Source organism: Syngnathus scovelli, chromosome 21 (assembly GCF_024217435.2).
Source record: "Syngnathus scovelli strain Florida chromosome 21, RoL_Ssco_1.2, whole genome shotgun sequence".
NCBI lineage: Eukaryota > Metazoa > Chordata > Actinopteri > Syngnathiformes > Syngnathidae > Syngnathus > Syngnathus scovelli.
Window position 1 is genome coordinate 135,919 of NC_090867.1, and position 72,089 is coordinate 208,007.

General features: G+C 47.1%; 1 long non-coding RNA gene, 6 other non-coding genes and 2 pseudogenes across 7 annotated transcripts; 4 read left to right on the forward strand and 5 right to left on the reverse strand.

The window, feature by feature from the left end:
- Positions 1 to 12,674: 12,674 nt before the first annotated feature.
- On the reverse strand, positions 12,675 to 13,499 carry LOC137839805 (uncharacterized). Its single transcript, XR_011086069.1, has 3 exons — positions 13,434 to 13,499; positions 13,162 to 13,224; positions 12,675 to 13,088 (listed from the first exon to the last, which is right to left on the reverse strand). It is a non-coding gene; the product is annotated as an uncharacterized lncRNA (long non-coding RNA).
- Positions 13,500 to 20,324: 6,825 nt separating this feature from the next.
- LOC125991810 (U2 spliceosomal RNA) lies at positions 20,325 to 20,532 on the forward strand (annotated as a pseudogene).
- A 6,389-nt stretch (positions 20,533 to 26,921) lies between these two features.
- On the reverse strand, positions 26,922 to 27,006 carry LOC125991818 (U5 spliceosomal RNA; annotated as a pseudogene).
- A 1,295-nt stretch (positions 27,007 to 28,301) lies between these two features.
- Positions 28,302 to 28,467, reverse strand: LOC125991807 (U1 spliceosomal RNA). Its single transcript, XR_007489451.1, has one exon. It is a non-coding gene; the product is annotated as a U1 spliceosomal RNA (small nuclear RNA).
- Positions 28,468 to 32,105: 3,638 nt separating this feature from the next.
- Positions 32,106 to 32,178, reverse strand: trnat-agu (transfer RNA threonine (anticodon AGU)). The gene has a single exon. It is a non-coding gene; the product is annotated as a tRNA-Thr (tRNA).
- A 752-nt stretch (positions 32,179 to 32,930) lies between these two features.
- On the forward strand, positions 32,931 to 33,003 carry trnak-cuu (transfer RNA lysine (anticodon CUU)). The gene has a single exon. It is a non-coding gene; the product is annotated as a tRNA-Lys (tRNA).
- A 7,263-nt stretch (positions 33,004 to 40,266) lies between these two features.
- Positions 40,267 to 40,378, forward strand: LOC125991820 (U5 spliceosomal RNA). The gene has a single exon (XR_007489460.1). It is a non-coding gene; the product is annotated as a U5 spliceosomal RNA (small nuclear RNA).
- Positions 40,379 to 44,479: 4,101 nt separating this feature from the next.
- Positions 44,480 to 44,561, reverse strand: trnas-gcu (transfer RNA serine (anticodon GCU)). The gene has a single exon. It is a non-coding gene; the product is annotated as a tRNA-Ser (tRNA).
- Positions 44,562 to 47,323: 2,762 nt separating this feature from the next.
- Positions 47,324 to 47,435, forward strand: LOC125991819 (U5 spliceosomal RNA). The gene has a single exon (XR_007489459.1). It is a non-coding gene; the product is annotated as a U5 spliceosomal RNA (small nuclear RNA).
- The last annotated feature ends 24,654 nt before the right edge of the window (positions 47,436 to 72,089 follow it).

Genomic DNA, 72,089 nt, shown 5'->3' on the forward strand with positions numbered 1-72,089 from the left:
AGCGAAGCGAGCAACCGGACGTTTTCTTCTTGTGAAATAGAATAGAATAGAATGCCTTAGGTGTCATTGCACTGCAGGTATACAACGAAATTGGGAACATAGCCACGCACCGCGCATCTGATCAGTCCTACCAGTCGGCAGATCTCCCTCTCGCAGTCTCTCTTGGTTCGGCTGAGCTCCTCCCGATGCTGGTGATGAGCCGATCGGAGCTCGGCCGCTCGGGACTGCCAGGCCTGCTGGGCCGCTGCCAGGGCTTCTTCCGCGCTCCTGGTGGAGGCGACACCGCTCGGTCTCCCGACACCGCCGCGTCTCCTCCACTTCCGCCAGCAAAGCGCCCCCGCTCCTCACCTGAGCAGACATTGCGCCACATCGGGCCGTTGAGACCGCAACGGAGCGCCGCGACGCTTACTGGGGACAAGCTACACAATACGGTAGCGGCCGCATCGGAGCCCGACGTGGCGTGCGGATAGTCAGACACGGATTGAGCGGATCACCTTGTCCATGGAGCCGTCCCTCAGGCTGAGGACCAAGGCATTCAGTCGCTGGATCTCTCCATCTTTGATTTTGATCACTCTCATCAGCTCCATTTCATGCTGCCGCAGTAATGTCTCCCTGGTAACGGCTAACTCTTTCTGCTTCTCCTCATGGAGTTTGCTTTTGAGTTCCGTCATGGCGGCGGTGGCACGGTGGTGCTCCGCCCGCAGGTCCTGACTTCTCTCTCTCTCCAGACAGCTGACCTGACATGACTTAGACAAACTTTATTGTCATCTTGTCTGCACATGGTGCATACAAAACGAAATTTCGTTGCACACGGCTTACAACAAAGTAGTGATATTGCAGTTGAATAGAAGTAACATATCCTATGAAAATATATATATATACATATACTGTATATATATATATATTACAAATAAGTATAAAGTGCAGCAGTGCTAATTATGCAATAGTGCAAGTAGGCAAAACAGTATTCAAGAGTGTGCAGAGGAATGCTAAACCATGTATTAAACTTCTATTTAAAGGGTTTACACAAGTTCAGTAAAGTTGGTAGTGCGAGATAGTGCAAGATAGAGGTCCGTAGTGTCATAAAGTACAGTTCTGTGAATGTGTGATGCAGAGTTCAGTTTAGAGCTCAACAGTTCTAATGTTCAACAGTCTGATGACAGCAGGGAAAAAGCTGTTGCAGAACCTGGTGGACCTGCAGCGGATTGTGCGAAACCTCTTCCCAGAGGGCAGCAGGGAGAACAGTCCATGGTGGGGGTGTGATGGGTCATTGATGATGTTACGGGCACGGGACATGCAGCGCTGAGATGAAATGTCCTGAATGGAGGGAAGAGGAGCCCCTATGATCCTCTCTGCTGTCCTCACCACTCTCCTCACGTTCTTCCAATCGGAGGCGGTGCAGCCTCCACACCACACAGAGAGTCAGCTTGTCAGAATGATCTCTATGGTGCTCCTGTAGAACGTCCTCATGATGGGTGGGGGCAGGTGGGCTCTCCTCATCCTCCGCAGGAAGTACAAGCGCTTCTGTGCCCTCTTGATCAGTGCCGTAGTGTTCATAGTCCAGGTGAGGTCTTCTGTGATGTGGACCCCCAGGAATTTGGTGCTGCTGACCACCTCCACAGCTGAGCTGTTGATGATCAGTGGAGCGTGGTGAGGCTGGTTTTTCCTGAAGTCGACGATGATCTCCTTCATCTTCTCCACATTCAGGATCAGGCTGTTGTCTCTGCACCAGCCCACCAGCTGCTCCACCTCCTCTCTGTAGTCCAGGTCGTTGTTGTCTCTGATGAGCCCCACCACCGTTGTGTCGTCTGCGAACTTCACGATGTGATTGGTGGTGAACCTGGGGACGCAGTCGTGTGTCATCAGGGTGAACAGCAGGGGGCTCAGGACGCAGCCCTGAGGGGAGCCTGTGCTGAGGGTGATGACATCAGAGGTGTTCTGTCCGACCCGGACTGACTGAGGTCTGTTGGTGAGGAAGTCTAGCAGCCAGTTGCGAAGGGGGGTGTTGAAGCCCAGGTGTTCCAATTTTCCTACTAGATGCTGTGGGATGATGGTGTTAAACGCTGAGCTGAAGTCCAGGAACAGCATCCGAACATGGGTGTTCTTCTCCTCCAGGTGAGCCAGGCTCAGGTGAAGAACGGAGGAGATGGCGTCCTGAGTGGAGCGGTTTTGCCGGTCGGCAAACTGGAACGGGTCAAATAATGGGGGGAGTCTGGAAACGATGTGATCTTTAAGCAGCCTTTCGAAGCACTTCATCATGACCGGAGTCAGTGCAACAGGCCGGTAATCATTAAATGAGGTGATTTGAGGTTTCTTCGGCACCGGAATGATGGAGGCAGTCTTAAAGCACGCTGGCACTGTGGCTTGGCCCAGCGAGGTGTTAAAAATGTCTGTGATGACCCCAGCCAGCTGACTTGCACATTCCCTGAACACACGCCCAGGAATGTTGTCGGGGCCAGGGGCCTTACGGGGGTTGACTCTCCTCGGGGTCTTCAACACATCGGCGGAGTCAAGGCAGAGTACCTCCTCTTCCTGATGGGGGACAGTTTTAACTGCTGGAGTGCCGTTTAGTGCCTCGAACCTCCCAAAGAAGTTATTTAGACCATTTAGAAAGTCAGCATCAACTTCACCCACCGGGGGGGGAGGGTGAGTTGTAGTCTGTAATCGCCCGTATGCCTTGCCACATACTCCTGGTGTTGTTGGCGTCGTGGAAACGATCCTGAATTTTTCGACTGTGGTCTCGCTTCGCTACCCTGATGGCACGGTTCAAGTTGGCTCTCGCTGTCCTCAGTGTCTCCATGTCGCCAGACTTGAAGGCAGAGTTCCGCGCTCGTAGCGTTTGACGTACCTCCTCAGTCATCCAGGGTCGTTGGTTGCCCCGGGTGATGATATTCTTAGTGGTGCTGACGTCCTCGGTGCATTTGTTGACGTAGGCTGACACAGTCATGGCACACGCATGTCAAATCTACATCGGGGAAACTGGGAGGGAGGGAGGGAGGGAGGGCGGGAGGGAGGCAAGCAGGGAGGCAGGCAGGCAGGGAGGCAGGCAGGGAGGCAGGCAGGGAGGCAGGCAGGGAAGCAGGCAGGGAGGAAGGCAGTGTCTGTCTGTTGAGGTTTTCACCTTGTTCTTCTCCTGCTGAAGTTCTAACTGGACGTCCATCAGTTTGGCTCTCAGCTCGTCATTGGCGGCCTGAAAGGCGTCCGTTCGCTCCGCCTTGACCCGCCCTGCCGGAGCTCGTTTGGACATCTCTTACTCGAGTCTCGCCCGATCGTCAGTCAGAGATCACAACATTTGTACCTGGAGAGCACAAACGCAGCGCTGTTTTCCACTGGCTTCGGACTCAACTTCAATCGGTACCGTAACGTACAACATCATGAACATAGATCTAGCTTGACTTATTCATTGAATAAATGCATTTGGTTCTTCAAAACTGCATCACGCAACATAGCGTGACCGAGACGGCCGTTATCCACCTGCGTGAAGTTATTTGGTGAAATGAATGAGATGTTTAAGACACCATCGTTCTGTCTCTATGTAGATGAAGGGAAATAATCGATTGCTGAAGGTCCAAAGGTGTTGTGATAAACAAATAAACATATTAGTGACATATTTGTGATAAACATATTAGGCTGTGGCTGGAAGCAGACGCCGAGTTCGACGTTCCTCCCAAATGCCACACTGCCTCGCTTTTCAGGCCAACAAAAAAACATATTTTTCAAAACAATGAGTTGTAATTACCTTGTACGCTCTAGACGGTCAAGTTGCAAGCTGAAAACAAAAATATTTGTCTTGTTAGTCGTCGTGTTACTAACCGCTGTGTCTTGTTTGCCAGCATTGCCGCTTTCCTACTTCCTGTTGCAAGCCACGCCCACGGATTATAATTTTGCCATGAGTTCCGCCTATTGACGTCATGTCCGCGTCGCATGACTGCGACGTAATATTATCTAAAACTGTTTGTGCGGCATGGTGTTGTTCTGTGCGGTATTGTGTTATTCTGTGCGGCGTCGTGTTGTTCTGTGCGGCGTAGTGTTGTTCAGTGCGGCGTCGTGTTGTTCAGTGCGGCATGTTGTTGTTCAGTGCGGCATGTTGTTGTTCAGTGCGGCATGGTGTTGTTCAGTGCGGCATGGTGTTGTTAAGTGCGGCATGGTGTTGTTCAGTGCGGCATGGTGTTGTTCAGTGCGGCATGGTGTTGTTCAGTGCGGGATGGTGTTGTTCAGTGCGGCATGGTGTTGTTCAGTGCGGCATGGTGTTGTTCAGTGCGGCATGGTGTTGTTCAGTGCGGCATAATATTGTTCAGTGCGGCGTAATGTTGTTCAGTGGGGCATGGTGTTGTTCAGTGCGGCATGGTGTTGTTCAGTGCGACATGATGTTGTTCAGTGCGGCATAATGTTGTTCAGTGCGGCATAATGTTGTTCAGTGCGGCATAATGTTGTTCAGTGCGGCATAATGTTGTTCAGTGCGGGATGGTGTTGTTCAGTGCGGAATGGTGTTGTTCAGTGCGGCATGGTGTTGTTCAGTGCGGCATGGTGTTGTTCAGTGCGGCATGGTGTTGTTCAGTGTGGCATGGTGTTGTTCAGTGCGGGATGGTGTTGTTCAGTGCGGCATGGTGTTGTTCAGTGCGGCATGGTGTTGTTCAGTGCGGCATGGTGTAGTTCAGTGCGGCATGGTGTTGTTCAGTGCGGGATGGTGTTGTTCAGTGCGGCATGGTGTTGTTCAGTGCGGCATGGTGTTGTTCAGTGCGACATGGTGTTGTTCAGTGCGACATGATGTTGTTCAGTGCGGCATAATGTTGTTCAGTGCGGCATAATGTTGTTCAGTGCGGCATGGTGTTGTTTAGTGCGGCATGGTGTTGTTTAGTGCGGGATGGTGTTGTTCAGTGCGGGATGGTGTTGTTCAGTGCGGCATGGTGTTGTTCAGTGCGGCATGGTGTTGTTCAGTGCGGCATGGTGTTGTTCAGTGCGGCATGGTGTTGTTCAGTGCGGCATGGTGTTGTTCAGTGCGGGATGGTGTTGTTCAGTGCGGCATGGTGTTCAGTGCGGCATAATGTTGTTCAGTGCGGCCTAATGTTGTTCAGTGCGGCATGGTGTTGTTCAGTGCGGCATAATGTTGTTCAGTGCGGCATAATGTTGTTCAGTGCGGTATATTGTTGTTCAGTGGGGCATAATGTTGTTCAGTGTGGCATGGTGTTGTTCAGTGCGGGATGGTGTTGTTCAGTGCGGCATGGTGTTGTTCAGTGCGGCATGGTGTTGTTCAGTGCGGCATGGTGTTGTTCAGTGCGGCATGGTGTTGTTCAGTGCGGCATTGTGTTGTTCAGTGCGGCATGGTGTTGTTCAGTGCGGCATGGTGTAGTTCAGTGCGGCATGGTGTAGTTCAGTGCGGCATGGTGTTGTTCAGTGCGGCATGGTGTTGTTCAGTGCGGGATGGTGTTGTTCAGTGCGGGATGGTGTTGTTCAGTGCGGGATGGTGTTGTTCAGTTTGGCATGGTGTTGTTCAGTGCGGCATGGTGTTGTTCAGTGCGGCATGGTGTTGTTCAGTGCGGGATGGTGTTGTTCAGTGCGGGATGGTGTTGTTCAGTGCGGGATGGTGTTGTTCAGTGCGGCATGGTGTTGTTCAGTGCGGCATGGTGTTGTTCGGCATGGTGTTTTTCAGTGCGGCATGGTGTTGTTCAGTGCGGCATGGTGTTGTTCAGTGCGGGATGGTGTTCAGTGCGGGATGGTGTTGTTCAGTGCGGGATGGTGTTGTTCAGTGCGGCATGGTGTTGTTCAGTGCGGCATCGTGTTGTTCAGTCCGGTATCGTGTTGTTCAGTGCGGTATCGTGTTGTTCAGTGCGGTATCGTGTTGTTCAGTGCGGTATCGTGTTGTTCAGTGCGGTATCGTTGTGTTGTTCGTATTGTGTTGTGTTGTTCGTAATGTGTTGTGTTGTTTGTATTGTGTTGTTGGTATTGTGTTGTGTTGTTCGTATTTTGTTGTGTTGTTCATATTGTGTTGAGTTGTTCATATTGGGTTGAGTTGTTCGTATTGTGTTGTGTTGTTCGTATTGTGTTGCCTCTAACACTTAGCTTCTAACACTTAGCCTCTAGCACCTAGAAGGTAAATAAATAGGAAGGAAGGACTCACCGGTGGCGTCGTCGCCCACGTCCAAGCATTGTACTTTGTATTTTCATCCTTCTGACAGTGGAAAACATATAGCCAACAAACACCGTGGAACCTAAACGAATGAAAGAAAACTATCATTTGGCCACAACCAACATTCACAGATACAACACAATGTGACGTGCGGTGTTGAGGTTAAAGGTTGAGTGAAGGGCCCTCGTTTTAAACTACTTTTTTGAAAAGGAGTGGGAACAAGTAAGACGTATTTAATTTATTTATTGGGAAGTAGTAAGACTTATTAAATTTATTTAATCTACTTTTCTTCCCAGGCAAAATTTGATGTGCTGCAATTCCAAATTTCCAAAGTGAATGAAGGAATGAAATCCTTTAAATTATGATTTTGTATAAATACTAGGCATAAACACAAAATCTACGGCACAAAATGGGCAGACTTTACTTGTTTGAAAAGGACTGGTTACAAGACAGACTTTTTTAATTTATTTAATGGGAAGAAGACTTATTTAGTTTAATTGATCTATTTTTGTTCCCTGGCAAAATTCGATTTGCTGCAATTCCAAATTTCCAAAGTGAATGAAGGAATGAAGTCGTTTAAATTATGATTTTGTATAAATACTAGGCGTAGACACAAAATCTACGGCACAAAACGGGCAGACTTTACTTGTTTGAAGAGGACTGGTTGCAAGACAGACTTTTCTGATTTATTTAATGGGAAGAAGACTTATTTAGTTTATTTAATCTATTTTTGTTCCCTGGCAAAATTGGATTTGCTGAAATTGTATTTTGCCAAATCTTGACTTGAGACCTGATAGGAAGTATTAAACGCTTAGTTAAATCGAAACAAGTTGGTAATAAGAGCGAGTAATGTTGGTTGGACCGATGAATGAAGGTTGAAAGCAATTTAAATTATGACTTTGTATAAATACTAGATATTAACAGAACATCTACTGCGCAAAATGGGCAGAGTTTACTTGTTTGAGAAGGAGTGGCTTATTCAAAACTAAGATTTATTTAATCTGTTTGTTCCCAGGCAAAATTGGATGTGATGCAATTCCAAATTTCACCACATGATGGTGCCCAATTTTGACTTCATAGGACATGTTAGGGTTTTCCAGGTTATCTTGATCCTATGATTATGTTGGAATGTAACCTGTAATAATTAAACTCGCCTGTCCTGTCTTAACAAAAGTAGTAGAACAAAGTGCTAAGATCTTTTGAACTGATTGACTAGCTGCAGAGGAAGCAATCAAAGTTGTTTTGTTCACACAACATCGTGAAGGACCCCCTGCTGTGCTTTGATCAGCCAGGGGCTTCGGCCATTTGTCTACTCTGACCCCCACTCTCAACCCCCACTCTGTTTCTCTCAATAAAAATGCTCCTGCACGAGGCCTGAGTCAGACCTCCATTTCGATCATCGCTGCACGCACAGCGACGAATGGACTCTCCACCTGCAGGTGTCCAAAAGGACTTACTTGTCTCCCGTGTGGTTCTTGCAAAATAAGTTGGAGTGAGCAAATCTCTAACAGGACATATTAAACACTTAGCTTATTATTATGTTCAAGGTAATCAGATTTGTTTATTATTCTAATGGCCTTTTCAAAACTATTCTGGATTACTACTTTGGATCTATTCTACATTACTTGGCAACAACATACTCTGTAACAGATTAGGCAGTATAATCACATATGTTAACTTGAGAGTGCCCACACTCAATCTACTTATCGTGATGTGTTAAATCAAATAAATAAATATGCATTTGTCAAGATATTTTATATTTTCGGTGTCGACCCCTTGCATTTTAATTCATGTCGGGGTAGCGGCTTTTGTTTGCTATTTGATTTTCCCATGGTTTATTTCTCTAAATTTCGGAGTTGGCAATTCGAATGGCACCTACAGTGTCCTAAAGCCAATTTAATTCACAGGACAGTGGTAAAATATTCAGTGGTAAGTCTCCTTTCCTCTGCTTCCACACAAAGCCACTGTCTACAATCCTGTTTTATATAAAGGAGAGCTCACATGAGATCACTCTCAGTCAAACCATACACACACACACACAATGCACACTCTTATCATCTCACAGGCAAGCAGGGGAGCCCGCCCTCCCGTGGATTTTAACAAACTCTTTAACCTTCCTATTGTGTAATAAAAAACTTATTTTTGCCTTATTCTTAAAGTAGATATAAAACCTATCTGTCATGGATAAAGAAGCCAAACCAGCTAAACAAGAGTTAAGAAAAACACCACAGATGGCAGCAGAAAGCTAACACATTAGGAAGGCTAAGTTAGGAGGCCCCACGACACCTCAGCGGAATTTAACTGCTCAAAATTACCTGTACTTCTTTAGAAAACAGATGGGTCCGCTCTCCCATGGAATTTAACTGACTTATCAGTCAGGGGACTCCATCATCCCAGCGGAATTTACTGTTTCTAATTGCACTTGATAGGGTCTAGAATTGTCAAGGTTTTAAGTGACCTCTTGTCACTGCACTTTCATTACTTTCAACAGAATCAATATTCGTACTCACAGTCTGGTGGGCCTTCTCCTCGGATGATCTCGTCAACCACTCCGGCGTCCAGCTGACTGATCGAGTCAGCCCCGTGAAAAGGGTTTCCTCTATATGCCTTGGCCAAGGACTTGTCCTGGGTCGAAAAGTCAGCTGGAATCCCGAAATAGGTCTATTGAGACCCCGGAATGAGCCCCCAAAAATCAGTTAGGTTCAAAATAAGCAAAAGGATCAGCAGACAAAACCAGTGAGGCAGAATATTGAGTCTTTTCTCGCGAGGAGTGCATTCAGACTTACAGCAATCCGACTACACTAAAAATCTGTTTTACACTCCTCGCTCTTTTTATTTGGAATGCCCTACCCACAGTGTGAGACGATTAGCCCTTAAGGGGGGGGAAAGAGATTGTGGCTTCGTCTCGTAAGAAAATAAACAAAAAGTAACGCACAAAGTGTTGCGTGCAGATATGGCTATATCAGCAAAACAGTTTAAGCGATATTCCGAGAGATAAAAGGAGAAAGTGACGTTCTTTAAGGAAGATCAGAGGGTTCATGACGCATTGTTTGACATGTTGTTTTCACGATCTGTTCTGGTGGACGCTGAGCTGTCAGCAGCATCTTGTTTGACACAACCGTCATCTCGCCCCTGACCCAGCCGTAATCCTTCTGTTCTGTTGTACAAGATAAGAATAAGCAAGGCAAAGCAGCAAGCATACTGAACAGTAATATTGTGAATAAGTACTCATTAGAGAACGCATGATAACATATATATACAATTTTTCTAACAATTACTGTTAGACATTATTTGTCTGATAATCTACCAAATCTTTGAATTGAAGAATTTGTGATTTAATTAATAGCTTGCTATTATGTTCAGGGTAATCAGACTTGTATATAATTCTAATGGCCTTCTTTTGAAAACTATTCTGAATTACAACTTTGGATCTTATATTACTTTGCAACAATATACTCGGTGACAGATTAGGCAGTATAATCACATATGTTAACTTCAGTGCCCACACTGTATTTATTTATGGTTATTTGTTAAATCAAGTACTGTTAGACATGAAATAGGAAGTGTTTAACATAAATGTTATGGCTACTCACCATTGTAGCTCGCTCCTGATCAATGATACTTGTAGCTCGCTCCTGGTCAATGATACGAGCCTCTTCTTGCAGTGGAAAACTTACAGCCAACAAACACCGTGGAACCTAAAGGAAGGAAATAAAACATTAACATTTAGCCTCAACCAACATTCACAGATGTAACGCAATGCAAACTACACAAACGTAAATCTTTTTAAACACAATGAGTTGTACTTACCGTGTACGCTCTAGACGGTCCACTTGCAAGCAGAAAAAAAAGATATTTCTGTTGATAGTCGTCGTGTTTTTATCCGTTGTCTCGCTCAAGGCCATTGCGCCCACAGATTTGAATTTTGGCGACAGTTCAGCCTATTGACGTAATTTCCGCGGTGTAATACCCGCATATCTGAAACGGCAAAGTTAAGATTAGAGTTAAATAAAGTTTTTAATCAACGCAATCATTTACAACCGTTGACCAGTCGAAATAATCGTCGAAATTCGACGTTCCCCCCAAACGCCACACTCACTCGCTTTTCAGGGCAACAAAAGTACTTCTTTGTAAAAACGATGAGTTGTACTTACCGTGTACGCTCTGGACGGTCCAGTTGCAAGCAGAAAATAAAAATATTTCTCTCGTTAGTCGTATGTTACCATCCGCTGTGTCTTTGTCAACATCGCCATTTTGCTACTTCCTGTTGCGAGCCACGCCCACGGATTTAAATTTTGGCGGAAGTCCCGCCCATTGGCGTCGTTTTCGCGTATAGCAAATCCGATTGGTTGGGAAGGGGGCATGGTTATGCAGCCGAGGGGTCCTGTGATCGGTGGGATGCAAAGTAGGCGACGACGTCACGTGACCACGACGTGGCAGACGTCATATAGCAACCGCTGTTTTGTTTAGGAGACTTACAGTTGTTATGCATTGACATAATGGCGCACACTCCAAATAGATTTAAATAAATTAAATAATTCTTCTGCCCACTCCCTTTTAAACAAGTTAACTCTCCCCGCGGATTTGAATTCCGGCGGAAGTTTCGCCCATCGACGTCACGTCTGTCACGTGACCACAACGTGGCAGATGTCATATAGCAACCGCTGTTTTGTTTAGTAGATTTACAGTTGTTATGCATTGGCATGATGGTGTGCACTCAAAATAGTTTTAAATAAATTAAATATTTCTTCTGCCCACTCCCTTTTAAAAAAGTTAACTCTGCCCACGGATTCTAATTTCGGAGGACGGTCCGTCCATTGATGTCTTGTCTGCGTCACTTGACCACGACGTAGCGACGTCATATAGTAACCGCTGTTTTGATCAGTAGACTTACAGTTATTATGCGTTGACATAATGGCGCACTGGTTAGCATGTCCACCTCTTAAGCATGATGTTGCGGGTTCGACGCCTGATCAATGTTAGCCATGGAGTGAGCTGAAGTGCATGGCGCTGAAGATATGAATCTTTGAAATGCGCTGAGGTCTGACATATAAGGCAGAATGGTTTGCCATCACGGTCAACAAAAAATAGAAACTTTCCCACTCTGATAAAAACGTCCTGTGTTCATCTACATATTTCCGTTTTGCTGTGCATCTATTCCCTGCCATTTCGAGAGCCCAATTGACACTAATAGTTTACTGGATTGTGTTTGCCCATCCTACTTTGTGGAATTTCACCACATGCGCTTTTGACCAAAATACCAAATTGAACTCAAGTGAAGCCAACACGCACAACCCCCCCCCCCCACACACACACACACACACACAAATGTAGATATGAACATAAAAGAGCCGCATGCGGTTCGGGAATTGCGGCTTGGCCAAACCTGTACTATACAACTTTATTTGTATAAAATTTTCACAACAGCTGTCACACAAACAAAGCGGGAAAAACCGAAGACGTGCGTGTTCCGCCCACGCTGGATTTATTTGCACCTTTGAAAAGACACCGTATTGCCGCAGATGTTGCAAAGAGTAGTTTTGGGCATCTGAGACGGAAGGATGTCCAAAGCATCACGTCACCAGCTGGTGTTAGGGCCACAGAATGAAGGCCAAGGAGAAGGATAGAAAGAGAAACAGAAACTTCTCCTCCAATTGTTTGATTTGTCTCTTCTGAGCTTCGATGAATTCTTTCAGCTCTTTGTTCCTCTAGGACGGACAAATGGAAAGTGGCCTTCAAAAGCCAGTAAGCGTGCAAGTAAGTGCCGGGCTGGCTTTGGGCCCTTACCTGTTGCGCGCTGTGCAGCAGATCCATTCTCTCTTGGAGGATGCAAGTGTCGCGCTCCCTCAACTCACACATCAGGGCTCGCTTCCATTGGTCCACGGCGCTCCTAAGCTCTTCTCTCTGATCCGCCGTCAGCACGTCATTCACGCCAGCGTGGCTGGCTTTTTCGCCGTCCGTGGCGGGGCAGTCCCGCTGCGGTAGCGCCTCGTACAACATGGCCTCCAGCTCCAGGATCCTCTGGGCCGCAATCCTCGTCCATCAGTGGTCCGGCGGGAGATTTGAGGGCGGCTTACCTTATGAGCCTGGTTCATGGAACGCTTCCTGAAGTCCAACTCTTCATCCAGGTAGCCCTTCTGCTTACAGAACATATCCTAGCACAGCTCAAGGTCAGAATTGTTGGGGCACATTGCCGGAGTTCCCCTTGACTGATGTCGCGTGTCTGTCTACCTTCTCACTTTCAATGTCCAACATCTTCTGTTGAAGTGCTGACTTGGTCACTTTGATGTATTCTAACCACTGAGGAAAGGCTGCTGTCACATAAGCAGAATGCGAGAGCGTGCGTGGACGTGCGCGTTACCTTCTCGGCTAGGGTGAGAAGGGTCCTGGCGTGAATCACGACCACCTGCTCCTCGTTGGTGAGATTCTGCAAGAGCCCAAAGGCACAGCGTCAACAAGCTTCTTTCAGCGCAAAGCCTTCCAAAAGTCACATTTGAGCCGCCGAGTCTCGTGGAGTGCGAACATAAGGAGTTCGACATACACTTACGGCGTTATCGCCCAGGATGTCCAGCTTCTTCATCAGATCACTGATGACGATGTCCGGGGGAAAGGCGCAAGGAGCAATGTAAGGTGTTCTGGGACCTCGGGTTAAGGTTAGGGTTGCGAGGGACGCCTTACGTACGCTCACGCCCTCGGCCTCGCAGTAGATCTGCAAAGGGCTGAGGCCGTCTGGGAAACGGACTTGCAGAAACTTCAAGACGGGGGAGCGCCACTCCCTCTCCTGAAAGGCAGAGGCATGCATCCGTCCGTCCGTCCGTCTGTCACATCTCTGGCCTCAACACGCTTGTGCGAGTCTTCCCACCTCCAGCTCCAGGATGCGGAACTCAAGCAGTTAGTTTTGGTCTCGGATATCCTGGATGTGCTCTTTCAGACGCGCTTCTTCCGCCTCCATCCGCCTGACCTGAAAAGACAGTCAGACCTCATCTGCGGGGCTTCCCGACGGGTGTGACGCCCAGCGCCTTTCTTTCCGTCACCTTTTCGGCCAACTGCTGATTGCTCTGACGCAGCAGCTGCTTCTCCTCCACCCACTTGACTTTCTAGAAGAGACAAACGCGTGGACAGCTTTGGAATGTTGTGTCATTTTCATCCACAAATTCTTTGGTTGACTGGAAAATGACATTTGCTTTTCTCCGCATTTTCCCAGCCACGTTCAGGGGGGGGTTGGTCCAGTAATGCCAGACGAATGAGTGACTGAAGAATGTAGCTATTTTGTCTGAGAAAAAGGTGTGCTCATTGATGAGCTTACCTGTCCTTGTTGCTTTAGCGCTGACTCCAGATCTGCTACTCTGCTTTGATAGTGACCCATTTCTACCATCAGCTTTTCTCTGGTCTGAAAGGAGGAGGAGGGAGGCTCCTCCTCCTCCTTTCAGACCAGAGAACACCCGAGGCTGGGTGAGAACGGGGAGGCTGCGACCCGGCCGGGGGTTGCGGGAAGGGGCGCCACCTTGATCTCCTTCTCGGCGTCGTAGTCCCCTCCGCTGGTCTGGGCGAGAAGCGCGTAGGCTCGTTGCAGCGCTTGATATTCTTGCATCAGCTGGCGGTAGCGAAGCTCCGCCTCCTCATGCACACACCAATGCAACACAGCACTAGTACCAGAATCAGTCAGACCGGCGACAAAGCACCCGCGACGCAAAGACGAGTCCGATTCCAGGCTGAAGAGGAATGTTTGGCGCCAATACGCTGGCAGAAATGGCGGGCTACCTCTTCGGGTTACGCGACTGGTTGCTGGTGGGGAAACCAGCTATGTTCCGATTCCAAAGTTCTAATATCATTGTAAAGAAAATTTGATGTATTAGCCCAGGAATTAGGTAGTGTGGCCAAGCATTCTAAGCGGTTATTTATTTATGCTCCAGTCACTCCTGACTTGTGGGTTCAAATCCCACCACAGAATCAATTCAGGTCTGGTCTTTTTGCCCAAATCCTGTCAGTGCAGCACTAAAGTATCAAGAACTTTCAAAGGTTTTTGCAAAATAGCAATCTTTGCCTTTTATTCTAACCTGGAGTACCCATTTAGTAGGTAACTACGCTGTGTATTTGGACTGAGAATGGTGAAAGAAGGTACATATATGCCTCATAAACTGTATGCATTGAGGATGGGTGTCGACTTCCATGCAGCACAACCATCCATCCATTCATCTATCTTCTTCCGCTTATCCGGGGTCGGGTCGCGGGGGCAGCAGCTTTGGGAGGGACTCCCGGAGTTCCCTCTCCCCAGCCACTTCATCCAGCTCATCCCGGGGGATCCCAAGGCGTTCCCAGGCCAGCTGAGAGACATAGTCTCTCCAGCACGTCCTGGGTCGTCCCCGGGGTCTCCTACCGGTGGGACATGCCCGGAACACCTCTCCAGGGAGGCGTCCAGGAGGAATCCTGATAAGATGCCCGAGCCACCTCATCTGGCTCCTCTCAACGTGGAGGAGTAGCGACTCTACTCCGAGTCTCTCCCAGATAACCGAGCTTCTCACCCTATCTCAAAGGGAGAGCCCAGACATCCTGCCGAGAAAACTAATTTTGGCCTCTTGTATCCAGGATCTTGTTCTTTCGGTCACGACCCATAGCTCGTGACCATAGGTGAGCGTAGGAGCGTAAATCGAACGGTAAATTGAGAGCTTTGCCTTTTGGCTCAGCTCTCTCTTTACCACAACGGACCAGTACAGGGTCCGCCTTACTGCCGACGTTGCACCGATTCGCCTGTCGATCTCGCGCTCCATCCCCCCCTCACTCGTGAACAAGACTTCAAGATACTTGAACTCCTCCACTTGGGGCAGGATCTCATCCCCGATCCGGAGAGTGCATTCCACCCTTTTCCGATCGAGGACCATGGACTCGGATTTGGAGGTGCTGACCGTCATCCCGACCGCTTCACACTCGGCTGCGAACCGTTCCAGCGAGAGCTGGAAATCACGGTCTGAAGAAGCCAACAGCACCACGTCATCTGCAAAAAGCAGAGACGCGATGCTGAGGTCCCCAAACTGGACCCCCTCAACGCCTCGGCTGTGCCTAGAAATTCTGTCCATAAAAATTATGAACAGAATCGGTGACAAAGGGCAGCCTTTGTCCAACCCTCACTTGGAACGAATCCGACTTACTGCCGGAAATGCGGACCAGACTCTGGCATCAGTGATACAGGGACCAAACCGCCCTTATCAGTTGGCTCGGCACCCCGTACTCCCGAAGCACCCTCCTCAGAACCTCCCGAGGGACACGGTCGAACGCCTTCTCCAAGTCCACAAAACACATGTGGACTGGTTGGGCGAACTCCCATGCACCCTCGAGGATCCTGCCGAGGGTGTAGAGCTGGTCCACTGTTCCACGGCCAGGACGAAAGCCACACAGCTCCTCCTGAATCCGAGGTTTGACCTCCCGACGGACCATCCTCTCCAGCACCCCTGGAGAGACCTTACCGGGGAGGCTGAGGAGTGTGAATCCCCTGTAATTGGAACACATCCTCCGGTCCCCCTTCTTAAAGAGGGGAACCACCACCCCAGTCTGCCAATCCAGAGGCACTGTCCCCGATGTCCACGCAATGTTGTAGAGGCGTGTCAGCCATGACAGCCCCACAACATCCAGAGCCTTTAAGAACTCCGGGCGGATCTCATCTACCCCCGGGGCCTTGCCACCGAAAAGTTTTTTTAACTACCTCAGTGACTTCGACCCCAGAGATTTGAGAATCCGCCTCAGAGTCTCCAGGCCCTGCTTCCTCAATGGAAGGCGTTTAGGTGGAATTGAGGTCTTCGAAGTATTCTCCCCACCGACTCACGACGCCCCGAGTCGAGGTCAGCAGCACGCCATCCCCACTATAAACAGTGTTGACGTTGCACTTCTTCCCCCTCCTGAGACACCGGATGGTGGACCAGAATTTCCTCGAAGCCGTCCGGAAGTCATTGTCCATGGCCTCACCAAACTCCTCCCACGCCCGGGTTTTTGCCTCAGCAGCCGCCGAAGCTGCGTTCCGCTTGGCCATCCGGTACCTGTCAGCTGCCTCCGGAGTCCCGCAGGCCAAAACGGCCCGATAGGACTCCTTCTTCAGCTTGACAGCATCCCTTACCGCCGGTGTCCACCAGCGGGTTTGGGGATTGCCGCCACGACAGGCACCAACGACCTTACTGCCACAGCTTCGGTCGGCCGCCTCAACAATGGAGGCGCGGAACATGGTCCACTCAGACTCAATGTCCCCCGCCTCCCCCGGGACGTGGGAAAAGCTCTGCCGGAGGTGGGAGTTGAAGCTCTTCCTGACAGGAGATTCTGCCAGACGTTCCCAGCAGACCCTCACAGAGTGTTTGGGTCTGCCAGGTCGGACCAGCATCTTCCCCCACCATCGGAGCCAACCCACCACCAGGTGGTGATCAGTTGACAGCTCCGCCCCTCTTTTCTCCCGAGTGTCCAAAACATGCGGCCGCAAATCTGATGACACAACTACAAAGTCCTGGTGCCATTGCCCACGTGAGCATTGAAGTCACCCAGTAGAACGATGGAGTCCCCAGAAGGAGCGCTCTCCAGCACTTCCTCCAGGGACTCCAAGAAGGGTGGGCATAGACACAAACAACAGTCAGGACCCGTCCCCCCACCTGAAGGCGGAGGGAAGCTACCCTCTCGTTCACCGGGGTGAACCCCAATGTGCAGACGCCCAGCCGGGGGGGCAATAAGTATACCCACCACATCTGCTCGACACATCTCACCGTGGGCAACTCCAGAGTGGAAGAGAGTCTAGCCCCTCTCGAGAGGGCTTCTACCGGAACCCAAACTGTGCGTGGAGGCTAGTCCGACTATATCTAGTCAGAATTTTTCTGCCTCGCACACCAGCTCGGGCTCCTTTCCAGCCAGAGAGGTTATATTCCATGTCCCAAGAGCTAGCTTCTGCAGCCGGGGATCAGACCGCCAAGGTCCCTGCCTTTGGCCACCGCCCAGCTCACACTGCACTCGACCCCTTTGGCCCCTCGCACAGGTGGTGAGCCCATGGGAAGGGGGACCAACGTTTCCTTTTCGGGTTGTGCCCGGCCGGGCCCCATGGGCGAAGGCCCGGCCACCAGTCGCTCGCCTTCGAGCCCCGCCTCCAGGTGCAGCACAACCAACGTGTGGAAAAGATAATGCGCACGACATTTTTTCTCAAAAGCATGACTTGAAAGAAGGTCCAAACCAGACAAACAGCAGAGGATGGTTTTGATCTATCCACCTCTGGGTTATGGGCCCAGCACGCTCCCGCTGCGCCACTCTGCTGCTCAGTGCTAGCAATTCATCAAGTCCTCTAATCGGCTAACAAGCATTCGGTTCCAACTCGTAACTGGATTCTGACTGTCACTCATATTGTTCATTACATTATGAACAAAGCTCAGTCGGGCAGCACTAACCTGGATGCTGGTGGAGAAACCAACTTTCTCCAAGTGTCTCCACCCACTTCAAGGACAGCAAGGACGCACGTAGCCTTTGGCGGGGTATTCAGACCATCACGGACTACAAGCCCGCGCCGAGGAGCTGTGAGGGCGACGTCCGTCTGCTGAACGATCTGAACCGCTTCTTTGCTCGCTTCGACGCCCAGAACAGCACTTGCCCGCTGAAGTCCACTCCCCCCCCACACGAGCAGCCCCTGCGCCTCTCTGCCGACGGTGTGAGGAGGGCGCTTGCCGCTATTGACACCCGTAAGGCGGCGGGCCCTGACAACATCCCGGGTCGAGCGCTGAAGGACTGCGCTGGGGAGCTGTCGGGTGTCTTCACGGACATCTTTAACGTTTCCCTGCAGCAGGCCATCGTCCCCTCGTGCTTCAAAGCTGCCACCATCGTTCCTGTGCCGAAGAAACCTGCACCGTCCTGCTTCAATGACTACCGCCCTGTGGCACTGACGCCCATCATCATGAAGTGATTTGAGCGGCTGGTCATGGAGCACATCAAGTCCGTTCTCCCCCCCACCATTGACCCTTTCCAGTTTGCGTACCGTGCCAAGCGGTCCTCTGAGGATGCCATCTGCTCTGCCCTCCACTCGGCCCTCACCCACCTGGAGAGAAAGGACTCATATGTGAGGTTGCTGTTTGTGGACTTCAGCTCTGCCTTCAACACCATTGTGCCGCAGCGACTCATCCGCAAACTCGACGAGCTGGGCCTCAGTACCTCCCTCTGCAACTGGATACTGGACTTCCTCTGTCAGAGGCCTCAGGTGGTGCGTGTTGGCGACAAAATCTCCGCCAGCATCACGCTGAGCACGGGGGGCCCCCAGGGCTGCGTGCTCAGTCCATTGCTCTTCACCCTGCTGACGCATGACTGCACTGCGACCTACAGCGACAACCGCATAGTGAAGTTTGCTGACGACACGACTCTGGTGGGTCTCATCACGAATGGCGACGAGACTCGGTACAGGTCGTAAGTTGACCTTCTGACCACGTGGTGCAGGGACAACAACCTCCTGCTGAACGTCAAGAAGACCAAGGAAATCATTGTTGACTTCCGGAAGGGTCACACAACACACCTGCCGCTGATCATTGACGGTGCTGTGGTGGAGAGGGTGAGCTGCACCAAGTTCCTGGGGGTGCACATCAGTGAGGACCTCTCCTGGTCCGCAAACACCTCGTCACTGGCAAAGAAAGCTCAGCGCCGCCTGTACTTCCTGCGGAAGCTCAGGCGTGCATGTGCTCCTCAGGCAGTCCTGTCTACATTCTACCGTGGGACCATTGAGAGCGTCCTCACCAGTTGCATCGCTGTGTGGGGTGGTAACTGCACTGAACAGAACTTGAAGGCCCTGCAGCGCATAGTGAATACGGCTGGTAAGATTATTGGTGCTTCGCTCCCCTCCCTGAAAGACATTTACACCTCCCATCTCACCCGCAAGGCAACCTCGATTGCCAGAGATGTGAGTCACCCGGCTCACTCTTTGTTTGACCTTCTGCCCTCTGGGAAGAGGTACAGGAGCCTGCGCTCCCGCACCACCAGACTCGCCAACAGCTTCTTTCTCCAGGCTGTTAGGGCCCTGAACTCGCTACCCCCTTCTGCGTAGCGTGCGGCACTGTTGCGCTATTTTCGGGAATGTCTGCTGTACGCGCACTTGCTCCTTTTTTTTCTGCTCCTCTTATTTATTTATTTATTGTTGTGTTATTTATTCATTATTTATTCAGCACACTTTTGTTATACTTTTTTACTTGTTTGTCTGTTGTGAGCCATGTCTTGTCACCGTGGGATAGGGGGGAACGAAATTTCGGTTTCTTTGTGTGTCTTTGGCATGTGGAGAAATTGACAATAAAGCTGACTTTGACTTTTGACTTTGACTTTTTATCCACTTTCACATTTTATTAGAAATGTCAACAAAATTCAATGTTGAAACTGCAGTTGGTAGGTAGTGTCGCTGAAGCGCTGGATTTAGGCTCTCAGTCTCTACTAAGGCGTGCGTTCAAATATTGTGTTAGTTCCGCTCTATTCTTCTGGCCTGACTCTTTTTGGCGCAGCCGTTGTACATATGATGACCCTGGAAAGTTCTTGGCAAATTCTCAATCTTTGCCTTTCATGTTCATCGGGTCTACCATTTTAATAGGTATCTACACTGTGTATTTGGATAGAGACTGGTCAAAGGGGACACATATATGCCTCGTGAACTACTACATGCATTACTGCGGATGAAGAAGAGTGAACAAATAAGTCATCAGACAAGTTTGCCGATTTTTTAGTGCCCATTAGAGCAGCACTCTGTTCCGTACTGTAACCTGTTAGGTTTGTTCCCAGTTCTTTATCTTTAATGCTCGATATGCTAACAGTAATTACCAAGAGAAAGCCTTCACAGTTTAACTATTTAATGTATGCCAAAATGATTGCTGCACAGCTGTGGAGCCCTTTCTGCGAGATGCAGAAGAAGGTTCCTCTCCCAGCGCCAAGGTTCCTGCTCTTATACTACTCTGGCCGCCTTCCTGCAAGGAGGCGACTGCCTAGCCTGTGTGATAATGTGTGACCTTGTCATCTTAACCGAGAGCGACTTCTACATATGTGCAAAGGGTTTCATAGAGTAGAGAAAGCTAATAAAGCAAGAGAAGTGTTACAGCGATATAATGGCATAGCTCAAGCTCCCTAGCTAATCACATGTGCCAAAGAGGCCTATTCTAACAAACCGTTGGTGAGAATGGGTAGACGGGGAAGCCTGTAAGCGAGTCCCTCACTCGCATACTCCATCGCTTCTCTGCCTTTTGGCTAAGATCAAGTGTAGTATCTGTTCTTGGGTTTGGGGGATTAAGAGAGCTGACCGTAGAAGAGAGAATTTTAACCATAAAAGTGGTGATTTTACCCTTGCTTTTACTAATCAGTTCTGTTTTCATCCCAGCAAGTAAGTTGCTTTTAGAATTGGACCGAGCCATTTTTTACTTCACCTGGAAATCCAAGTCAGAGGGACTGAAGAGGGACACCATGAAGAAAAAGAAAAAAAAAACAGAGGAGAAGGAGTCCCGAACTTAAAACTCTTCCTCGGAAGCAGATATGTTGCCCTGCACCTGCGAAGCGCGCTCGTTACACCAAATGCATCGAAAAGCCAAGCAATGACACGATTCTGGATGGGCTCATACTGTCACGGTCGGGTGGTGGAGCATGGAGCAGGACGACCAAGTGCAGCTTGGACCAGGGTTTATTGAAGCAACTCAAAATCCAGACTCGGTAAACTGACATGACTTAAACAATAACTTGACTGACTGACCGGGACGTGGAACAAGAAGACAGCAGGACATGACGGCACCAAGACAGGACGACACACCGAACGACAGGAACCAAAACCAATGACCAAAACCAATGACCAAAACCAATGATCCGACAGGGAGAGAGGGGCAGACAGGACTTTTATACACGACAGGTAACGAGAGGCAGGTGGGAACAATCACACTGATCATGGGCACACAGGAGGGGAGGGGCGAGCACACAGACAGAAACCAAGACAGACACATAGTGGAGCAGGGCGAGACGTGATAGAACCCCCCCCACAAGGGACGTCTCCCGACGTCCCAAAAAAAAAAAAAAAAAAAAACTAGGGGAGCCAAACCTCACCGCACTCGGGCGGCGACTTGGGGAACCGCACCGCACTCGGGCGGCGACTTGGGGAACCGAACCGCACCGCACTCGGGCGGTGACTTGGGGAACCGAACCGCACTCGGGCGGCGACTTGGGGAACCGAACTGCACCGCACTCGGGCGGCGACTTGGGGAACCGAACCGCACCGCACTCGGGCGGCGACTTGGGGAACCGAACCGCACTCGGGCGGCGACTTGGGGAACCGAACCGCACTCGGGCGGCGACTTGGGGAACCGAACCGCACTCGGGCGGCGACTTGGGGAACCGAACCGCACCGCACTCGGGCGGCGACTTGGGGAACCGAACCGCACCGCACTCGGGCGGCGACTTGGGGAACCGAACCGCACTCGGGCGGCGACTTGGGGAACCGAACCGCACTCGGGCGGCGACTTGGGGAACCGAACCGCACTCGGGCGGCGACCTGGGGGACAGAACCGCACTCGGGCGGCGACTGCGGGGACAGATCCGCACTCGGGCGGCGACTGCGGGGACAGATCCGCACTCTGGCGGCGACTGCGGGGACAGATCCGCACTCTGGCGGTGACCTAGGGGACAGAACCGCACTCCGGCGGCGCCCTAGGGGACAAAGCCGCACTCTGCTGGTGACCTAGGGGACAGAGCCGCACTCTGGCGGTGACTTAGGGGACAGAACCGCACTCCGGCGGCGCCCTAGGGGACAGAGCCGCACTCTGGCGGTGACCTAGGGGACAGAGCCGCACTCTGGCGGTGACTTGGGGAACAGAACCGCACTCGGGCGGCGACTTCGGGGAACAGAACCGCGCTCAGGCAGCGACTTGGGGAACACAACCGCACACGGGCGGCGACTTGGGGAAACAGAACCGCACTCCGCGGAAACTCGGGGAAACACAACCGCACTAGGGCGGCGACTTGGGAAGTCTGTGCCGCGATCGGCGGCAACTCAGGAAGTCCGTACGGCAATTGGCGGCGACTCCGGAAGTCTGTACCGCGATCGGCGGCCACTCACAAAGTCCGTACCGTGATCGGCGGCATTCGGAAGGCGGGGCTGTGCGCGGCGGCAAGAGCCATCACGCGCCGCAGCAGTGGGAGTGGGGCCAGGGACGATCGCGGGTCCGGCGCAGCTGGCCCGAAATCTGGCGACGCCCGCAGGTTCTGCAACGCTGGGATGGAGCCCGGTGGTGCCCGCGAGTCCGATGGCGCCGGGGGGCACTCCGATAGCGGCCGCGGGTCCGGCGTCGCGGCAGCGAAGTCCGATGACGGTCGCAGAGGCGATGGTGCCAGGAGGAACTTCGATGGCGGCCGCGGGTCCGGCGTCGCGGGAGCCAAGTCCGATGACGCTCGCAGAGGCGATGGTGCTGGGAGGAATTCCGATGGCGGCCGCGGGTCCGGCGTCGCGGGAGCGAAGTCCGATGGCAGCTGCAAGCCCATGGCGCTGGAACAAGCTCGGACGACGATCGGGCGTCGCAGCGGGAGTTGGTGGTGGAGGGGGATCCAAGCGCTGGTCGTTGTGATGGTCGGATCATTCTGTCACGGTCGGGTGGTGGAGCATGGAGCAGGACGACCAAGTGCAGCTTGGACCAGGGTTTATTGAAGCAACTCAAAATACAGACTCGGTAAACTGACATGACTTAAACAATAACTTGACTGACTGACCGGGACGTGGAACAAGAAGACAGCAGGACATGACGGCACCAAGACAGGACGACACACCGAACGACAGGAACCAAAACCAATGACCAAAACCAATGACCAAAACCAATGATCCAACAGGGAGAGAGGGGCAGACAGGACTTTTATACACGACAGGTAACGAGAGGCAGGTGGGAACAATCACACTGATCATGGGCACACAGGAGGGGAGGGACGAGCACACAGACAGAAACCAAGACAGACACATAGTGGAGCAGGGCGAGACGTGACACATACCTCCGGAAACTAAAGCTAATACCCATCGACCAATGAATTCCTGTGTCTTTTAACGCGCCACCTTCTTATTTCTTCACCAAAAAGTTTTTGAAGAACTTTAAATTAGAGCAAGAAAATTTTAACAAGTCACAGATCTATGATCTCTGTCGTACAGCGGGAAGTGGTTTGTCCAGTGCTCGGACCCGCATTCGGCGAGCCCACAACAGTTTGGCACAACGTCAACCACCCCGCCCTCTCGAAACAAACTTGTTGGGACCTGTCGTGGATGGTGGCCCATGATGGCCTCCCAGTCAGGTCCGTTATGCACTCCCGGGGCATATCAGCGCTCTCAACGTGCCACCGACCTGGCTGTGGCGCCCAGGAGTCAGTGTGGCACCTGCTCAGGTAGTTCATGGCTGCCGTATACCTGTGGGCGACCTGCAGTTCCCGGCAAGGGAAGTGTTGAATGCAGACATCAACATCTCAACAGACCCTTCGCACCCAGGTTGCAGCCTGTTTGAACTACTCCCCTCCGTACGCCGTTATAGAGCTCTGTACACCAAAACCAGCAGACACAGAGACAGCTTCTTCCCCCAGGCTGTCGCTCTGATGAACTCACACCACTCTTAGAGTCTCAGAGTCATTACTGTGCAATAACATCCCGCTTTCCACACCTTTTTTGTTTACACTGTTTGTACTATGTGTCCTCTCTGCATCCATTGCAGCCTGGTCATCCTAGAAGAGGGACCCTCCCATCTGTGGTCTCTTCTCAAGGTTTCTCATTTCCCCTAGCTGGAGTTATGAGTTTTTCCTTGCCCTCTTGGGAGTTTAAGATCAGTTTAAGATCAGGGGATGTTTGAGAATATCTTTCATTTTTCACATGTTGTTGTTAGTCACCTAAATGTTGAACAGAGGCTGTGATTTACCGAAGTCAAATTCCTTGTTTGGCACGCTCAAACATGGCGAATAAAAAACTCTTGAATCTTGAATCTTGAACCTTGTACTCTATGGGGTGAGCCCGTTGAAAATCAAGCAAGAAGACTTTACAAAGCAGTGGCTCACTTTTGCTGCCATCAAAGACGCCATGTGGACTTCCAGAAATTTGCTGGTAAGGAGGCACAGACAGACAAGGAAATGATGGAATTGGGCTAAAATGGTGCACGAAAACAGTGTGTATTCACCTTTATATTTTGCTTCATGTAGCCTTATCAAAATGAATAAAACATCTCTCTGTATGTGCATTCACGTGTAACATTGAAGGAGGTAGATATTTTGTTTCAATATTTAAATAAATACCATCATTGTCTATTAAGACACTAAAAGTTGATGGAACATTTTTTGTAGGGCTGCTGTGTTTTAACAAGGAAAGACTCATGTGCTTATGGATGAAGACGACTTGTACTTGTGATTGTGCTTGTGAACAGTAAAGAGGAGTGCTTGTGCAATTGACAGGGTTGGTTATTGGTTTTTATTTAAAAACAATATTTTTTGCCAAATTACAATAGACTGGCATGTGCCAATTCAAATGGGCCCCACCAGAAGTTAAACTGCATTGATAAACGAAGCCCCTTCGTTAGTCATCACTTTACCGTGGAGGAGGGGTTTGCACGCCTCAATGATCCTAGCAGCCATCTTGTCTGGGGCTTCATGCCCCTGGTAGGGTCATCCATGGCAAACGGATCCTAGGTGAAGGGCCAGACAAAGCACGGCTCTCACAAGCCCCTTATGAAGAAAAACATAAATGGATTTTGTTTTCCCTCGCCCGGACGCGGGTCACCGGGCCCCACATCTGGAGCCAGGCGTGGAGGTGGGGCTCGAAGGCGAGCGTCTGGTGGCCAGGCCTTCGCCCACGGGGCCCGGCTGGGCACAGCCCGAAAAGGAAACACGGGTCCCCCTTCCCATGGGCTCACCACCTGCCGGAGGAGCCAAAGGGGTCGGGTGCAGTGCAAAATGGGCGGCGGAAAAAGGCAGGGACCTTGGCGGACCGATCCCTGGCTGCAGAAGCTGACTGTACTTGAAGACCTCCTCAATTCCACCGACACGCCTTCCATTGTGGAAACAGGGCCTGGAGACTCTGAGGTGGACTCTCCAATCTCTGGGGTCGAACTCACTGAGGTAATCAAAAAAGTCCTCTGGGGCATGGCCCCGGGGGTGGATGAGATCCGCCCAGAGTTTTTAAAGGCTCTGGATGTTGTGGGACTATCATGGCTGACACGCCTCTACAGCATTGCGTGGACATCGGGGACGGTGCCTCTGGATTGGCAGACTGGGGTGGTGGTTCCCCTCTTTAAGACGGGAGACCGGAGGTTGTGTTCCAACTATAGGGGAATCACACTCCTCAGCCTCCCTGGTAAGGTCTATTCAGGGGTGCTGGAGATGATGGTCTGTCGGGAGGTCGAACCTCGGATTAAGGAGGAGCAGTGTGGCTTTTGTCCTGGCCATGGAACAGTGGACCAGCTCTACACCCTGGGCAGGATCCTCGAGGGGGCATGGGAGTTCGCCCAACCTGTCCACATGTGTTTTGTGGACTTGGAGAAGGGGTTCAATCGTGTCCTTCGGGAAGTTTTGTGGAGGGTGCTTCGGGAGTACGGGGTGCTGAGCCAACTGATAAGGGCGGTTTGGTCCCTGTATCACCAATACCAGAGTTTGGTCCGCATTTCTGGCAGTAAGTCAGATTATTTCCCAGTGAGGGCTGGACTCTGCCAAGGCTGCCCTTTGTCACCGATTCTGTTCATAATGGTTATGGACAGAATTTCTAGACGCAGCCAAGGCGTTGAGGGGGTCCAGTTCTGGGACCTCAGCATTGCGTCTCTGCTTTTTGCAGATGACGTGGTGCTGTTGGCTTCTTCAAGCCGTGATCTCCAGCTCTCACTGGGGTGGTTCGCAGCCGAGTGTGAAGTGGTCGGGATGAGGGTCAGCACCTCCAAATCCGAGGCCATGGTCCTCGGTCGGAAAAGGGTGGGATGCCCTCTCCGGATCGGGGATGAGATCCTGCCCCAAGTGGAGGAGTTCAAGTATCTTTGGGTCTTGTTCACGAGTGAGAGCAGGATGGAGCGCGAGATCGACAGGCGGTTTGGTGCAGCGTCGGCAGTAATGCGAACTCTGTACTAATCCGTCGTGGTGAAGAGAGAGCTGAGACAAAAGGCAAAGCTCTCAATTTACCGGTCGATCTACGCTCCTACCCTCAACTATGGTCACGAGCTTTGGGTCGTGACCGAAAGAACGAGATCCAGAATACAAGCGGCCGAAATGAGTTTCCTCTGCAGGGTGTCCGGGCTCTCCCTTGAGAAGCTTGGTCATCCGGGAGGGACTCGGAGTAGAGCCGCTGCTCTTCTACGGTGAGAGGAGCCAGATGAGGTGGCTCAGGCATCTCATCAGGATGCCTCCTGGACGCCTCCCTTTGGAAGTGTTCCGGACATGTCCCACCGGTAGGAGACCTCGCGGGCGATCCAGGACGTGCTGGAAAGACTATGTCTCTCGGCTGGCCTGGGAACGCCTTGGGATTCCCCGGGTTGAGTTGGATGAAGTGACTGGGGAGAGGGAAGCCTGGGAGTCCCTCCTAAAGCTGTCTCCCCCTCGACCCAACCCGGATAAGCGGAATAGGATGGATAAATGGATGGATGATAAACGAGGTTTTAAACGTGATTGTCTGTCTGCACTCGGCATAATTTCTCTGTTTATGTGAACATGTTCACACGTGCCGGTATGAATTATGTGAACGTATGATTGTTGCACGGAGTATGATATAGGCGGCTATCCGTTGCAATATTGATATTCTTTCGCAGAGCATCAACAAATTGAGATATACTCTTATTGTTCCTCTCCACGGAAATGGTATACTCTTTATTGTTCCTCTCCACAGAAATCTTTAGTAAAAAGCGAAAGATTTATTCGATCTGAAGAGAAACGAGTGATCTGAAAATCTGAGTCAAAACGGGCCACCCCACTGCTGGTCTCACTAAATTCACAGGCGGTCTCACACTCAAATTGCAGCAACCATTCCTTCTAATACAAACAATAGAAGTTGATGGATTTACTATACTTACAAGGACTCAAGCAAAATAGAATGTTTAAACGAGTATTTTGTGTTCATTAATGTCTCACTTACTTTAAACATTGTTGGCGCACAGGATTGTAGGTATCTGATCGAACACTGATGGCGCTCGTTCTTTCAATTATATTGGGCGTCTATTTTGATTATTGATGGTAAAAACAGTTGTATGTCTTGGTACGTGTACTTTTGGTCTGAGAGAACGGGAAATGATCCCATCCCTGTGTTTTATTTGAAAATTTGTAATTTCATAACTTTATTCAACACAAATCGGGAAACAAAATACGATCGTAATTTCTCAAATGATTTTTCAAACTTCGGAAATGCTCTATGTCTCCCTTGTGTCGCAAATAATTGAGGCTTTTGACGTTGCTGGCATGGTTTGGAGTGTAATTCACCTCCACTGCGTTGGTGGCGTTTGATATTTGACATTAGAAAATATTACTTTAGAAAGTAAAAGTTGGGATGTTTTCTAGAAATCCATACTTGTGATGTATGAGGAACAACAATCGGGCGCATTCTTAAAAAGACAGACCTACAGCCGACAAAAAGGTTTTGATACGTTCATATCATATGACGAGTCAGGAACGTGGTAATTACATATTATTTTGCATTTGCTAATTTGGTGAATACAGTTTAGCGAGCAAATGCACAGTGTTAGAGATTCGCTCAGTCAAACTTATTTTGCAAGAACCACACTGGAGACGAGTAAGTCCCTTTAGACACCTGCAGGTGGAGAGTCCATTCGTCGCTGTGCGTACAGCGATGTTCGAATGGAGGTCTGACTCTCGCCTCCTGCAAGAGCATTTTTATTAAGAGAAACAGGGTGGGGGTAAGAGTGGACTGAATAGAGAAAGCCCTTGACCTCTAGTCAAAACATAGCAAGGGGTGTTTTACGACTTTGTGTAGGATGGGACACGCTAGGTGATTTATCACAGGTTGCATTCCAACATAAGCATAAAACTAATCTAGCTAGGTTATTTATTACAGGCTGCATTCCAACATAATCATACGATAAGGATAATCTGGAGAACCCTGACACACAGTTCCAGAGTACAGTTAATTACATAATCAAAAGCGTTCAGTGTGTCACAGCATCGCAGACTTAAACTCCATGTGCATACTACTGCGCTTAATTTTTGTTTTCATCAGAAAGACCAGAGGAGAGCGCGAACACAGTCCCCCACTACCAGAAATAATGCAGTCAAGATTCACACAGTAGGGGAATTTGCAGAGGTCAGCACAACCGTAGTGCAATGGCTGAGCCTCACATGGGGTGAACCACCTTCTTGATCATGGGCCGACGTCTTTACCGCACACGCCATTTTCAGTCACGGGCTTAATTGCTAAAAACGTGTGGCACACATACACACTCAGTGGATGAAACAGGATTCGTAGAACTGTTTAAGTCAAAGTCAAAGTCAAAGTCAGCTTTATTGTCAATTTGTCAACATGCCGAAGACATACAAAGAAACCGAAATTTCGTTCCCCCCTATCCCATGGTGACAAGACATGGCCCACAACAGACAAACAAGTAAACAAGTATAACAAAAGCGTGCTGAATAAATAATGAATAAATAACACAACAAATAAATAAATAAATAAGAGGAGCAAAAAAAGGAGCAAGTGTGCGTACAGCAGACATTCCAGAAAATAGCGCAACAGTGCCGCACGCTACGCAGAAGGGGGTAGCGAGTTCAGGGCCCTAACAGTTGGAGAAAGAAGCTGTTGGCGAGTCTGGTGGTGCGGGAGCGCAGGCTCCTATACCTCTTCCCAGAGGGCAGAAGGTCAAACAAAGAGTGAGCCGGGTGACTCACATCTCTGGTAATCGAGGTTGCCTTGCGGGCGAGATGGGAGGTGTAAATGTCCTTCAGGGAGGGGAGCGAAGCACCAATAATCTTACCAGCCGTATTCACTATGCGCTGCAGGGCCTTCAAGTTCTGTTCAGTGCAGTTACCACCCCAGACAGCGATGCAACTGGTGAGGACGCTCTCAATGGTGCCACGGTAGAATGTAGACAGGACTGCCTGAGGAGCACATGCACGCCTGAGCTTCCGCAGGAAGTACAGGCGGCGCTGAGCTTTCTTTGCCAGTGACGAGGTGTTTGCGGACCAGGAGAGGTCCTCACTGATGTGCACCCCCAGGAACTTGGTGCAGCTCACCCACTCCACCACAGCACCGTCGATGATCAGCGGCAGGTGTGTTGTGTGACCCTTCCGGAAGTCAACAACGATTTCCTTGGTCTTATTGACGTTCAGCAGGAGGTTGTTGTCCCTGCACCACATGGTCAGAAGGTCAACTTCCGACCTGTACCGAGTCTCGTCGCCCTTCGTGATGAGACCCACCAGAGTCGTGTCGTCAGCAAACTTCACTATGCGGTTGTCGCTGTAGGTCGCAGTGCAGTCATGCGTCAGCAGGGTGAAGAGCAATGGACTAAGCACGCAGCCCTGGGGGACCCCGTGCATGCATTGCCTTTTTTAACCTGAGAACCCTAAAACTGTATGAATTTGTATTTATTGAAAACGTCCAACATTACCACTGAATAATATTTTTTTCCTGAACAAGTTTTGAAAATGACAAATATATCAAATAACAATAACATAAACAGTTCACCGCCACACAGCCCCAAGCACCGGCATCGACTTCCAGGCGTGTGGCAGCGTGGACTTCCATCCCTGGAGGTGGCACTTCCAGCCACAGAGGTGGAAGAGAGCTCCATAGAATAGGACCGGGTGTGCGTGAAACATATAATAGTTTTTCAAACCTTCTGTGTCACTCCAAATCATTAAATCCTTCAAACTAGTGGTAGAGTGTCCGCCCTGAGACTGGAAGGTTGTGGATTCAAACCCCGGCCGGGTCATACCTATAAAAATGGGACCCATTGCCTCCCTGCTTGGCACTCAACATTAAGGGGTGGAATTGGGTGTTAGATCACCAAATGATTCCCGAGTGCGGCACCGCTGCTGCTCACTGCTCCCCTCTCCCCCAGGGGATGGATCAAAATCACACGGGGATGGGTTGAATGCAGAGGACAAATCTCACCACACCCAGATGTGTGTGTGATGATCATTGGGAAAAAAAAAAAACTCTTCGTCCTCTGTGTCACTTACAAGCAAAGCCACTAAAGATGCCGGTAGTACATGGGGCCCTTCGTCATCTTCGTCATCCCGTGATCGAATCCTTTGTCCTTTAAGTAAACAACCGCCGCGCCGCTGATGTCACTTGCAGTTCAAACTACAGTAATCCCTTGCTACATCACGGTTCGTTTATCCATTTTTCGTTTTTTTTTTTATTTTGAAAATTTGTGACAAAAAATCACGTATAAGTTGCTCCTCAGTATAAGTCGCCCCCCCACCCAAACTATGAAAAGAAATGTGACTTATAGTCCAGAAAATACGGTAATGACAACACACAATACAACAAAACACAACACAACAATACTTACCTTTCCTTTAAAATCTTTTTCTCTACCTAACACAGACAGATAATGGGAGAATGTGTCACAATGTGAAGGAGATGTATTGGGTAATGCAGAAACAAAATAAAAACTATTATTTAATGTTAGACACATTATCCACTAGGCTACTTTCCTCTTGACATTCATTAAATTGACAACGAAGGGACTTGAACCCCTTAATCTTCTGATCCAGTCAGTTAACTCCACTTGAATCTAGGCTGTAGATTTACTGTATATGCTCAAAAATCATTGCACTGCTATCACTTGTCAGAATTTCCTGTATGGCTATCTGGCCTAATGGATAAGATTTCAAATCTAAACAGGTATTCATGTCTAGTGTATCATCAAATTGAAAGAGGAAAATATAGGTAAACTGTTTGTGTGATGTTTTGATCTTTGTTGTGGTGACCCCAATTGTCAGTGACAAAAGCCAAAAGAAAGAGGCACATTTTTCATCTGATGTACAATTTTTAATTTGTTTCTCTTGACTCCAGTTGAGCAACCTGTGCTTGCTGATATTCACAATCCCTGCTTACTTTGCTGCCCTACCCCTTAAAAGAAGAAAAAGTTATTTTAGTCTGAGCAACCTGCTCCCTACTGGAAATAGGGTTTTCAACTAAGGTTTCCAACTAGGACTAGGGTTTCCAACTAGGGCTAGAGTTAGGGTTAGGGCTAGTTTGGACTAGGTATATAAAAAGTCTGCCCCAGCTGAGGACCGAACTCTTGACCTTTAGATTGTGAGACTAGCATGCTAGCACCTGCATTAATGAGGCTGTGCATTTACAGTTTTACAATTCTTTTTTACTGTAAAATTGATCCAACCACCGGCCATTTCAATCAAACTGAACTTCACAGAAAGATAAAGTGACTTTTAGTCTGAGCATTCTGAAACTAGGGTTTCCAACTCGGGTTAGGGAAGCCAACTAAGGTTTCAAATTGTGGCCAGGGTTTCCAACTGGGGCTTCCAACGAGGATGAGGGTTTCCAACTCGGGCTAGAGTTAGGACTATATAAAAGTGTGCCCTGTGTGAGGGTCGAATTTACGACCTCCAGATTATGAGACTGACACACTACCACTTCCGCGAACGAGGCTATGCATTTGCAATTTGTGCAATTGTTTTTTACTGTAAAATTGATTCAACCACCGCCCATTTTGATCAAACTTAACTAGGCTAGGGCTAGGATTTCCAACTAGGACTAGGGTTTACAGGTAGGGCTAGATTTAGGGTTGGAATATATATAAATCATGCACCGTGTGAGGATCAAACTCTCGACTTTCAGATTACGACACTGACGCGCTACCGCCTGCGCCAACGAGAATTTGTGGCACCTGTCTTAAAATTCTATTTTACTGTAAAATTGATTCAACCACCGGCCATTTCCATCAAACTGAACTTCATCAAAAGAAAAAGGTACTTCTGTCTGACCATTCTCAAAGTTGGGTTTCCAACTGGGGCTAGGGTTTCCAACAAGGGCTCGAGTTAGGGTTAGGACTAAATAAAACATAGCCCCGTGTGAGGGTTGAACTCACGACTTTCAGTTTACTAGACTGACGCGCTACCGCCTGCGCTACCGAGGCCATGAATAGTTGGTTTTACAAAGCTATTTTACTGTAAAATTGATTCAACCACTGGCCATTTCAATTAAACTCAACTTCACAGACAGTAAACCTTATTCTATGTATTATTTAATATTCTTTTCTATACTGTCAGAAAGGTTTTGGTTTCTGATTTCTTTTTTGTTGTGCTGACTCCCCCCCAATCTCCATTTTCAGTGCAACAAAGTGACAAAAACCAAAAGAAAAAATGCTTTCTCTATTGCACACTAGAGCCAGCATTTCCAACTAGGGCTAGGGTTTCCAACTAGGGTTCCAACTCCGGGTAGGGTTTCAAACTAGGAATTCCAACTGGGGCAAGGGTTTCCAATTAGGGTTTCCAACTCGGGCTGGGGTTTCCAACTAGAGACAACATTGGACAGCTGCCACTTGTTGGGAACCTTTAAATGTTTAGTCTTATCAACGAATGTGTTTCAGAGGCCAGATCTAAAACGTGGCTTCTGGTTTTCGTGAACCAAACCCATTAAAAAAAGTGAAAGAATGAAACAGTTCTTAATAGGAGAAGCCTGGTTAGCTCAGGTGGTAGAGCATGCAAGTCTTAATCTCAGGGTTGTGGGTTCTATCCCCATATTGGGCAGCCCACACTTGTCGGGAACCTTTGATTCTTTAGTCTTATCAATAGATGTGTTTCAGAGGCCACACTTAAAACATTTCTCTATTTCCCCTAACCCATTCAAAAAAAAAATGAAAAAATGAAACAATTCCAAGGTCGAAAAGCCTGGTTAGCTCAGTGGGGAGAACATGAGACTCTTAAACTCAGGGCCGTGGGTTCGGTTCCCACATTGGGCATCCTTGCTTGTTGGGAACCGTTAAACAGTCTTATCAAGGCCACACTGAAAACATGGAGTATTTCACGTGGCGATGTGGCCTAATGGATAAGGCACCTGACTTCGGATCAGACGATCCCTTTCATAGTCAATTTAACGTGTCATGCTTTGAAATCAAAAACTTGACTTCAGTCTGAACCAACTCTTGACTGATTGATTGAACTTTATTCATCCCACAGCAGGGAAATTCACTTGTCACAGCAGCGCATATCAGTGCAATAATAATACGAGTGCAAGAATAAAACAAGTGCCAGAATTACAAAAAAGGGTAAATAACAGACAAGGATAAACACAAGTGCTGCTAGTAGAGACGAAACACATTCATTTTATCAGGCGGCATGCATGTTGTAAAGTCTGACAGCAGAGGGAATGAAGGACCTGAGGAACCGTTCCTTCCTACACCGAGGGTGCAAAAAGTCTGCCGCTAAAGGAGCTGCTCAGGAACCGCACACTCTCATGGAGGTGGTGAGAGGTGTTGTCCATGATGGATTTAAGCTTAATCAACGTCCTCCTCTCACCCACAACCTCAATGGAGTCCAGGGGACAGCCCAGAACAGAGCTCGCTCTTCTGAGCATCTTATTCAGTCCCCCCCTGTCCCGGTCACTACTGCCCCCACCCCAGCAGACCACAGCGTAGATGATGGCCGAGGCCACCATAGAGTCATAGAAGGTCCGGAGGAGAGCCCTGCACACACCGAAGGACCTCAGTCTCCTCAGCAGATGGAGGCGACTCTGGCCCTTTTTGTACAGGATATGGGTGTGATCAGTCCAGTCCAGTCCAGTTTGTTGTTAAGGCGAACACCCAGGAATTTGTAGTTCTCCACTACCTCACTGTCCGATCCCTGGATGTTCATTGGAGTGAAGATGGGTGCTGTCCTCCCGAAGCTCACAATCAACCCCTTCGTCTTGCTGGTGTTGTTCACCTGATGCTGGTTGAGCTCACACCAGCTGACAAAGTCCTTGATGACCAACCTATATTCCAGATCGTTCCCCTCTGCGACATTTCAAACAATGGCCATGTCGTCGGAGAACTTCTGGATGTGGCAGTGTGCGGTGTCGTGGGTAAAGTCTGACGTGAACAGGGTGAAAAGGAAAGGAGCACCCTACCCTGGGGGACACCAGTGCTGCAGTGCACCACGTCGGACTCACTGCGATGTAACCTCACAAACTGCGGCCGGTCGGTGAGGAAGTCCGTTGTCCATGCAGTCAGGCACTGGTCCACACCCGCCTTCTCCATCTTCACCCTAAGCAGTGACGGCTGGATGGTGTTAAAAGCGCTGAAGAAAACAAAGAACATGATCTTCCCAGTGCTCCTGTTGTCCTCCAGGTGAAGCAGTGTTCTGTGCAGTAAATAAATCAATGCATTGTCCACCCCAACACCAGGCAGGTAAGCAAACTGCAGGGGGTCCAGCTGCGCTCCCACTAGTGAACGCAGGTGACCCAGGATGATCCTCTTCATAGTCTTCATCAGGTGGGAAGTCAAGGCAATAGGCCTGAAGTGGTTAGGCTCCTTGGGGCATGGCACCTTTGGTACAGGGACCACGCAGGAGGTCTTCCACAGTACTGGGACCTTGTTCAGGCTTAGGCTTAGGTTGAACAGGTACCTGACCACACCACTCAGCTGGTCCGCACAATCCCTGAGCAGTCTCGGCCAGATGTCGTCTGGGCCCGGGGTCTTCCCTGCTTTGATCTTTCTGAAGTGAACCTGAAGATCTGTAAAGAAGAGGGGGATGTCGGAAGACCGGGGTGATGGAGTGGAGACAGGAGACAGAAGAGTGACTCCGGGGGAGGGGGTTGGTGAGCTGGCGGGGGGGCTGGAGTGTCGAAGGTGGCAGAAAAAGATGCGGAGCGAGGTGAAGGGGTGGGGGGGAGGCGGAATCAAATCTGTTGAAGAACAGATTGAGTTCATGCACCTGTTGGATTTTGTCCACAATTTAGGGAGCGCACTATCTGCGCCTCACGGCAAAAGTCATTGCCAATCACCAGTTATCCAATTTACTCACTGTGTGCTCGTTTGATTTCTTCAGATTTAGGAAAATGCTAAGACACTGAAGCAGAAATTAGACTTACACAGGTTGGTTGAGTTCAATCACAATTCTTGTTCAGAAAGCTCTGTCTTCAGGAAAGTACAATACAGCGCTGGGCCTTTCAAGAGCGCAAAGTCTCCATTCAGAAAAGGCCACGTTCAAGGTTCTTTGGTCAGCTTATATTCAGTCGGCCAGTGTGGGCCGAGTTTGATGGGTGATGAGTCTTTGGGGTGGGGCAAGTTCACAGGAGAGTTTGATTCCATGGGAGTGGGTGCTGGTTCGGTGAGAGCTGGTTCCGTGGGGTTGGGTGCGATTATGGGAGATTCGATTTGTGGGGGCTGTTGTTGTCCTTTCCGTCTTTCAGCCTTGACGATCGTCTTTGGCTTGGCTGTCTCCCTCTGGCACCTGCTGGTTTTATCTCCAAGTGACCTTCCTGTAAACATTCTTGCACATATACTGTTCCACCTCATCCATTCATCATTCTTTCAATTTTGTCATTTTGTACGGAATTATGTGAGCTTTTGGCTGTGACATCATCTACCTATTTATTAATGTTCCCTGACCATGCAAAGTTTGTACTCACCACTTACCATGTTTTTGTTTGTTTGTTCTTTTGATCTCCATGTACTTGCTTACGTCATCATATTCTTAGTTTAATCATGCTTTCAACCATATCTTTTCTTTGTTAGGCAAAATATTTCCCTCTGTCCAGAACGTTCAGTAGTAATCGAAAACTGGTGTCTAGAATTAGTCAAAACATAAGATACAATCAAGTACTGAACATTTTTAGACGACTTTGGCAGTGTCCGTGATTTAGAAAATCATCAGGCATGCATTGAATAGTTCCTTAAGGGTCATTAAGCTATTCAGGCAATATATCAAAAAACATTTGTTATTTCAAAGTGCTCAGAAATATATATATCAGATCATAAAGTTATAAAAACCTTTCTCATTACCACTTATCAAAAATGTTTAGTTATGTCTTCTTTATTGATTTGGTGTGTAGGTATAATTATATGTTTAAAATGTTTTCTTTTATTTATTTAATATGTGAATATACTTGTCTGCTTATGTACTTTATTCAATGAGGTTTGAGCCAGGGCTGTGGACTCGGTCGGATTTTTGCACCGAGTCCGGCCTCTTGACCACCGAGTCCGAGTCCGGGTCCTAGTCCGGCTGTCAATTTTTTCCGTTAATTCATGTGACTGCTTCGTCTTTAGTCAAGGCTAATTTAGATCAAAATCTATCAGAACGAACGCAACTGCTTTCACACTGGCTGGTTCGGCTTATATAGGATCCCTTGCTGAGAGGGCGGACGTAAATGTGAGGCGACGTTCCAATCGGACGTCGGATCGATAACATTTTCCCTGCCCCACCGGAGTTGTGCTAGTTCATAACGTAGATCACTCGAGGCATAGTCATAAATGTACGGTTGACAATTTAACCGATAGAAGTGGATACATTGGAACATAACCTACACTCTAATATATTATTTGACATGGTATTAAATGCGTGGCTTTACAAAAATGGTCATTGAAGCCCACCCTTAGCCCTGAGTGCCATTGGCATGAGGCAAAACGCTTGAAAACACTCTTGCCCAATTAAATAACCATTCTGAAACACGGGACATGTAAGATAATATTTTTTAATCATTAATTACACCATTATAGCTCAGACATTTATCTAAACACAAATAATTAGTGACGACCCCACAACTATCGAAACACATCAATGATATAAGCTGGGTGACATAATCGTCCTTGACATTGGTACATAATGTAAACATTAGCCTAAGTGCAACTCAACGTGGCCGCATTGATCGTAAGCAGGGCTGTGGACAGTATTCCTACTCGCATTCTGAGCAGCATGATGAAAATAAAATTGAACGTGATTTTTTTATTGTCGGACTCGGTGGACTCGGTCAAAATCAGCACCGAGTCTGAGTCCGAGTCCGGCAAAAATGACAGAGTCCGACCGAGTCCGAGTCCCCGAGTCAGAGTCCAAGTCCAGGAATATAGGTACGTTTTGTGTGCCAAATCTTCATTACAGCCAATAGCAGATTTCTGATTAAAGGTACAAAAAGAAAAGCAATGACTATGTGTGTCCGCTGGTTCTTCTCTGCAACACAGGAAGTTTGCATTCACTACAGTTGTGCCCATCGGCAAAAGGCAGCCCCCAGGCCTGTTCTAAAACAACTCACTGATGAGGACGTATTATTTTCAAGGAATGTTCTAGAAGTAATCGTTGTTAAAAAAAAACAAACACATGATGGTGGTTCTTGGAGATCACTGTTTATATATACACACACAAATATATATATTGAGTCTAGGTAGACAAATACACCGCAAACTGTGGGTAGGTGTCAGGTGATGAGCCACAGAAAAAAATCACAGTTGCCACAGAAAGATGACAAGCCTCATTTTGAAGCAGAGCTAAACATCAGGGATGAGAACGGCAAATGAAAAAAAACACTGATATATTGATCAAAACCAGAGCACATTTCTTGGCTTGCTTATCCGAGTCGAGAGCATAGACATGGAGACTTTCAAGGCAAGTTACCCCAAGTTGCGCAGCGGTCTGGGTTAGCTACAACAACCATACACCATAAAGGTCAAGCCAGGTGCCGTGCCATATTCAGTAAAAAAACCCAGGAGGATTCCACTACCACTGGTGGGTGAAGTCAAGAGAGAGCTCCAGCGCATGGAAGCTCTGGGCGTCATTAGTCGGGTGAAGGAGCCAACTGATTGGTGTGCCGGCATGGTGGTCGTGCCCCAAAAGGACAAAAGACAGCTGCGATTGTGTGTGGATTTAACCGGTTTGAATGTGTATATGTTTCTCAAAGAAAACAACTGCTGGGTCTGGGACATGGACCAGGCAGCAGCATTTGAAGACCTAAAGAAAGCTCTGTCCTCTCCTCCGGTGCTGGCTATGTATGACCCGGGCAGAGACACCAAAGTATCTGCTGATGCATCATCGTATGGGTTGGGGGGCGTAATTCTTCAGAAATGAGGGGAAGGATGGAAGCCTGTGTCTTACGCATCACGGTCACTCACTCCAACTGAGCAACGATACACACAGGTGGAGAAGGAAGCTCTGGGCCTCACATGGGCCTCACATGGGCCTGTGAACGGTTTCGGGATTTCCTCATTGGAAAGGAGTTTTGCCTGGAGACCGACCATAAACCCCTTCTCATCCTGCTTGGAGCCCAAGCACTGGATCTTTTGCCACAGAGAATCCAGGGTTTCAGGATGAGGGTGATGCGCTACTCATACTCCATCGTGCACGTACCAGGAAAGTCGCTTTGGACAGCAGACACACTTTCACGTGCAACCTGTAAAATGACGCATGTCCACTGATGACCAGGAGCTGATGGAGAGCACAAACATATTTGTGGACTGTGTCACTGAGAGTCTACCTGTCAGCTCATCATATACAGAAAACCTGAAAGAGCAGTTGAAAGCCGACAGTGTCTGCTCGCGTGTCATGACCATGTGCATGGAAGGATGGCCAGCACATGCAAAACAGGAACCAGCGCTGAAAAATGACTGGCCGGAGCGAGCCACATTAACAGTGAAAGATGCTAAAGGACACACGACTGGTAATACCTTCCGCAATGAGGAACGACGTGCTGTTCAAATTACACGAAGGACACTTAGGTGTCCTGGAATGTAAATCACGTGCACGTCAATCTGTGTGGTGGCCGGGACTCAGCCAGCAAGTGAACAAAATGGTACTGAACTGCAGGACATGCATACAAGAGCGACACAACCCAAAAGAGGCACTCGTGCCATCAGGGTGCCCTGAAAGACCTTGGCAAAAGTTAGGAACAGACCTTTCTACACAAGAGGCAGAATAATCCTCTAAGGCAGTGGTTCTTAACCTTTTTGGAGGTACCGAACCCCATCAGGTCCATATGTGCATTCAACAAACCCCTCTTTGGGGGGCGGGTTAAACGAACCCCATCAGTTTCATGTGCACATTCACCGAACCCCTCTATATAGGGGGGGATGACATACCAGCAAATCAGTGTGACTTCTGCTGTTGCCTTTGCAAGAACAGTTCAGATATGAGATGTGGTATTATCGTATGTTGAAACTATAATATTATATAGTTTGTTATTGGAGGTCTCAAATAATGTTGACAGTTGGGGGCTCTGTGGTGCGCCAGGGGCATTGTACTGCTATGTATGGCATGAGTGGGGAGAAAATAAAAAGTTGCAGAATAAAGAAGTTGCATTCGCGTTCATCTCTACTCCGTATAAACACAACAGTCGTGGACTGCGTTCGCGCTCTCCCCTGGTCTTTCTGATTAAAACAAAAATCACACGCAGTCGTACGCACATGGAGTTTAGGTCTGCGGTGCTGTGACACACTGAATGCTTTTGAGCATGTTATTAACTGTACTATGGAACTGTGCATTTGCTTGCTAAACTGTATTAACCAAATTAGTCAATGCAAAATAATATGGAATTACCACGTTCCTGACTCGTCATATGATATGAACGTATCAAAACCTTTTTGTCGGCTGTAGGTCTGTCTTTTTAAGAATACGCCCAATTGTTGTTCCTCATACATCTCAGTATGGATTTCTAGAAAACAACATTTACTTTCTAAAGTAAATTGACAGATTTATATTCAAATGTCAAATATCGAACGCCACCATCACAGTGGAAGTAAATTACACTCCAAACCATGCCAGCAACGAGAAAAGCCTCAATTATTTGCGACACGAGAGATATAGAGCACTTCTGAAATTTGAGAAATCATTTGAGAAATTACGATCATATTTTGTTTCCCGATTTGAATAAAGTTATGAAATCACACGTTTTCAAATAAAACACAGAGATGGGATCATTTCCCATTCTCTCATACCAAAAGTACACGTACCAAGACATACAACTGTTTTTACCTTCAATACTCATAATAGACGCCCAATCGATAGGTGACGCTGTTTGAAAGAAGGTTTGATCAGGTACCTACAATCCTGTGCGCCAAAGATGTTTAAAGTAAAAAAGACATTAATGAAAACAAAATACTAGTTTAAACCTTCTATTTAGGTTGAGTCCTTGTAAGTATAGTAAATCTATCAACGTCTATTGTTTGTATTAGAAGGACTGGTTGCTGCAATTTGAGTGTGAGACCGCCTGTGAATTTGGTGAGACCAGCAGTGACGTCGCCCGTTTTGACCCAGATTATCAGATCTCTCTTTCTTTTCAGATGGAATAAATCTTTCGCCTTTTACTAAAGATTTCCGTGGGGAGGAACAATAAGAGTCTATCTCTACCCATTCTCACCAACGGCATATATGCTTCCCCTTTCAGCAGTCTCTATCCAAATACACAGTGTAGATACCTATTAAAATGGTAGACCCGATGAACATGAAAGGCAAAGATGGATAATTCGCCAAGAACTTTCCAGGGTCATCATATGTACAACGGCTGCACCGAAAGAGTTGGGCCAGAATAGAGCGGAACTCATGCAGAAGTGCATGAACACCACCTTGCTGAAAGAATAAAACCAACACAATGCATGAATTCACGACAAATGACATACCAGCAAATCGGTGTGACTTCTGCGGTCTTTGCGAGACCAGTTCAGATATGCTTTATCACGAATTTATAAATCTGGTGTGTTCGGACCTCCGCAGTGGAGGCTCTGCTGAACCCCTGAGACCGACTCACCGAACCCCTAGAGTTTGACCAAATCCAGGTTAAGAACCACTGGTTTAGAGGCAGTTATTTCTGCAAAAGGAGGATCTACTAAATATTGCTGTCATTTTTCTGTTGGAGTTTCCAAATGTATGCACCTGCCTACTTTTGTTTAAATAATGATTGCACACTGTCTGCAAATCCTATAAACTTCATTTCACTTCTCAAATATCTGTGTTGATCACTGCCATCATCCGCCATGCATGGATTCGGGCCATCTGATTGGTTCCTTTGCCCCCCCATACACACAGGAATTGGTTAGGACTTGATTAGCAAATGCTAGGAATCGTTTTGCCTGTCTGTTCAGAGCAAGAAACAAGCCACTAGCCCCACGAGAAGTTGTCATTTTCTGTAAGCTTGTGTGTATGTAAATTTGTCATGGTCCAACGTAAGACTGTTTAGGGTGAATAAAAAATAACTGCAACAAGTTTATTCTGCTATTAACCAGATTCAAACTGGGGTTGCAGCCGCCTCATTGCTATATTATGGCCAATATGCAGTTGCATGTTTAGGGTCTTTTCTCTAGGAACTTCAGCCACGACACCCAGGCAGACCATGAAAGAATGTCGATGTTAAAATGTTGGTTGAACTATCCAATAACTATGCAGATCCGATGATTCCTAAGACTTGAGATCAGACAAAATTGGAAAGACTATTTTTTGACAGTGTCTGTGAGTTACTTCAACCCAAAAGTTCACATAAATTACACATAGCTAATGTTGACCACAAAATGGTATGTGAGCTGGCCAGGAGTCCTGGAATCTTTTGATTTGTAGACAGATGCGTTATCCATTGCTCCACGCTTTATCCATTGCGCCATTCGCCCTACAAGTTAAGGCTATCGACCGCAAACGTGAGGAAAATCGTCATTGTCCAAAAGATGGCTGTTCAGCAATAGTGAGCAAGGGACAAATTCCACATAGTTATTTGAGTATGCCATGACCCTGATTCGAACCAGGGTTGCTGCAGCCACAACGCCGAGTACTAACCACTATATGATCATGGCCAATATGCGCAACTTATTTAACGCTACTGCATACAGGCCATGATCGTGTAGTGGTTAATGGTTGTGTTCCATTCGAATCCGGGTTATGGTATAATCAAATTACTTTGATGAATTTGTCTGCTGGTCACTGTTGCTATACAGCCTTCCTTTGGACAATGACAGTTTTCCACACACGTTTACAGTCGATACAGTCTTGTAGGGTGAGTGGCGCAATGGATGACACATGACGGCAGATTCAAGTGATGAGAATCGAAACAACAGATTCAAGAGACCCAAGGTAAATGAACACAACCCGTTTCGTTTCAATTGACAGCCCATGTGACATGCACCTCAGATGAAATGGGGCTAGTTGATCAACAGCAATGTTTTAACGAAGGGATCATCTGGGAGTTAAACCCCAGACCTCTCACACCCAAAGCAAGATTCATACCCCTAGACCACTGGTGTCAAACTCGAGGCCCGGGGGCCAGTTATGGCCCACCGTATCATTTTCTGTGGCCCGCAACGACAAATTGTGCATTAAATCTATGTCATACTAACATTGCAAATTGTCGGAACTTTTAAGAATCTTCTTAAAATTATTTTTGAAATATGTGAAAAGTTTCCACGAGTCTGATTTGAAAAAGCAATTATTTGTCAGTTTGTTTTGTAGCTTATACTGTATATAATATGAGGCGTTTATTTATTTGGGTTGACAGTCATAATGGCCCATTGAGGGAAACTTTGACTACAATGTGGCCCGCGACAAAAATGAGTTTGACACCCCTGCCCTAGACCAACGAGCCTCAAAGAAAGCTTGCAGACCATGGTACATTCTGTGTAACATTGGCCTGTCATATGAGAAAGGACTCATATGTGAGGTTGCTGTTTGTGGACTTCAGCTCTGCCTTCAACACCATTGTGCCGCAGCGACTCATCTGCAAACTCGACGAGCTGGGCCTCAGTACCTCCCTCTGCAACTGGATACTGGACTTCCTCTGTCAGAGGCCTCAGGTGGTGCGTGTTGGCGACAAAATCTCCGCCAGCATCACGCTGAGCACGGGGGCCCCCCAGGGCTGCGTGCTCAGTCCATTGCTCTTCACCCTGCTGACGCATGACTGCACTGCGACCTACAGCGACAACCACATAGTGAAGTTTGCTGACGACACGACTCTGGTGGGTCTCATCACGAAAGGCGACGAGACTCGGTACAGGTCGGAAGTTGACCTTCTGACCACGTGGTGCAGGGACAACAACCTCCTGCTGAACGTCAATAAGACCAAGGAAATCATTGTTGACTTCCGGAAGGGTCACACAACACACCTGCCGCTGATCATCGACGGTGCTGTGGTGGAGAGGGTGAGCTGCACCAAGTTCCTGGGGGTGCACATCAGTGAGGACCTCTCCTGGTCCGCAAACACCTCGTCACTGGCAAAGAAAGCTCAGCGCCGCCTGTACTTCCTGCGGAAGCTCAGGCGTGCATGTGCTCCTCAGGCAGTCCTGTCTACAATTCTACCATGGCACCATTGAGAGCGTCCTCACCAGTTGCATCGCTGTCTGGGGTGGTAACTGCACTGAACAGAACTTGAAGGCCCTGCAGCGCATAGTGAATACGGCTGGTAAGACTATTGGTGCTTCGCTCCCCTCCCTGAAGGACATTTACACCTCCCATCTCGCCCGCAAGGCAACCTCGATTGCCAGAGATGTGAGTCACCCGGCTCACTCTTTGTTTGACCTTCTGCCCTCTGGGAAGAGGTACAGGAGCCTGCGCTCCCGCACCACCAGACTCGCCAACAGCTTCTTTCTCCAGGCTGTTAGGGCCCTGAACTCGCTACCCCCTTCTGCGTAGCGTGCGGCACTGTTGCGCTATTTTCGGGAATGTCTGCTGTACGCGCACTTGCTCCTTTTTTTTCTGCTCCTCTTATTTATTTATTTATTTATTTATTGTTGTGTTATTTATTAATTATTTATTCAGCACGCTTTTGTTATACTTGTTTAGTTGTTTGTCTGTTGTGAGCCATGTCTTGTCACCGTGGGATAGGGGGGAACGAAATTTCGGTTTCTTTGTGTGTCTTTGGCATGTGGAGAAATTGACAATAAAGCTGACTTTGACTTTGACTTTGACTTTGACTTTGACTCCACCCGATAGACAACAGTGTTTCAAAGAAGAGCTCGTCCGGGAGTTTAACCCGGGCAATCAAAGAACCCTAGGCGAGAATCATTCCCCTGCACCAATGAGCCCCATAGTAGACCAGCTGACCCCATTACATTCCAGCAGAATTTCAAAGATTCTCCCAGAAGGTAAACTTAAAAACACATGGAAGAACACACACAGGTGAAAAAAATGTTTCCTGCTCAGCTTGTGGCCAAAGATTCTCAGAGAAAGGAAGCTTGAAAAGACACACAACAACCCACACTGGTAAGAACCCTTTTTCCTGCTCAGTTTGTGGCCAAAGATTCTCTCAGAAGGTAAATTTAGAAACACATGAATTAACACACACAGGTGAAAAGCCTTTTCCCTACTCAGTTTGTGGCCAAAGATTCTCAGAGATGGGAAACTTCAAAAGACACACAAGAACCCACACTGGTGAGAAAAACCTTTTGCCTGCTCAGTTTGTGGTCAAAGATTCTCAGAGAAGCGACAGTTCAAAACACATACACAGGTGAGAACCCTCTTTCCTGTTTAGTTTGTGGCAAATATTCTCTCAAAGGAAGACTTCGACGAGGATGGGATTTGAACCCATGCGTGCAGAGCACAACGGATTAGCAATCCATCGCCTTAACCTCTCGGCCACCTCGTCTTGTGTTGATAAGTCATGTTACGTATGTTGTGCCAAGATGCTTTGGATGTGAATGTGAAACCGACGAGGATGTGATATGAAATGATGAGTGGAGAGCACAATGGAGTAGCAACCCATCGCCTAAATATTTCAGCCATCGCATCTCATGCATGAGTTGAATAGGCGACGTGATATGGTATGTACGGTGTAGTATAAGCCGCAAGGTAAAATGATACGATACTTTAGATGTGTAACGAAGAAAAGGTAAGCCACAAAATAAGTGACACTGTAAACAAAGCAAAACGTTTTTTCAATGTTGTCTCACCCCAAATCTTTGGGATCATCGGATCTGCACAGTTGGATAGTTCCACCGACATTTTAACATCAACATTCTTTCATGGGTGTCTTGGCTGAAGATCCTAAAGAAAAGACCCTAAACTTATTGTATGCGATTGCATATTGGTCATGATCGTATAGTGTTGTGGCCGTAGCATCACCGGAACGAATCTGGGTCATGGCGTCAGTAAATTACCTTGCTGAATTTGTCCGTTGTTCACTGTTGCCAAACAGCCTTCTGTTGAACATTACGTCCACCTATGTTTTAACATCAACTTTATTTCATAAAGTTCTTCCAAATTCATCTTGGCGAAACTCCCTCCCTCAGGTGTTCCCATCTTTTTTTAGGCCTGGCTGCCACGAGGCAGCGGTAGAAACAAAATATGACCCTGAATGGACACGCCCAAACCGGCTATGATATTAATCAGAATTCGTTCATCACTAAAATGCAGTCCTCAGGTCCATGTCATATTCGCTACCAATCGGAATGTAACGGACAGATTTATATTCAAATGTCAAATCTCGAACGCCACCGTCGCAGTGGAGGTGAATTACACTCCAAATTCACCTCCACTGCAACGACAAAAGCCTCAATTATTTGCGACACGAGAGATATAGAGCACTTCTGAAATTTGAGAAATCATTTGAGAAATTACGATCGTATTTTCTTTCCCGATTTGTGTCGTTATGAAATAACATGTTTTCAAATAAAACACAGAGATGGGATCATTTCCCATTCTCTGATATCAAAAGTACACGTACAAAGACATACAACTGTTTTTACCTTCAATACTCAAAATAGACGCCCAATCGCTGTTTGAAAGAATGTGTTCGATCAGGTACCTACAATCCTGTGCGCCAACAATGTTTTAAGTAAAAAAGACATTAATGAACACAAAATACTCGTTCGTTTAAACCTTCTATTTAGGTTGAGGCCTTCTAAGTATAGTAAATCTATGAACGTCTATTGTCAAAGTCAAAGTCAAAGTCAAAGTCAGCTTTATTGTCAATTTCTCCACATGCCAAAGACACACAAAGAAACCGAAATTTTGTTCCCCCCTATCCCACGGTGACAAGACATGGCTCACAACAGACAAACAAGTAAACAAGTATAACAAAAGTGTGCTGAATAAATAATGAATAAATAACACAACAATAAATAAATAAATAAGAGGAGCAGGAAAAAAAAAAAAAAAAAAAAGGAGCAAGTGCGCGTACAGCAGACATTCCCGAAAATAGCGCAACAGTGCCGCACGCTACGCAGAAGGGGGTAGCGAGTTCAGGGCCCTAACAGCCTGGAGAAAGAAGCTGTTGGCGAGTCTGGTGGTGCGGGAGCGCAGGCTCCTGTACCTCTTCCCAGAGGGCAGAAGGTCAAACAAAGAGTGAGCCGGGTGACTCACATCTCTGGCAATCGAGGTTGCCTTGCGGGTGAGATGGGAGGTGTAAATGTCTTTCAGGGAGGGGAGCGAAGCACCAATAATCTTACCAGCCGTATTCACTATGTGCTGCAGGGCCTTCAAGTTCTGTTCAGTGCAGTTACCACCCCACACAGCGATGCAACTGGTGAGGACGCTCTCAATGGTCCCACGGTAGAATGTAGACAGGACTGCCTGAGGAGCACATGCACGCCTGAGCTTCCGCAGGAAGTACAGGCGGCGCTGAGCTTTCTTTGCCAGTGACGAGGTGTTTGCGGACCAGGAGAGGTCCTCACTGATGTGCACCCCCAGGAACTTGGTGCAGCTCACCCTCTCCACCACAGCACCGTCAATGATCAGCGGCAGGTGTGTTGTGTGACCCTTCCGGAAGTCAACAATGATTTCCTTGGTCTTCTTGACGTTCAGCAGGAGGTTGTTGTCCCTGCACCACGTGGTCAGAAGGTCAACTTCCGACCTGTACCGAGTCTCGTCGCCATTCGTGATGAGACCCACCAGAGTCGTGTCGTCAGCAAACTTCACTATGCGGTTGTCGCTGTAGGTCGCAGTGCAGTCATGCGTCAGCAGGGTGAAGAGCAATGGACTGAGCACGCAGCCCTGGGGGGCCCCCGTGCTCAGCGTGATGTTGGCGGAGATTTTGTCGCCAACACGCACCACCTGAGGCCTCTGACAGAGAAAGTCCAGTATCCAGTTGCAGAGGGAGGTACTGAGGCCCAGCTCGTCGAGTTTGCGGATGAGTCGCTGCGGCACAATGGTGTTGAAGGCAGCGCTGAAGTCCACAAACAGCAACCTCACATATGAGTCCTTTCTCTCCAGGTGGGTGAGGGCCGAGTGGAGGGCAGAGCAGATGGCATCCTCAGAGGACCGCTTGGCACGGTACGCAAACTGGAAAGGGTCAATATTAATAATATTGTTTGTATTAGAAGGAATGGTTGCTGCAATTTGAGTGTGAGACCGCCTGTGAATTTGGTGAGACCAGCAGTGGGGTGGCCCGTTTTCACCCAGATTATCAGCTCACTCTTTTTTCTCTTCAGATCGAATAAATCGTTCGCCTTTTACTAAAGATTTCCGTGGGGAGGAACAATAAGAGTCTATCTCTAGCCATTCTTACCAACGGTTTGTTAGAATAGGCCTCTTTGGCACATGTGTTTAGCTGGGTAGCTTGAGCTATGCCGTTATATCGCTGCAACCCTTCTCTTGCTTTATTAGCTTTCTCTTCTCTATGACACCCTTTGCACATATGTAGAATTTGCTCTCAGTTAAGACTACAAGGTCACACGTTATCATACAGATTAGGCAGAGTCGCCTCCTTGCAGGAAGGCGGCCCAGAGTAGTATAAGAGCAGGAACCTTGGCGCTGAGAGGGACCTTCTTTCGCATCTGGCAGAAAGGGCTCCACAGCTGTGCATCGATCATTCTGGCATACATTAAAGAGTTAAACTGTGAAGGCTGCCTCTTGGTAATTGCTGTTAGCATATCGAGCATTAAAGATAAAGAACCGGGAACAAACCTAACAGGTTACAGTACGGAACAGAGTGCTGCTCTTCTGGGCACTAATAAATCGGCAAGCTTGTCTGCTGACTTATTTGTTCACTCTTCTTCACCCGCAGTAATGCATGTAGTTCACGAGGCATATATGTGTCCCCTTTCAGCAGTCTCTATCCAAATACACAGTGTAGGTACCTATTAAAAGGGTAGTCCCGATGAACATGAAAGGCAAAGATTGATCATTCGCAAAGAACTTTCCATGGTCATCATATGTACGAAAGAGTTGGGCCAGAAGACTAGAGCGGAACTTATGCAGAAGTGCATGGACACCACCTTGTTGAAAGAATAAAACCAACACAATGCATGAATTCACGACAAATGACATACCAGCAAATCAGTAGTACTTCTGCTGTTGCCTTTGCGAGACCAGTTCAGATATGCGTTATCACGAATTTATAAATCAGGTGTGTTCGGACCTCCGCAGTGGCTCTGCTAAACCCCTGAGACCGACTCACCGAACCCCTAGAGTTTGACCGAATCCAGGTTAAGAACCACTGGTTCAGAGGCTGTTATTTCTGCAAAAGGAGGAACTACTAAATATTGATGTCATTTTTCTGTTGGGGTTTCCAAATGTATGCGCCTGCCTACTTTTGTTTAAATAATGATTGTACACTGTCTGCAAATCCTATAAACTTCATTTCAATTCTCAAATATCACTGTGCCGTCATCGGCCATGCATGGATTCGGGCCATCTGATTGGTTCCTTTGCCCCCCCCCCCCCATACACACACAGGAATTGGTTAGGACTTGATTAGTAAGTGTTAGGAATCGTTTTGGCTGTCCGTTCAGAGCAAGGAACGAGCCACTAGCCCCACGGGAAGTTGTCATTTTCTGTAAGCTTGCGTGTATGTAAATTTGTCATGGTCCAACGTAAGACTGTTGAGGGTGAATAAAAAATAACTGCAACAAGTTCATTCGGCTATTAACCAGATTCAAACTGGGGTTGCAGCCGCCTCAATGCTATATTATGGCCAACATGCAGTTGCATGTTTAGGGTCTTTTCTCTAGGATCTTCAGCCACGACACTCAAGCAGACCATGAAAGAATGTTGATGTTAAAATGTTGGTGGAACTATCCAATAACTACGCAGATCCGATGATCCCTAAGTCTCGAGATGAGACAAAATTGGAAAGACTATTGGTTGACAGTGTCTGTGAGTTACTTCAACCCAATAGTTCACAGAAATTACACATAGCTAATGTTGACCACAAAATGGCATGTGAGCTGGCCAGGAGTCCTGGAATCTTCTGATCTGTAGACAGATGCGTTCGTTATCCATTGCTCCACGAGCCCCACGGGAATATGTGGCTTGTAAGCTTTTGCAAAAATGAAAAAAAAAATAAAAAATGGGTGACATTATTTGAATACGCCATGATGCTTTATCCATTGCGCCACTCGCCCTACAATTTAAGGCTATCGACCGCAAACGTGTGGAAAATCGTCATTGTCCAAAAGATGGCTGTTTAGCAATAGTAAGAAAGGGACAAATTCCACACAGTAATTGGAGTGTGCCATGACCCGGATTCGAACCGGGGTTGCTGCAGCCACAACACAGAGTACTAACCACTATACGATCATGGCCAACATGTGCAGCTTATTAACGCTACTGCATACAGGCCATGATCGTGTAGTGGTTAATGCTCGATTAGAATCCGGGTTATGGTATAATCAAATGACCTTGTTGAATTTGTCTGCTGGTCACTGTTGCTAAACAGCCTTCCTTTGGACAATGACAGTTTTCCACACAAGTTTACAGTCGATACAGTCTTGTAGGGTGAGTGGGGCAATGGATGACACATGACGGCAGATTCAAGTGATGAGAATCAAAACAACAGATTCAAGAGACCCAAGGTAAATGAACACAACCCGTTTTGTTTCAATTGACAGCCCATGTGACATGCACCTCAGATGAAATGGGGCTAGTTGATCAACAGCAATGTTTTAACGAAGGGATCATCTGGGAGTTAAACCCCAGACCTCTCACACCCAAAGCAAGATTCATACCCCTAGACCACTGGTGTCAAACTCGAGGCCCGGGGGCCAGTTATGGCCCACCGTATCATTTTCTGTGGCCCGCAACGACAAATTGTGCATTAAATCTATGTCATACTAACATTGCAAATTGTCGGAACTTTTAAGAATCTTCTTAAAATTATTTTTGAAATATGTGAAAAGTTTCCACGAGTCTGATTTGAAAAAGCAATTATTTGTCAGTTTGTTTTGTAGCTTATACTGTATATAATATGAGGCATTTATTTATTTGGGTTGACAGTCATAATGGCCCGTCGAGGGAAACTTTGACTACAATGTGGCCCGCGACAAAAATGAGTTTGACACCCATGCCCTAGACCAACGAGCCTCAAAGAAAGCTTGCAGACCATGTTACATTCTGTGTAACATACGCCTGTCAAACACTCCACACAACGATAGACAACAGTGTTTCAAAGAAGAGCCCGTCCGGGAGTTTTACCCGGGTAATCAAAGAACCCTAGGCAAGAATCATTCCCCTGCACCAATGAGCCCCATACTAGACCAGCTGACCCCGTTATATTCCGATTGGTAGCCCATGTGACATGGACCTGAAGACTGAATGTCAGTGATTTAAGTCAAGTCAACAAGTCCGATGTCAGCGGCGCGTTGCAGTTCAAATTTTGCTACAGGCCCATATAACAATATATAAACTATGTATGAAATAACAAAAATATAAACAACTATTTTATCGAACCATGCATGTCACTCCAAATCAATAAATCCATCAGAATCTTCATCTTCCGTGTCACTTGAGAAAAAAAAAAAAGAAAAAAAAAATTACGCCGGAAAGAATACGTGTGCCACGGACGTCAGACTAGATATATCAAATAAATGTAATATAATCATCAATTTTAACAAACCATCCGTGTCACTCCAAATCATTAAATCCACCGGAATATTCATCCTATGTGTAAAAAAAAACCCCAAAATAAACAGCTGTCGATTCCGGACCTACGTGCGGCGCTGATGTCAGCCTCATTTTCAGTTGGCGGCTCCAATTATTCCACAGATCTACATATATAACTATATCGTAGCGTTACAGAAGTACCAGGCAAGACGTGGGTTTGGTAACAGGCCGGCTCTTTATTTCACAAATCAAGAGCTCAACATGTGAGCCAACACACGCAAGCGCCCAGGATCGCTCTTTCCCCCCCCCCCCCCCCACGCCCTGCTGCCTTCACGGCCTCCCTAAAAAATCGGAAACTACTGAAGTCTAACAACATACACGTTGCTACTCTAAATAAACTACATATCAAATAACTATAAAATAAATAACAAGTTTATCGAATAATCTGTATAACTCCAAATCACTAAATCTCCCGACTTCGGAAGTCAGTAAATGGAACTCATTGTCAGTGAGGCTCCAATTATTCCACAGCCATAGTGCCCCCTCATGCGGTTAAAAAGTGAAAATAACATGTGAAGTGATCAACTATACTAGTAAATAAGTAAAGTGTTAATGATAAAGTAAAAATTTGTGAAAAAATTCACATATAAGTCGCTCCTGAGTAAAAGTCGCCCCCCCACCCAAAGTATGAAAAAAAGCCTCGACTTATAGTCCGAAACATACGGTGTATAAATGTGTTATTTATTTATATAAAGGCCGGTCCACAAAAATATTTCTGACACGTAACCGGTCCGTGGCACAAAAGAGGTTGGGGACCACTGATTTAGTAGAAGGTGGCTACAGATGAAAGTTTCAGTTCAATTTGAAAAACTTACAGGTCACTCAAGTTCAGACGCACGCACAACCAATGCAGCTATATAATAACGCTGCTGCAAACATAGGTTAACGCACTTGGGTTGAAAAGCGAACCCCGGTCTTTCACGCAACAAGCAGAGATACTATTCACGATACTAACGAGGAACATGCCCTGTGTTGGGGCAAGATGTACTGCTTGGCGGAAGAAAGGAAAGGGAGGGGACAGAAAGGAGAACGCTCACGGAACACATGCGCATATACCTATTATGTGGATTTTAACCATCTGTAAAGGTTTCTAAAACAGTACTGAAATGGGACAATCTGCTGGTCTGGTTCATATATGCCTGCCTTCAAGTTTAGAGGGCACTACCTTTAGGGGGAGCATTGAAGGTTAGGGTTAAATGTGAGGGGGTTACCGTTAGCGAGTTAGCAGGTTAGGGGTTAATTATTAGGGTTTGGTTATTATTAGGGTTTTAGAGTTAGCGTTAGGGCTTGAAGTTAGGGAATTAGGAGCATTAGGCCAACCAGATTCCATTTATTCCATTAATCACTGACATTCAGTCTTCAGGTCCATGTCACATGGGCTACCAATCGGAATGTAACGGGGTCAGCTGGTCGACTATGGGGCTCATTGGTACAGGGGAATGATTCTTGCATGATTCTTGCTTTGGGTGCATGATTGCCTGGGTTTAGCTCCCGGACAAGCTCCTCTTGCAAACACTGTTGTCTATCATTATGTGGAGCGTTTGACAGGCCAACGTTACACGGAATGTAACATGGTCCGCAAGCCCTCATTCTTGTTCGTTGGTCTAAGGGTACGATTCTCGCTTTGGGTGTGGGAGGTCCTGGGTTCAACTCCCAGACGAACCCTTCTTTAAAACATTGCTGTTGATCAACTAGCCCAATTTAATCTTGGGGGCTAGCCCGAATCCATACACGGTGGATGGCGACAGTGATATTTGAGAAGTGAAAAGAAGTTTATTGGATTTGCAGACAGTGTGCAATCATTATTTCAACAAAGGTAGGCAGGTACATAAATTTAGTAGATCCTCCTTTTGCAGAAATAACAGCCTCTAGACCAGTGGTTCTTAACCTGGGTTCGGTCAAACCCTGGGGGTTCGGTGAGTCGTTTTCAGGGGTTCGACAGAGCCTCCACTGCAGAGGTCCGAACACACTTGATTTATATATCCACATATCTGAACTGGTCTCGCAAAGGCAAAACCAGAAGTCACACTGATTTGCTGGTATGTCATTTGTTGTGAATTCATGCATTGTGTTTGTTTTATTCTTTGAACAAGGTGATGTTTATGCACGGCTCATTTTGTGCACCAGTAAAAACATCTCTGTCTTGAAAAAAAAAAAAAAAAATCACTAAAGAGGGGTTTGGTGAATGCGCATATGAAACTGCTGGGGTTTGGTACCGCCAACAAGGTTAAGAACCACTGCTCTAGATACTTCCTAAAGCTTCTATAGCTGCTTCTAATGTGAGTGTGGATTCTGGTTGAAGGTATATTGGACCATTCTTCTTGACAAATCTGTAACTCCCATGAACTTCATTTCACTTTTCAAATATCTTTGTCTCTGTCCGTTATATGATATATTTAACTGATATTGCTGATCTGAACAGCCATTGATTTATAAAGGAAAATCTTGACATTGATTTTGCATACGAATGAAACTTTTGCATATGACCGTATATGACCAAAGGGTTGAGGTCCAACCGAGACTTGAGCTGGGATCACTGGTTTCAGAGTTGAGTGTTCAAGGAACCCTCAGGTGTATAGAAGCATAGGCTTTCATGGGGCAGCACACAAGCAACCATTTCACAATTTCTACCCAGCTATATGACAATATATTTGAGGTCCCACCAAGACTTGAACTCAGAATGCTGGATTCAGTGTCCAGAGTACTTACCATTACACTATGGAACCCTGGCAGTGACAGAAGGAGGGGCATCATTTTTCTAAGCACAATGCACTCTCTAAGGCGCTCATTTTACTAAACTGACAAAATTAGTGGAAGCAGTGATTACACACTCATAGTGCTGTACACAATGTACTGGATTGGAATTTCCAAATTTTTGTTCCAGACAAATGACTACAAATTGTAAGTTCCACCAAGACCTGAGCTTGTATTGCTAGATTCAGAGTGCTCACAATCACACCATGCCAACATTATACGATAATCTAGAAGAGCATTAGCTTTCGAACCATCCAAGATCTAAAGTAAGTTCCACCAGTTGACATTGTAACTCGGAGAACATGTGATTACTTTATCAAATACTATTTGACCAATTATTTGAGGTACCACTGAAACTTAAAACTCGGATCACTGGATTCAGAGTCCAGAGTGCTAACCATTACACCATGGAATAGACACACACACACGTACTCACACTTACACACATGCGCGCACGCGTGCGCGCACGCACGCACGCACGCACGCGCACACACACACACACACACACACACACACACACACACACACACACACACACACACACACACACACACACGCACACACACACACACACACACAGGACAGTGACTCTCTTATAAACATAGATACCAAATAGTCAGGTGACGCTTTCCCGCCTTTTCCGGACAGTATAATAGCTTGACCTGGAGATGGGGGATGTTGTTACATCTGCTGAAGTGCCGTGTGCATTGACCGCCATTAAACAATTCCAAGATCTTGCCAATAAAGAACAAACCGTTACTCCACATCTTAGTTTTCCTGACCCAGCAACAGACATCATCAACAACATGCAACAGCTGTTGGTGGAATCGAACCCGCACTTTCCTAACTGTGAAGTGGACGTGCTAACCAGTGTACCACCAAGCCGCCAAAGAGCATATAAATATTACTATGTAGAGTCAAATACAAGCCAGATTCCAGATTCAAAACCACCCTTCGACGAGGATGGGAATCCATGCGTGCAGAGCACAGCGGATTGTCAATCCATCACCTTAAACTCTCGGCCGCCTCTTCTTGGACAATTTGTGTTGACTTAGAGACTTAGACTTAGACTTAGACTCAACTTTATTAATCCCTTGGGAATACTCCTTCAGGGAAATTCAGGCCCCAGCAGTATCCATACCACAGAGCGGGTTTACAAAAGACACACAGATGGCATGAGCGCAACTCAATAGGCCCTCATAAGGCTGCCATACAACGGTGCCACAAAGAAAGCCAGAAAGTGCGAAAGATAAAAGCCATCAAAGCAAAGCAAAGCAAAGCAAAAAGACATAAGAAAAAAGTAACAGTGCCCAACCAGCACCCCTCAATATCAGAAAACACCCCATAACACACAAAATAGCCTCCACGGGGTCCACAGACAGGTGTAAGGGTAGTCCAGTTCAACGGCACCCAATGGACCGTGGTCGTGAATCGGTGAAAACATCACAAAGCAGGCAAACGTGTGAGCAGCGTCCTGGGCACCCAGTCGGGGCACGTGCAGATGGTCACCACGGGGCTAGCACGGCGAAGGTCGCTGGTTCTGACGAGCACGAGGGAGCACAGGGGTCGCGGCTGCAAGGCAAGGGACCCGGTCAGCATCAGCCGGATAAGCAGGAAGCCGTCGTAGAGGTACGCCGGTCTCGACCGATGTGCGCAGCCATCCCGGTCCCAGGGGAAAAAAAAAAAGAAAATCATATCCAAAGCGATACCGAGGTGCGGTAGAAGGCACCAGCATCGCCGAATGGACAAAAAGACAGAAAGAAAAAGGAGAAAAGAAGGAAATAAAGAGAAAAAGAGAGAACACTGCTGGGAGGCTGCCACTCACGTCGGCGCCATACCAAAAAAAAAAAAAAAAAAAAAACAACACATCACATTATGTACGTTGTGCCAAGATACTTTCGATGTGAAGATATTGAAAATCCGGCGAGGATGTGATATGAAATGATGAGTGGAGACCACAATCGGGTAGCAACACATCGCCTGAATATCTCAGCCACTGCATCTCATGCATGAGTTGTATGGGCGACATGATATGGTATGTACGGTGTAGTATAACCCGCAAGGTAATATGATACGATACTTTAGATGTGAAATGATGAAGAGGTAAGCCACAAAAGAAGTGACACTGTCAACAAAGAAAAACGTTTTTTCAATGTTGTCTCACCCCAAATCTTTGGGATTATCGGATCTGCGCAGTTGGATAATTCCACCAACATTTTGACATCAACATTCTTTCATGGTCTGCCTAGGTGTCCTGGTTGAAGATCCTAAAGGTTTTGAACTCATTTTATGCTTCCGCATATAAGCCATGATCGTATAGTGATAAGTACTCTGCGTTGCGGCCCCAGCAACTCCGGTTGAATCATGTTTGCAAAAGTATTACACACAAGCTTGGAAGGTACGACCTATTCCTGGGCAATGGACACAATGGATAATGCATCTGACTACGGAACAGAAGATTCTAGTTTCAATTCCTCGCTACCTTATATGGCACATTTTGGTCAACATTAGCTATGTGCACTTGAAACTTATGCATTGAAGTGACTTAAGGACACTGTCAAGTTTTTCCAATGTTGTCTCATCTCAAGTCTTTGGAAGTCTGATAGTTCCACCAACATTTTAACATCAACATTCTTTCATTGTATGCCTGGGTGTCCTGGCTGCAGATCCTAAAAAAAGACCCTAAACTCATTGTATGCTATTGCATGATCGTGTAGCGTTGTGGCCGCAGCATCCCCGGAACAAATCTGGGTCACGGCCTAATTAAATTACCTTGCTGAATTTGTCCATTGTTCATTGTTGCCAAACAGTCTTCTGTTAAACACAAGCTTCCAGACATTACGTCCACCTATGTTTTAATATCCACTTTATTTCATGAAGTTTTTCTTAATTCATCTTGGTGAAACTCCCTCAGGCATTCCTATCTTTTTTTAGGCCTGGCTGCCACGAGGCAGCGGTAGACATACAATTATGACCCTGAAAGAATATGCGCAAACTGGCCATGATCCATCCATCCATTTTCTGAACCGCTTAGTCCCCACGGGGGTCGCGGGCGTGCTGGAGCCTATCCCAGCCGTCATCAGGCAGTAGGCGGGGGACACCCTGAACTGGTTGCCAGCCAATCGCAGGGCACACAGAGACAGACAACCAATCGCACTCACACTCACACCTAGGGACAATTTGGAGTCTTCAATCGGCCTACCAAGCATGTTTTTGGAATGTGGGAGGAAACCGGAGTGCCCGGAGAAAACCCACGCCATGATATTTATCAAAATTCGTTAATCACCGAAATGCAGTCCTCAGGTCAATGTCATATTCGCTACCAATCGGAATGTAACGGCGTCAGCTAATTTGATACAGGGCTCGTTGGTCGAGGGGCATGATTCTCGCTTAGGGTAGGAGAGGTCTCGGATTCAACTATCGAATGAGGCCTACTTTGAAACACAGCTGTCTCCCGTTCTCTGCCATTTTCGACAGGCCAATGTCACATGCGCATCATTTACAGGCTGCATTTGTGTGACACGTGATGTTTCGGGTGGTAGCTACACTGAATACAACATGAAGGCCCTGCAGCGCATAGTGAACACGGCTGGTAAGATTAATGGTGCTTCATTCCCCTCCCTGAAGGACATTTACACCTCCCATCTCACCCGCAAGGCAACCACGATTGTGAGTGGTGTGAGTCACCCCGTTCACTCATTGTTTGATCTTCTGCCCTCTGGGAAGAGGTACAGGAGCCTGCGCTCCCGCACCACCAGACTCACCAACAGCTTCATACTTCAGGCCGTTAGGATCCTGAACTCTCTCCCCCCTTCTGCGTAGCGTCCTGTATTTTTGCGCTATATTCTGACTGTCTGCTGTATGCACACTTGCTCCATTTTTGCTCCTCGTATTTATTATATTATTTGTTTATTTATTATTTATTCATCTGTCAGGCGCGGAGCAGGGAGAGGACTCGAATGCAGAGTTTCCAAAGTCCAAAGATGTGTTTATTTTCTCCAATGGCAGTAGTAACAAAAAGCGCCTCAATATGAGGGAAAAAAGGGGGAAACTAAGGCGCCTCGAACCGAGAGAGAAAAAGGGGAAATCAAAGCGCCTCGAACCGAGGGAAATACTATAACGAAGATAACTATGTAACCAAGTTAACATAGGTGATCAAAGTCGTTCAAAGAAGGCTTCTACGTGGAACTCGAGGGTTTCGTGATCGCTAGTGTTCTGAGCAAGGCAAGACGCACTAGCACTGGACACAGGGAAAGGCGCGGGTTATATGGACACAGGAGGGGAACACAAGTGAAGACAGTTGGTCATTGCCGCAGGTGCACACACTTGGAATCAGGGAGTCACGTGACCGGACGCACAGGGGAAGGACACACCGACTGGAACGAGAGGAAAATTACACAATAAAACAGGAAGTGACCAGGACGACACATGACAGCATGACATCATCACTCTTATTTATTCATTGTTTACTTGTATGTATATTGTGTACTATGTCTTGTCACCGTGGGATAGTGGGAAACGTAATTTCGATCTCTTTGTGTGTCTTGACATGTGAAGAAATTGACAATAAAGCAGACTTTGACTTTTGACTTTGAATTTAGACACGGCTAAGAACTACCAAATGGAATGTATCAGACTCAGCATGGTTCCATCTGAATTAGTGAAAGAAGTCAATTTTCACCCAGTCTCAAATCAGGTACCACAACATAATTGCAGCGCAAAATCGTTTTAATGTGTCATGGACTTTGCATAGGAACCAACAATGACAAGAAATAGTAGAAGAAGCTTTTTCCACCCAGTCTCGAACTGGGGATCCAAAAAAAAAACATACCTGTCTAGAGTGGCAAAAATCTAAAAACTTTTTATAAGGCAATATAGACTGTCAATACATGACCTGTATGCCTACTATTAAAATAATTAAGTAGGCTACAAATACAAAGCAACAAAGCGACGCAAGACGTTGCCTCTGGATACCCAGCAGACTTTGTTGAGCAGCAGGAGATCGGCATATTCGCTCTCAACTTCATCTAGCAATTCACGGAACTGGTGGTGGTTTAATGCTTTTGCGATTGTTTTCTTCACAATTTGGATGACAAGGTTCATTACCTCCATACAATCTGGTGGGAATGTTTACGCACACAGCGCCTCTTGGTGCACTATGCAATGGAATGCAAACAAATTTCGATCCAATGCTTTCTGTCGTAAGGTCACAAACTTTTGCGACCCTCTCAAACTTGGTGTGCCGTCTGTAGGGTCTGAAATCAGATGGCCAGTGTGTATCGCTGTCATTTAAACACTGCAGCACAGCCTCGCAGATGTCCTCCCCCCGTGTTTGGCCTTTTAGTGGTATCAATTTCTTCTTCAAGATTCAAGATTCAAGAGTTTTTTATTCGCCATGTTTGAGCGTGCCAAACAAGGAATTTGACTTCGGTAAATCACAGCCTCTGTTCAACATTTAGGTGACTAACAACAACACTCAGGACATGTGAAAAATGAAAGATATTCTCAAACATCCCCTGATCCTAAACTGATCTTAAACTCCCAAGAGGGCAAGGAAAAACTCAAAACTCCAGCTAGGGGAAATGAGAAACCTTGAGAAGAGACCACAGATGGGAGGGTCCCTCTTCTAGGATGACCAGGCTGCAATGGATGCAGAGAGGACACATAGTACAAACAGTGTAGACAAAAAGGTGTGGAAAGCGGGATGTTATTGCACAGTAATGACTCTGAGACTCTAAGAGTGGTGTGAGTTCATCAGAGCGACAGCCTGGGGAAAGAAGCTGTCTCTGTGTCTGCTGGTTTTAGTGTACAGAGCTCTATAACGGCATCCGGAGGGGAGTAGTTCAAACAGGCTGCAACCTGGGTGCGAAGGGTCTGTTGAGATGTTACTTGCACGTTTCCTGGTCCTGGACAGGTACAAGTCTCGGATAGATGGGAGGTTGATTCCAATTATCTTTTCTGCAGTCCTTATTGTCCGTTGCAGTCTGTGCTTGTCTTGTTTTTAGGCCGATCCAAACCAGACAGTGATGGAGGTGCAGAGGACAGACTGGATGATGGCAGTGTAGAAGGTTTTCAGCAGCTCCCGCGGCAGGTTGAACTTCTTGAGCTGTCTCAGGAAGTACAGCCTCTGCTGGGCCTTCTTCCGGACAGAGTCTATGTGGCCGGTCCATTTCAGGTCCCGAGAGATTGTGGTTCCCAGGAACTTGAAGGTGTCTGATGAGAGAATAGTATTACTGTGGATAGTGAGGGGTGAAAGTGGTGAAGGGCCTCACCTGCAGTCCACTGTCATCTCCACGGTCTTGAGCGGGTTCAGGTCCAGGTGGTTTTGGCTGCACCAGTGGACCAGCCGCTCCAACTCCTGTCTGTACGCAGTCTCATCACCGTTCTGGATCAGTCCGATGAGAGTGGTGTCGTCTGCATACTTCAGGAGCTTCACAGAAGAGTCACTTGCGGAGAAATCGTTGGTGTAGAGGGAGAAGAGCAGTGGGGAGAGGACGCACCCCTGAGGGGCTCCAGTATTGGTGGTCAGGGTGTCAGATGTGATGCTCCCCAGCCTCACACGCTGTCTCCTGTTGGTCAGGAAGCTGGTGATCCACTGACAGGTGGAGGCAGGCACCGCGAGCTGGATGAGCTTCTGTTGGAGGATGTCCAACGTACCTGCATAGCAGAGGTGTCTGTTCGATATCGGTCACGTCACACGACTCATCACAGGCAATTGTGAAAGCTGGAGCTGAATTGATGTCCTTGATTTGCTGATTGGTAATATTGTTTACCATTCAAATTACCATTTTATTCACTGATTTTGCAGAGAGAGGCATGTCTTTAATTTTCGGAATGATGTTGGTTTTGTTTTTAAAGTCCAAAAATAGGCACTCTGATATTTTAACGAATGAATCCTTCATGTACTCGCCATCGGTGAATGGTTTTCCGTGTCAGGCATGGAACAAGGCGGAGGACTCGGATGCAGAGTCTTTCTTTGCACTGATTTATTCCAAAATAAGATGACCAAAAAGACAACTCAAAGCGCCTCTTGTGAGGGAAACACTCGGCAAAAATCCAAACAAAAGGCGTCGCACTCGGGCGAGACAAAAAGAGCTAGGGAGAACAAGGCACTAACAAAAAGCGTCGCTCTGTGGCGAGACAGAAAAGAGGAATCTTACTAGGACTTAGGACGGCAAGGAATCGCTGGTGGTCGGGACGAGGCAAGACACACTGGCACAAGACAAGGGGAAGACACGGACTAAATACACACAAAAGGGCTGGGACACAGGTGCTGACAATTAGCGTCAACCACACAGGTGCACACAATCGGGATCAGGGAATACAAGACAACAGAAACAGAGGAAGGGACCACGAACTGAAACCGAAGGGATGACAAAATAAAACAGGAAGTGAAGTTACGACACCGACAAGACAGAAATCCGGAAAATAAACGTGACCGCATGACATTCCGCGCTTTATTATCTACCGGGCTGCAACAAAACTTGCAGCAGTAGTAGAGTTTGGAGATGCAATCCTCTTCTTGAAACAGTTTTTTCATTCCTCAAATTGCACCTTTCCTCTCAGTTCCAACTGGGTGATCAGAAGCAAATTTAGCATGCTTTAGCTGAAAATGTCACTCCAAATTGCTCTTTTTGTCATATTTGACAACTTCTCATTGCAAATCAAACATTCAGGCAATCCTTCAGCATTGGCAATGAAAGCAAATGGTTGAGTCCATTCTTTCTTAAACCCTCTGTTCTTATCAGCAATCTTTCTCTTTTTGCCTTTAGAATCCATGGCCCGTCACTCAAACACCTGTTTGTTTACAACTCGCCTGTGCTGTGTCGCTTGCTATGACGCAATTTTGCGCCATTCTGATATTCAGTATTTTTAATATATTCACAACTACATACATTTTCTACAGAATAAGAATGTTTGTGTCATGATTACCATCTAAAACCATATTTAAAAAACACAAAAAACAAAAAGAAAACATATTTTTCCATTTTCATGCATTTTTGCAAAAGCTCCAGGTAGCAGCTAGGATTGTGCTAAAGCGCTGCATGAGGCTCTGATAAGATGCACTCACTGAATGTCTTCTTGGTTGGATGAACTGGAGGCAGCTCTGGAGTGGGTCTGCAATCAGCTAGCCAAGCCAAGAAGTAAAGAGTTGGCTTGACAGTTGAAGGAAAAAAAAAATGCAAACACAGATTAGAGGCTGGTTCGTCCGACATGTGGTCAGGTGACCATTGTAGCGGAGTGTCGCACACCTGGCTGTTGCCGACTCAGAGACCTTCTGGCTCCTGTTTGCCGAAGTGTCCCTGGCACACTTTGCAAAGCAGACAGCACTGACAAATATATTTAGAAAATGTTGTTTCCACTCAGTCTCAAAGAGGGGGTGTTTCCAGCTGAGAAGAACACGATGACTACTACGTTATGGAAACTGCTGTGACGTCCAAAGCATTTTGAGAAGCCCGGCAAAAGTTCAACAAAAGTGAGTGAAGAAAAAAGCAGGCACTTGTGAACTTTTTGATTTGCTTTTCAAAAGTGTGCCAGCAAAAACTATTTTTTCATACAAAGAAATAAACTCCGCGTCGGGGAGATGAAGCCCGATTTGCCAAGCCGATATTGAATACCGTAATTTCCGGTGTATAAGCTGCACCGGTGAATAAGCCGCACCAGCTAAAATTCGGGGATAATTTATTTTTTTCTTACATAAGCCGCACGTGCACACGAGTTTTTTTACAAAGAAAGACAGTACACAGAAATCCTTTTTGAAGTTTCAATAACATGCTTTAACATGTCTTTCTAAACATTGCCTGTGACGCAGCAGTAGTATCGCAGCAACACGGAAGTGTGCACCTGAGTTATCAACAAAGAAATACTGGACACAGAAAGCTTTTTTAAAGTTTTAATAACATACCTTAACATTTCTTTCCAAACACTGCCTGTGACGCAGCAGTAATACCGCAGCAACACGGAAGTAACACAGCACTAATAGGGTTTGATTAAATAAAACATACCGGTAAAAGTCACTGAGACGCGGCGGTAACACAGCAGCAACACGGTAGCAGAGCACTAACAGGGCTGGTTAAAGTAAAAGTAAAAAAAAGAGCTTCATCGTCTTCATCTTCCTCCTGTGCACTGAAACCGTCGAAGTCTTCCTCCTCAATTTCCGATTGGAATAGCGTTAGATATCCTTCGCCACACACTTTCTCAATATCTCTTTCGTCGTCGTTTTTATCCATTTCTTCTGGCATTTTCCATGATGAGGGTCTGTTCATGCTCATCTTATTCATGCACGAAGCGCTAAATTACATTAAACTTGCGAGCGACACGAGTAGACGGGACCACGAAATAAAGAAAAGGGTGCCGCAACACAATGTCATCAACATCGACTGCCTTTAGCTTAAAAGCGGCATCATATGCATTTCTTTTTTCCCCCATAATGACGGTTTGTGTATAAAAGCTTCCTTTCAGTAATGTCCGTCTTGATCGCGTTCTGCGTGATGCGCGAAATGTTGTGAACACAAACCAGCACGTCTTCTTCGGCGCATTATCGCTTCTTCGCCCGTCTCGCTCTTGCTTCCTGCGAGAGCGCCCCCTGGAGGCCGTAAAAATCCATAAGTACGCCGCGCCGCCATTTAAGCCTCAGGGTTCAAAGTAACCTTCTGAATAAAATGCATTAAAAGTTCACATTCATTACAACTTGTTTTTGGTGAGCATAATTGAATTTAAATGCTGATTGATTGGGTTTTAATACAATGCAGATGGTCCAAACAGCGCCACTGCTTTGTGTAATCTCTGAGTCACATGGCAGAGTAAGAGAAAGGGTTTAGAGCACAGGTGTCAAACTCAAGGCCCGGGGGGCAGGTACGGCCCGCCACATCATTCTATGTGGCCCACGAAGACAAATTGTGCATCAAATTCGTGTGTCATTACTAGAATTGCAAATTGTCTTCACTTTTAATAATATCTTTTTTTAAAAATATTTGACCAGTTTTTACTAATCTGATTTGAAAACGAGTCATCTGTCAGTTTGTTTTGTAGCTTTTACTATATATAATAGTGTTAAGAGTAAAAGTGATCAAGTCATCACAAAAATCACGATTTTTTTTTTTATATAGGCCGCACCTGACTATAAGCCGCAGGGTTCAACATTTTGGAAAAAAGTCGCAGCTTATACACCGGAAATTACGGTAGTTTCGCTAAAGGGTACCTGATTTGAGACTGGGTGAAAACCATTCGCACTTTTGTTGAAATTTTGCCAAGCTCTTCAAAAGGCTATACATGTAGTGTAGTTTCCATGGTGTAGTGGTTGTCATGCGGTCGCGTTTATTTTTCCGGTTTTCTGTCTCGTCGGTATCGTAACTTTACTTCCTGTTTTATTTTGTCATCCCTTCCGTTTCAGTTCGTGTTTCCTTCCTCGGTGTTTGGTTGTCTTGTCTTCCCTGATCCCGATTGTGTGCACCTGAGTAGTTGACACTAATTGTCAGCACCTGTGTCCCCGCCCTTTTGTGTGTATTTAGTCCGTGTCTTCCCCTTGTCTTGTGCCAGTGTGTCTTGCCTCGTCCCGACCACCAGCGATTCTTTGACGTCCGAGCTCTCAGTAAGACTCCTCCTTTTTGTCTCGCCACAGAGCGACGCTTTTTGTTAGTGCCTTGATCCCCATAGCCTTTTTGTCTCGCCACCGAGCGACGCTTTTTGTTAGTGCCGTGATCCCCATAGCCTTTTTGTCTCGCCCCAGTGCGACGCTTTTGTTTATACTTTTTGCCACGTGTTTTCCCTCGCAAGAGGCGTTTTGAGTTGTACTTTTGATCAGTGTGTGTGCTGGAATAAATCAGAGAAAGAAACGACTCTGCATCCGAGTCCTCCGCCTTGTTCCCAGCCTGACAGTGGTTGTCACATTCGCCTCACACCCTGAAGGTCCCTGGATTGAAACTGGATGGAAACAAGTCTGATGATCCTTTTGATTTGCTCTTCAAAACTGTGCAACAAAAGAAATTTTCAAACACAAAGAAATAGACTCCGCGTCAGGGAATTGAACCTCAGTTTGCCGAGCCGAGCCCGTGAATACTGTTAGAGATTCGCTCACTCCAACTTATTTTGCAAGAACCACACGGGAGACAAGTAAGTCCTTTTAGACACCTGCAGGTGGAGAGTCCATTCGTCGCTGTGCGTGCAGCGATGTTCGAATGGAGGTCTTAACTCTCCACCCTGCAAGGGCATATTTATTAAGAGAAACAGAGTGGGGGTATGAGTAGGCTGAATAGAAAGCCCTTGTCCTCTAGTCAAAACATATCAGGGGATGTTTTACGACCTTGTGGAGGATGGGACGAGATAGGTTATTTATTACCGGTTGCATTCCAACATAATCATACGATAAGGATAATCTGAAAAACCCTAACATCTCCCTCCTGTTTTATCATATGATTATGCCACCCCAAACAACAAAGACAAGTAAAAAAAAAACATATATACATGTATAATGAAGAAAGAAGAATAGTAAAAATAAAAAAAATAAAAAACAATGATAGCAACACTTTCCAGTGAAGATTAGGTATTACCTTAATACCCCAGATCAAACTTATTGTGTAAGCGAAAAACCTGCTGGCCAGATGTTATTAGCAGGAAAAATTCTCACACGGTCCCTCTGCCTTAGGCGACCAGAATGCTATCAATAAAAAAAAAAAAAAAATAAAAAGAAAAACACAGAAACAGTACATCATTGTATCCATTACTTGCAAAGCAATTTTGATGGTCAAATCAACAAGTTTCCGTAAAATATGACTTCCGGCGCTGTAGGAGACGGCAGCCTTTCCAGTAGCTCTCTTGTTTTTGACTATTTTTTGACTTTTTTCGACCTTTCGGATTATTTGTCTTATTATTTATTTATATTTATATTTATATTTTTTGTCTATTTTTCTTTGTCCTTTAACTGGTCAGCTCTTGACTTTTAAGTTTAAGCTCGTGCTTTCTTTATTTATTCACTGCTTTTCGGAGGTAGTGGACACTTCTTTTTTATCATCATGCGACGCGGAGCCGGTTTGCTCACATACTTGAAGGAGGAACTGTTATCGCTGAGATTAATGGGGCAAGCTGGACTACGACACGACATCCCGGTGGAGCTGAGGAGGAAGTACCGGGGCTGCAAAGCCGGTGCTAAGATGAAAGCCAGGCGGTCGGAGAACCGGAGGAGATATAAACCATCGATTCCTTCCGTAATCATGGGGAATGTGAACTCCCTGTCCAACAAGATCGATGAGCTGACGGCACTGAACAACCAGCGGACCTACAGGGAAAGCAGCGTGCTCATCTTTACGGAGACATGGCTAAACCACCTCGTACCGGATGCTAACGTGGACCTGCAGGGATTCACTATGGTGAGAGCCGACAGAGACGCCAAAGCTAGTGGAAAACGGAAAGGTGGGGGTCTGGTCGTGTATGTGAACCATCGCTGGTGTAACCCGGGACATGTTTCTGTAAAGACTGTGTTGTGCTGCCGGGACCTTGAGCTGCTAGCGGTTAGCTTGCGGCCATACTACCTGCCGAGGGAGTTCAGTCACGTGATTACCATCTGTGTTTACATCCCTCCGAGCGCGGACGCAGCCACTGCCTGTGAGACTATACACACTGTCACAGCCAGGCTAACGACTCAGCACCCCAATGCTTTTGTAATAATCTCTGGAGACTTTAATCATGCAACCTTGGACTCTACTCTGCCCGTTTTCCATCAGGCTGTTGACTGCCCCACAAGAAACAACAGGACAATAGACCTCATGTATGTCAATGTGAGGGATGCGTACAAGGCCACACCGCTCCCCCCACTGGGGAAGTCAGACCACAACCTGATCCACCTACAACCAGAGTACACCCCCCTGGTCAAAAAACAGCCCGTTGCGACCCGCACCATCAGGAAGTGGACCCCAGAGATGGAAAGTGTCCTGCGAGACTGTTTTAACATCACAGACTGGGATGTGCTGATCGATCCGCACCGTGAGGACATAGAGGGGTTGACACACTGCCTGACGGACTACCTGAACTTCTGCATGGATGTGGTCTCTCCTGTTAAGACAGTCCGCTACTACCCGAATAACAAGCCTTGGGTAACACGGGAGGTCAAAGCCGTCCTGAACAGGAAGAAAGCCGCCTTCAGGAGCAGAGACAGGGAGGCCATGAAGGCAGCACAGCAGGAGGTAAAACACTGTGTGAGGGTAGCCAAAGACACCTACAGGACAAAGGTGGAGCAGAAGCTGAAGGAAAACAACATGAGGGCCGTCTGGGAAGGTGTGAGGACTATCACGGGCCACAACATCAAGACCAGGGTCGTTGAAGGGACAACGGAGAGGGCGAACGAGCTGAACAACTTCTTCAATAGGTTTGATCGGCCCTCGACCCCCCCACCTCTACTGCAGCCATCTCTCCTTCCCTCCACAACACACCACCCCCGAAACGACACAGCACCACCACTCTCCTCCTCCAGCCCCCCCACGCCAACACAAGCTCTGCCTTACTTCACAGCAGACCAGGTCAGAGGACAACTGAGGAAGCTTCGACCCAGGAAAGCACAAGGCCCGGACAAGGTGTGTCCCAGACTACTGAAAACCTGCGCTGCTGAACTGGGGGAACCACTTCAACGGATCTTCAACCTCAGCCTGCAGCTGGGGACGGTGCCTACACTATGGAAGACATCCTGCATCACGCCGGTTCCTAAAAAGACCCGGCCCAGTGAACTGAATGTCTTTCGGCCGGTGGCACTCACTTCACACCTGATGAAGACATTGGAGCGGCTCTTCCTCGGTCTCCTCAGACCTCAAGTGCGACATGCTCAGGACTGCCTGCAGTTTGCATACCAGTCAGATGTTGGAGTGGAGGACGCCATCCTCCACCTACTGCACCGAGTTCACTCCCACATGGATAAGGGAAGCGCCACAGCGAGGATTCTGTTCCTAGACTTCTCCAGTGCGTTCAACACCATCCAGCCCCCCCTGCTCAGAGACAAACTGGGCAGGATGGGAGTGGACCCATACTTGGTGACCTGGATCTCCAGCTACCTCACAGACAGGCCACAGTACGTCAGACTAAAAGACACCATCTCTGACACTGTGGTCAGTAGCACTGGAGCCCCACAGGGCACAGTGCTGGCCCCTGTACTTTTCACCTTGTACACCTCAGACTTCTGTTACAACTCTGAGCTGTGTCACATACAGAAGTACGCGGATGACACAGCCATTGTCGGGTGTATCAGGGACAATAGAGAGGAGGAGTATAGGAGCCTGGTGGGGGATTTCGCCACCTGGTGCCGTGCCAACCAACTGGAGCTCAACATCTCCAAGACCAAGGAGCTGGTCATAGACTTTGGGAGGAACAGGACTAAGCCTAGGCCCGTACTGTTGGAGGGGGCTGAGGTGGAGGCTGTGGACTCCTACAAGTACCTTGGGGTGTGGCTGGATAAAAAACTGGACTGGTCAACTCACACCAACCACCTTCACAGGAAGACACAGAGCAGGATGTACTTCCTGAGGAGACTACGTTCTTTTAACATCTGCAACAAACTCTTGGAGATGTTCTACCAGTCCGTGGTTGCCAGTGTCCTGTTTTACACCGTGGTGTGCTGGGGCAGCAGCACATCCAAGAAGGACACCTCCAGACTGGACAAACTGGTCAGGCGAGCCGGCTCTCTGATCGGCAAGAAGCTGGACTCATTGGAGACGGTGGCAGAGGCAAGGACACTGAAAAAACTGTTGGACATTATAGGCAATGTCAGTCACCCTCTGCACTCTGTCATCACTAATCAGAGGAGCCGGATCAGTGGGAGACTGCTCCTCCCCAATTGTAGGACTAACAGACTGAAGAACTCCTTTGTCCCCCAAGCCATCAAGCTATTCAACTCCTCACTGGGGAGGAGGTGACATGGACATGGACAGGGACATGGAGATGCTTGTAATAACTGTACACATTCTTCACGTCAATATACAATGTGCAATATTATGGCAACTACTGTGTAGTGTTTTTACCTCCCTCAATTTTCTTGCCTAGTTTATCTTTTGGCCTCTTTTACATTTAATTGCTATCTCTTGCACTGTGTGTATTTCTGCATCTTCTGTATATCTTGATCTCTTGTGTTGTTCTTGTGTATTTTGTATTTTACTGCTACTGGACACAGAATTTCCCTGAAGGAGTAATCCCAAGGGATTAATAAAGTTGAGTCTAAGTCTAAGTCTAAGTCTAAAACATGCTCAACAGAACAGCATCTACGCAATCCACGTCTCGTTATTATTATCACATCTGTCACGTCAAAGAAGTTGTATATGTGCTCGCGTTGTCGTCAGCTGATGATGTTCCAGTCTGTAGGTGTGGTCTGTCACTCACACTGGCGCACACACTCACGTCCAGTTGGCAGGCAGCATCGGACAACTCTGGTGACCACAAAACCACGATCCGTTCTGAACAGGCACGTGCACTCACAGGATGCAGGTGAGGCAGTGCTTCTGAACTTCTGGATGAAGTAGGTCCCGTCCGATGGTGCAGCCATGTTGGTAGTAGAGCCCTTACACCTTGAAAACGTTAAATTTTATGACTCGGTGTATAAGTCGAGGTCGATTTTTTTCGGTCGATTTTGGATCGAAAAAGGTCGACTAATACACCGGCAAATACGGTACATTCTCGTTACTCTGAGGATTGCATCAACTCTAATCATGCCTCCAAAGGAAGCAAGTGGGAGCAGTAAAAACATCCCAAAACACAAAGACGCTCCTAAAGCAATGCGACAGTGAGCGCCCGGTGAGTTGCAGTTGCGCGATCCGACCAAATTAAGCTCCCTGCGCACTGAGGTCCATTTAAATTTTGGAAAGTACATCAGGACTTTCAAACTATATTCTAAATTTTAGTGACAGCTCTGTCACAATAATGCGACCATCAGTTGTGCAGTCGGCGACACGCTGCAGTTACGTGATCGGACAAAAATGTGCGAATGAAAAAATGCTTAAAAAGGGCGTTTTTTTTTTTTCTTGGAATGGATTTTTGTTTTTTTCATTATTTGTAATGAGAGAACATGATTCGGAATTCGAACGATTCACTTCTCGAACAGCCTTCTGGAACGGATTGTGCTCGAAAACCAAGGCTCCCCTGTATCTGTAATCTGGTTTGTATTTGACTCAATATAGTAATATTTATATTCTTTGGCGGCTCGTTGGTGAATTGGTTAGCATGTCCGCTTCACAGTTAAGAAAGTGCGGGTTCGATTCCACCAACGGCTGTTGCGTGTTGATGATGTCCGTTGTTGGGTCAGGAAAACTAAGATGTGGGGTAACGGTTGGTTCTTTATTGGCAAATCTTGGGTTGTTTAATGGTGGTCAGTACACATGGAACTTCAGCAGATGTAACTCACCCCCATCTCCAGGTCAGAAGGTTTTATACTGTCCGGAAAAGGCGGGAAAGCGTCACCTGATCATTTGGTATCGATGTGTATTGGAGAGTCACTGCTGTGTGTGTGTGTGTGTGTGTGTGTGTGTGTGTGTGTGTGTGTGTGTGTGTGTTTGTGTGTGTATTTGTGTGTGTGTATGCGTGTACGTGTGTGTACGTGTGTGTATGTGTATGCGTATGTGTGTGTCGTTGTAAGGCGGACGTAGTTGAGAGCGTGGGCGTGGATTGTATATATAAAACACGCGCCCTATGATGCGGTGCGCCCTATGTGTGTTAAACCCAGTCATGGCACACATAACTGAGACTGCGCCTTTCATTACGGTGCACGTTTTAATCGTGAAAATGCGGTAACTCGTCAGCGTTGGTTTACTGCAATTTGACGACAAACCGCAAAACTATTGGGCATGGAAAGTATCATTTATTGGCGCAACTAAAGACTTAAATTTATCAGAAACAGAGGAGTTCGACCTACTAACAAGGTGGCTAGGTCCAAGATCTGCAGAGCAGACAAAAAGGGTTCATGCACTACCCACTGGAGGCGTAAAGATGATTTGGGAACGGTTTGAAGAGTGTCACCGTTTCTCAGAAGCAATTGAGGACACACTGCTAAACAAAATAGAGGAGTTTCCAAGGCTAACAAACAAAGATACGAGCCAGCTAAGAGACCCCGGAGACATCTTGTAGGAGCTATTGTGGGAGCTAAGTCAGATGATTGATTGATTGATTGATTGATTGATTGATTGATTGATTGATTGATTGATTGATTGATTGATTGATTCTTTCGTTCATTGGTTGATTCATTGATTGATTCATTGATTGATTCATTGATTGATTGATTCATTCATTGATTCATTGAAACTTTATAGATCCCGGGGGTGGGGATATTCAGGCCCCAGCAATATTCATACCACAGAGCGGGTATATAAAAGACACAAAGATGACATGAGCGCAACTCAATAGGCTCCTATAAGGCTGCCACACAACGGCGCCACAAAGAAAGCCAGTAAGTGCGAAAGTTAAAAGCCATCAAAGCAAAGCAACAAGACAAAGGAAAAAAATAACAGCAGCTGTTAGGTTCAGATTCAGCAAAAGGATCAGCAGACAAAACCAGTGAGACAGAATGTTGAGTCTTTTCTCGCGAGGAGTGCATCCAGACTTACAGCAATCCAAAATACACTAAAGGTCTTGTTTACACTCCTCTCTTTTTATTTAGGAATGCCCTACCTACAATGTGAGACTAGCCCCTGATAGGTGGGGGGGAAAGCGTGGGCTTTGTCTCATGAGAGAAGAAACGAGATTCTATGTGAAACTAGAAGTCGCAGACAGGATCCCATGAGAAACGAAAAGTGTGCAAGGACAAAATACAATGGGAAACAAAGTAGTCATGTGAAAAGAGTGCATAGACAAAATGACATGTGCAGACATCAACAACTTTCTTGGAGAAGGTCAGGAAGCTCCAGACAGCATCGTTTGACTTGTTGTGGACTGGGTGATGTCTGCAAGAAGAAACAGCAAGCATTCTGCGCAATAACTTTATTAATAAGTACTCATTAGGGAACGCATGATAACATATATATACAATTTATCTAACAATTCCCCCCTGTCTTATCATAAGTTCCCGGAGAACAACCCATCACCCATATGGCCACTTCAAAAAGATTTTCAGCCAAGGGATCACATTTCGCAAGAACTAACTTACACTCAGGAGGAAACTGAGTCATAATCGGCAAAGCTAGGGTCAAGAAACAAACCGGACAGGTTTACCACAATAGAGTCGCCGACCGGGTCGTGACTAGAGAAGGAACCCGCGTCGATCGAAAGGTCATCCCTTTGGAGCAATGGGAAAGTCTCAGCTGGTGGAGAGATAGCAGTTGTAATTAGTCTGTTAATTAGGGATCGGAGACAAGGGATGCAACAACATCCACACAAGGTCAAAATGGCAGAGAAAACGGCTATGGAGATGTCATGTAACATGGGGGTAGAGATGGTGCAAATGGTAGAATATGGATTGTTCACAGGAATAAATTGGCAGAGCTGAAATTCCAAATTTGTCCAAAAGATGGCGCCAGACCAAAACGTGAGACCAAAAGAGGGGCCAGAATAAGCTGAACCGGTTAAAATAGATATAAAAAAG